A 72,089-nucleotide genomic window follows, 5' to 3' on the forward strand; every position below is an offset into this window, starting at 1 on the left:
ATGATTTTGATAATAATGATAAGATAATTCAGCGCATCAATGATATTCATCTGTCTAGAAACACAAAGAAAGAATCTTAAAACTGGCCGGAAATGTATTAAATCAACAACAAAAAAAAAATGACATTAAGTCCGCTCCTTTTATATTGCTATGTCTTGACGAAAGTACTGACGTCACTAAATCTGCACGTTTAGCTGTTTTTGCTCGATATTGCGTAGGAAACATTATTAAGGAAGAATTAATTGCGAGTCGGCGTCCTGGCATAGGCATAGAGCGTTTTCCCCGTGATCTGGGTGTCCCGGGTTCGAGTCCCGGTTTGGGCATGGTTGTTGTTCTGTCTGTGAGATGTGTGAATGTGCCCTCCTGTAAAAAGAAGTTGTGCAAGCTAATAAGTGATTCGTGAATAGCAAAGTCGTAGTCTTGGCTCTAGTTGACGCTACTAAAAAAACAAAAGACACTCCCCCTCCGGCTTAAATCGCTGTCTTCGTAACAGCGGGCTTCCCCGGTACAAGTGCCATAAGAAACAACAGAATTAATTGCCATAATATCGCTGCTAACAACTATAAAGGGCACAGATATTTGTTCGGCTGTTAAAAATTCGCTTGCTGAGAAAGAAATCGATTTGAAATAAAATTGTTTCAGTAACAACTCATGGTGCTCCAAATATGGTGCTCAAAAAAAGTGATTTCATTAGTTTATTTCAAACAGACATAGGACATTCGATTCTTGAACTCCACTGCATTATTCACCAACAAGCCTTGTGTGCTAAGAGTGGTTTAACATCTCTTGTTAATGTAATGGCGTAAGTGATAAATATAGTCAACCACATATCGCCACAGGCTTTAAATAAGCGAAAGTTTAATGCTTTGTTGGATGAAGTCAACTCAATGTATAATGGCTTACTGATGTATAATATTGTTCGCTGGTGAACGTACTTCAAAGATTTGTTGACTGCTTGGAAGAAATCAGACTGTTTCTGCAAAATGAGGAGAAAATTGAACAATACCCACAGTTGTGGGATGTTATATGGCTTTCAAAATTGATGTTTTTTACAGACATGAGCCAGCATTTCAATGAATTAAATGTAAAGCTTCATGGAACAAATAAAACAATCATCGTCATGATGGATCTCATTCGCGCTTTTGATGCTGGATTGCATGTTTTCAAAAACGATATTATTAGAAGAAACTACAAGAAATTCCCAAACTTGCAAAAAAATATATCACAGATTTAGATGTATTTGAGTTACCAGACAAAAAAAAAGTTATTGAGGAATTTATTTTTGCAATTGATTCTTCAATCAAGGAATTTTCATCGAGATTTTCCCAGTTCAAAGAATGATCGGAAACGCCTACAAGTTTATTATGTACCCTGGTGTGACTTCACTTGATAAACTGAACTTGTCACAATTCGATTGGTTGGAAATTGAAGAATTTGAAATGCAACTGATTGAATTCCAGTCCACTTCAATATGGATTCAAAAATATTTTGAAACAAGGAAAGGTTGGAATGGATTGAAGCAGAAAGTTTAACAAGCAATATAAGTAAAAATGCCAGTAACAAAATTTTGGAAACATGGAATTCGATTCCAGACACATTTAACTGTTTGAAGAAGCTGGCTCATGCTATTTTAACCATATTTTCATCTACCTATGCCTCATTATTTTCAGAGATGAATAATATTAAAGACTCGTTTAGAATCCGTGTGGCAGACGACTCCAAATCAGCGTGCATTCTGCTAAAAGTAACATCTTACAACCCTAATATAAGTTATTTGTCATCTAATCTGCAACAACAGAAGTCACACTAATGTTACTTTAGTTTGAATTATGCGTATAACTAAAACATTTGCTACTATATAAGGCAAAATGTATTTTTTCGTAGTATATAAAGAGTAGTAGGATGGATCATAATTCGTAAGTATATGATCCATAAAGATTCGCCACCCTTGGAATAGAACTTCATTCATCCTGATACTTCCTTCCTCATTCTCCTTCGAAACAAAATGCTAATCTAACTAAATTAAACTGCACCCTCTCCTTTTGGCAACAACCTCTAAAATAAATGGTCAATTTCGACATCTATCTGGCTATCGATGAATAGTCATTTTCTTGCTTCAAAACGTAACGTTAATAAAATTTAGAAAAAAATTCAACTACTCTTCATGTCGTTTGTCAAATCTGATATAACTTTTCATAGTACAGAGGTGAAAAAAAGATGATTCAAAATTTGATGAGTAATTTTGTTGCAATAAATGACTGAAATTTAAAATACCGAAATTCAAAGCTCGGTTGCAACAACTTATTCCAAGAAATATCCAAATTTCTTGTAATCAAAAAGTAACCATAATGATAATTGTCATGAGAGAAAGGTTTTGGAATTTAAGATGTCAACATCACATGACGGAAAATTGCTTAGTCAATACAAGGCCTACTATTGTCTACATCGGCTATATCTCAATCCATTGACCTTAGTTCTGATTCAGAACATAAATTCAAATATATCATTCATGCTGATTTTTTTTATTAATTAGTTTGCATGTGTATGAAAAAGTTTAGATTTTGAAGCAGTTTTTAATGTAAAAAAAATCAATATTTGTCTTTAAAAAAAAATCAAGAATACGACTTTGCTAATGTTTCCGATAGCAGTAATGAAAGTATATAGTTAAAAATTTTTAATATGATTATATCTTAGGAAGTCTAATTTTAAAAATATTTTTATGCGCATTTATTTAGTTTGACTGTTTTTTGCGTATACAAATACAATTTTGTTGTTGATTTTTCAACTTATTGTTTAATGTGCTAGAAGATTGAATTCTTTCAAAATTACATTTTTTTGATAACAGTACCCTATTTCAATATTTCCAAAACTTAATTATAAGTTAATCGATATTTTTTTGGTAAAAATTTAATTGATGCACAGGACGTCATCTGTCAGTGAATTCCAAAAAAATTCATTTCAAGATTGCATTATGCTAAAAATTTTGGATTAAGTAACTCATGAATAAAAGATTTAAGATTAAAAAGGTAGAAAAACTTTAAAATAAAAAATTATTCCCTTTATTATATAATAAAAAATGTGATTTAAAAAATTAAGAAATTTACTTTTTATATTTTTATTTAACATTTTTACATTGCATTTTTGAGCTCAGTGAGGATGAAATTTTTTAATAGAGTTTCCACTCAATTCTTCACAAACTTGAGTTCTGAAATTTTTTGCAAATACTGTTACACGATAAACATAGTATTTTTTTTCAATTTAAAACCTCTTAATATCAATAAATATATTAATTATTATTAAAATTAATTACACACAGATGATATCATTTAGATATTATTTTCTGAATTGTTAAGTTTTAGATTGTTTAATATCGCAAGGTATGAATTATGAAATGCGCAAAAGACTAAGAGGTAGGAAATAATAAAAATAAAAATGTTTCATGTGCAGTTCAAAAAATAGGAAATAATATTTTGCTCATCAAAAACCACATGATGTCAGGAAGAAATTACAGCACAAATGCACCATTAAGAATAAATTCTCAAACATTTGTTGAAAGTTAAGATATATTATAATGTGATTAAAATTCCAGTTTATTTCGAATGTTTTTGTCAGAATAACATGTTTTAGCGCTTTTATTTTGATATTAATATTTTAAATAAAAAAATTATTAAAGTAAGAAAATGACAACGAATAAAAACATAGCAATTTAAAATTCAGTTTGTAGAATATTAATATTATTGACGTGAAACTTATACAGGGTGTGGCAAAAAAAAATAGGACAAAGTTATTACATCATAGAATAAAAGTTAACTAATGTCTTTTTAATTCGTGTTCCTTCCTTTTTGTCTACCAATTCAATTATAAGATATTTTATAATGTATCTTTTAATTTACGTATTGTTTCTTTGCCTTTTTACACTGTGCCTCGGCAAACAGTGTCTGATTCAGTGTCGGAAGTGAACGATAACGTATGGTGAACACTTTCAATAGCCATAAGCCCATCATAAAGTGAGTTCAATGAAATTCGACGACTTCCATGTGCAACGAATGGCAAAAACAGAGCTTGGACTGAAACCTTACAAGTTCCAAAAAGTTCAGCTTCTCACTGAAGAAAACAAACTAGTGCGGTTCCAAAGATGTCGAAACGGACAGCAAGTCAGCGCTGGGAGAGATTCCTTTTCACTAATGAGAAGCTCTTTACCATCCAAAAGCTCGTAACTCCTAGAACTGTAGGACCTAGCTTGAAGACGCCACAAGCACTTCAGCAATTGTTGAACATCGCCAACATCCAAAATCGGTCATGGTCTGGAGTGGAATTTGCTCAAGCGGTAAAACACCTTTGATTCTTGTCGATGAGGGCGTTAAAATAAGTCAAAAAGTCTACCAGTGAGACATTCTAAAAGGTGTTGTATTTCCTTGGGCCAAAACACACTTCGGAAATGTAAAGTGGACGTTTCAACAACAGTCCGCTCCAGATCGCATGGCTAAATAGACAGAAGAGTGGTGCAAAGAGCATTTTCCGAAAGTGATATAATTTAGATAGTGGGTACAATACTTTGGAGTCGCCGATTCTCAACCCCATGATTACATTGTATGGTCCATTTTGGAGTTTGGGGCTTGCACTAAATTACACAAAAGGTTGAACTCTTTAAAGAAATGGCTTTGGTTGAAATGGGATAGATTAAAGGCAAAAGACTTGCGGCCCAATGCTGAACATTTCAATAAGCATTTCCGCATCTGAATTACTGCAAAAGGCAGCCACTTTGAAACCAATTATATATATTTATTAGTAAAAATATATTCTTATTAATAAAGACATATTTGGTTAATGTATTTATTTTTAATTAAGTTATATTAAAAATTGTTTTTGTGCGCGGCAACCTATGTGTGTGTGTGTGAGTTTGATTTTTATAGAAAATCTAAAAGGAAGTTTCTCTAAGTAATTAGACAACAAAATAATCATTAGGTTTAAAATCAAAACAGTTAGACAATTGGTCCTTACATATAAATGCCTTGTTTCAAAAATACAGGAATTCGGAAAAACTTTTTTTTTAATTGCACACACTTAATGGATGATAATTACTTCTCTTTTCTACAGCAGAACCAAACAGTATACATTGAAATATTATGAATTTCGGAACTAGAATGATATAAAGCGCATTTTTTAATATAACGATTACATTCAAATTTATGTAGTATTTTTGAAATGTGAATAGTTTATACATGCAATAAATTATTCTCCAGCAAAAAATGATGATTGAATTTTTATTTCTGATCAATTTATACCTGCTTTAAACACTTTCTACCTATCGATGTTGTTTCATATCCTTTAAGGAAACTATATCGGCGTGAGAAATATAGGAAATACCTCTTATTATTTTTAATTATTAAAAGAATCACAAAAACATATAATTTTAGTGAAAATTCTTTAACATGGAGTGCAGAAATATTTGTAATTCCATAATGTGAAACATGTGTTTCTAACTATAGAGGATATCCATTCTAGTTGGAGTCCAATAAGTACTTTTTTGAACCATTAGACATAAGTACATATTTCCAATAAAAAATTAATGACATACAAAATTAAATGATATAAATAATCCTATTCTATATGGTTTGAGTCAATAAATATATTATTGAGAAAATTGCAATTTCAAGTTTTTTAGTACTATCTCTTATTATTATTAGTTATATTTAGTAACATATTTTTTAACAAATTTATAATTTAAAGAAAAAAGTTTAACCCTTTTGCCACGGAAACCGATATGCTATATAATACCGAATTTCACTAATACGGTTTTAATGACTGCGCTGAAGAATATTAAATAATTAATTCATTCATTTTCTCAGTATAAGGAATATCAAGACTGCATAACGTGGTCAATTTTGGTCAGTGAATAATGGTTCTTCCTTTGTGAAGGTGATTATTACGTGGTGAATAAATTATTGAATTTGATTATACTCTGTTTCACCCTAACTTGGCAGTAGTGTATATTCTAGGGATGCCGAATCGCAGTCGTTATCAGGGGAACTGGGTTACTTTAAAGTACAAAGTTACTAGAAATGCAAATCACTGGCGAAACTTTATCTCGCAAATTTTTCGCCAAATAGTAAATATTTATTTACTTTATTATATTATCACTTTATCGGAGAATTAATTGTTTCCTTATTTTCATTATTTTTTTAATATTATTGATACATTATTTTAATAAATCATTAATGTTATTTCATTTCGTTTCATCGTTTCTGAAAAGAAAACCCTAAATCTTTCAATATTCGGTAAAGCGTAGTTCGGCTAATGTTTTTCGAAAAGATATCTGTATAATCGTTCACATCTTTTAAAACTTTATCTAATGTTGGGATCTCATTTCTACGAAAATATGCATGGATTTTTCGTCAAATACAGGATAACGTAAAATCATCATATTTTACAAGACCTGAATGTTTGGCGGAGATGTAAAAGAAAAGCGCGCCAAATATTTGACCTTGAAGACCGGTTCTAGCCAAAGTGGAATTCATTATGTCAATCTTTTAGTTTTATTCGTTCTCTTTATTTACAAAATACTTAACATATAAGCACTTCTAACTTGAGAATAATTTTAAATACATATTGATAAAAAAAGGATTTCTGTAATTTATGATATTATTTGATAAATTTTTGCGCATTTTAACTATTTTAAAGTCGGAATTGATGGGGAACTCTTTCCCAACGCGGAGCGTCACATTTTCTACCTTTTACAATACTGCCAAGTTAGGGTGAAACAGAGTATAATAGAACCGGGGAGAGCATAAAAAATCAGGCTTCATATTTTTTTCGACAAGTTGTTTGCTAACTCAACAGGAAATGTTATTTTTAAAAACATTTTTTCAACTGAATGTAATCTGACTCTGCGACCCGCCACGAAAGCACACGGATTTAAACCATAAAACTGAATGACCGGACCGCTGCAACAGTAACACTGGCAGGAACTGTGGTTGAGGCCTAAGGGCCATCACCGGTGACGGTACAACCCTCCCAGAAGAAGTACGCCCCTTCATCGATGTGAGGAGTCAGATCCCCCACCAATTTGTGAACCTTCTATGGTGGTGAGATCCAACCACCATCCGGAAAAATCTCATCCTCAATTCGAGGTGCCCCCTGGGGTTTTTCAACTGAATATATATATATATATATATTCGGACAGTTTAGAAAATTCTTTTTGTTCCATGATTTGATTGAATATATGAATATATTGCATTTTCAATATAGAAAATTTTCTGCAATGAAATAGGTTAAGATGAATATCTTGAGTGGTGATTAAAAAATACTACCTATCAAATAATAATAATAATATTCTTCATTGGAGCTTTAATAAGAAAAGTTTTTTACTCATATTAGTAAATGCAATTGCACTGTTAGTCTGGAATTCTTCTTCCAAATAAAGATACAAGTTCATTTATTTAAACAAAAGTTTAAAGGCTCGAAACTGTCTGAGAATTTCGTCATACGTTGTGCATGGTGAAAAAACCGTTCATAACACCCTATAGAGTTCAAATTAGATTTAGACTGCAACATTTCATACGCAGTTTGATTACTGGTCTCACTAAAACAATTTGCTTAAAATTTTAATTAAAAACTAATTGAAAATTTTTCCTCTATCACTTCGGAGTATATTGTAGCACGAAAATAATTCTTGTACCATTTTAGTTTTCTAGAGACATTACTTTTTTTCCGCCCCCACCTAATTTAATGATTTTTTAAAAATGTTTTGTACATAATGTATAAATAAATGGTGTACATTTCAAAGGTGACGTGATTCATTTTTTTCTCAAAAACATTTTGAATCGTAAAATGTAACACACTAAAAATGTAAAACACTATGTAGATAAGAAACTTTAAGAAATTTTGTTTTCGAACAGATGGTAGATTCTGAGTAGATATTTTTAGAAATTTTTACATATTCACCGGGAACTTATCAAAAAAACATTTTTTTAAACATTTCAACAATCTGTAATACATTATTAAAAAAAAAAAAAAAAAAAAAAAAAAAAAAAAAAAAACTGGAAGGAAAATAACAATGCACGGGAAACAATTACTGGCAAAGAAAAATTATTCATCAAAAAAAAAAAAATGCGTGCGTCAATGTGTGAGTCAAAAATTACGAGAAGCATGACCATTGCACATCCACCCATCCTTCAATGAAATCGGTAAATTTCGATGGCCTAGCTTATCCTCAAGGTTTAATTCCATTTAGACAAGAATAACTGTAAAAGTTTTTAGATAGACATCATAGAAACTAATTTAAAATCTCTATGCAGCAAAATTTTTATATTTCTTGCAATCAAGTAAAATAATAGATATTTCTGAAATGACTAACGCCAGGTAAAGTGCATCGTCATTAACAGTGGCGCAGAAATTTACCTATAAGAGCGCGTGAGGAACAGAAGTTTCATTCAGATTACCTCCTACAGTCAAAAACTCCCAAGCTAAAAAGGTAAAATCAGTTTCTTATCATTTCTTCTATGTTATGGTTTTTCTTAAGTTTCTTTGGCGTTTATAAAGCTTGATTTTAACATTAAATTGATTCTATAAAAACCTATTTTGACTAGGCAAATATATATATCATTGATTAATTTATGCATTCTGTGCTTTTCTCATTTTCTCATATTTTACAATTAAACTGAATTTAAAATGCCTTATATTTTGGTTTCAAAAATTATGAGTACTTAATGCAAATAATTCAATTATTACAAATATATCTATGTATATGTGTGTAATGATATTTCTTAATCTAATTTAAAACCAATTCAATTTTCTAATATTTATCTTAAATTAGTGCATGTTAATTTCATTTTAAGATAATTTCTTATTTCCTGATCCAATTATCACATTTTTATTTAATTAATTTCACACGCGCTCTAGAAAACTGATGTTTTCAGCATTTTATCAAGCACCGAGCGAAGGAATATAAATCCCTAATTCTTACAATATTGTTTTAAATATACCTAAGATTTCCTTGCTTATATTTACATGTGGCAAAGAAATCCCTATCATAATCTCATGGTAAAATCATTGAATGGACAAATTTCTGTCTCTTTTGTTGTTGTGTCACAATGTAGACTGACGTAACTCTTATCGCTTTTTCTTTGTACAAAGTATGCCTCCCGGACTGAAATAAATTTTAAGTTAAAATGTCAAAAGTTCCATCTTTTCTTTTTTTAGAATATATAAAGAATATATGAAATTTATAAAACCTTTTTTTTATTTAAACTCAAACAGCTTAAAGTCATCTTTTCATTGATATAACTGTGTTTACCATATCAATTAATACTCGCGAGCTTATGGGTCATTTAAAAACTTTAACATAACTAATAAAACATATATCTTAAATAAGTAGCTGAACTGTCAGATCATTTTCTCATTTTCAAGCCATGCTAGAATATTTTGGAAAGAATTATTTAATTTTGAGCAATGATCAGTTTATAAGAACGACACCTGAGTCAGCACCCTTTTTCCTAAATACCAATTTTACAAAGATCTGTAGGAAAATATTTGGTCCTAATACGTTCTCTATCTTCAAAATACACAAATATAATTGATATTGGGAAGAATTGGTCTCAAACCAGTGACACTGGTAACAGCAGATCGAGACGCTGATTAAATTTCCCAAGGATCCTTAAGTAATTCAAATCTCGGTAGCCTCTTTTCCCCTTTTTCAAAACCAAATATTTTTTTATCTGCTTAAATTTAATTTTAGGCAAATTTAATTTTAAGTGGATTTAAGAAGTAAATTTTGATAAATTGAAATAGAAACCGCTGTTGCAAATATTTTCCTAAAAAATTGATTCGAGTCTATCGCGTCAAAAAAAGGGATCAAATAAAATTTAAAACTAATTTTAAAGGAAGAAATAAAGAAAATTCGCAAACAATTTTTCTTAACTTAATCTAAATAATGTTTGATAATGGGATCGAATATTTTTTTAAATAATAAAACAAAAAAATTTTAGAATTTTAAATTAACATAATATGAAATTTGCAAATGTTAATTAATTAGGAGCATTACTAGAATAATATAAATTTTTATATTATTTGATTTTAATTTATAAGTTCGATTGACTGCCTGTATAGTTAAATTAAATTACAAAAATAACTTTCAAAATTCCGCAAAACAATGTCGAAGACTAAAGACCTCTTAAAGTTGTGAAGAGCCTAGACAGTTGCCAATCTTACCTACTGAATAATCCGATTCTCCGAGTCTTTATTATATGTTAAAAAAATTGTTCATTTAGGAACATTTGCGATGAATTAATTTTGTTTCTGATCCCTCACAGATGCAGTCTCTTCGATTTGTGATGTTCGCAGCTATCATGTGCTTGTTCCTGAGTGCTCGCGTCAGCGCTCAACACGTGGAAATGAGCACAGATGACGACGGAAACACCCAGATGTGCCTGATGGTGCCGGACCAGATGATGAGCATGGTGGACTCAGTCTGCAAGATGATGAATTGGGGATAATGCATACCTATATTCGACAGAAACCGATCATGTATTGCTGTAGACTGCACTTGTGTACTCTAGGAGAATAAAGAAAATTGCATCTTGATGTGAAATTTGGGGCCTGTGTGTTATTTGTGACACTAATCATTCTGGAAAAGAATTGGAATAGTATTCTATGTTGAAACAATTTAACAAATAATGCTCATTCCTCTAATATTAATGTATTAATACATCTAATATTTCCCAGATCAGTAAGCTTAAACTTTTAACTTCAACTTTTAAAAGTAAAACAAATTTTTCCAGATGTATATTTACAAATTTTCTGTTTGCATTTCAACGAGTCATTGAATAGAATTTTAATCTAGGAAGTGAATTTTTAATATTCTCTTATAAATCATCAAATGTAATAACAATTTTTTTTTAATTTCAAAAGTATTTGAATTGTGTTAATTCAATTGAATCAATTATTTGAATCAATTAATTCAAATGACCATTTTTAACCTTTATAATTCACTTTTTAAAAAATAACAAGATACCAGGTATCTGATAACTTTCCTCAAAAAATAAAAAAACCTATTTATGAAATAATTCAAATTTTAATTATAAAATGGAAAAAAAATATATTGGTACAAATTATAATTCCTTACTACTCCAAAACCTGAATATTTCGTGCAATATAGTAGTAGTAGGAGTAATAGTAGATATTATCAAAATGCTAAAATTTTCTATTAAGTTGTATAAAACATTTAAACATTGAAATGTACTAGATTTAAATAATAAATATATAATATTTATTATATAAATATATAAAATAAAGTATGTAAATATTATAAATAAATAAAATATTTCTTCGAATTTCACCAAGTTTACACATACGTGTCCTCCAAAATTGCAAAGATGAATGAATCTTAAATCAACATGTTAATTGCCAAATTCATTTATTTTTAAGGAAATATACGAAAGGTGAGCGCTGTACACTTGGCTAACAATGTTTTCAAAGGAGTTAAGGTGTTTACTTTGGATATCGTGAGCTCTTAAATGATTTAAAACAGTTACTTCACAATACTATGCAGGAATAATATCCACTACTTACTCTTTAAAGAATGGATTAGAGATTAATTTAATCTGTAATTAATTTGTGAAGATTTTATTTCAAAGCGGTTTAATAATGAAATAAACAAAGAAAAATAATTTCGAACGTAAAAAGCAATTTATAATAAAGAAAGAATTCAGGGAAAGGCAAATAAAATTTTGATAGAAAAATCCATTCAAAAATACAACAATATTCATTGAAGTTAAGAATTTATTCATATCTCACAGAGTAAGCATTCCACTTTCACTTAATCTTTTACTTATCAAATCCTTGTGGAAAACAGAAAACGTATCAATATTGAATTAAAAAAATGGCAAAATATAAGCTAAATAATATTTTCAATTAATGAAAAATTGCTCGAATTCTAATAAAATAATATGCAAGTTAAAGTTTATTAATTTTTCTTTAATTAAATTGCATGGTATACTGCCTTTCATAGCTTCCTTACATTTAATTTCCTTTTTTAAATATCTATTTTTTCGTAAATCCGAAAAGAAAACTTTCATGATATTTGTTGAATATCTTTTAATCATTCACTCAGAATGCAGATCAGACATCGTTTATTTTTGATTGAAGTATGTTTTCCTCAAAATTGCTCTTATCATTCTGAATAAATAGCCCTAAAGCGTCATTAATACCGTAAAAGGTTCATCAAAAAAAGTCATCCTTCCATATTTTCAGTTTGCTATGTTGAAATATAAGAATTAAATATCAGGTTAAACTTTTATTTGATATATATATTTTAAATCTCAGTCCTGAAGAGAGCAGAATTTTAATGTTAGCTATCATCCTGATACTTCGACCAGAGAAGAATTAAGCTGCTCTCATATTTTTAATTTGACTGGTTGAAATATTGAAAACCATTTTAATGACAAAATAAAGTTTTTTGTATGTATTCAAATGATTCATTCGCCACCCTACATTAAATTATTAGGATTAGTTTTCCTGAGGTTGTGGATATAGAAATTTATCCCCGCCACATTTTTCTTTTGAAATGTGAAGCTAGGAAATCAAATTTCAGAGCATTCGATGTATTTCTTAGGAATTATCTTGCGATTCAGTCTCATCTACCCCGAAAGGGTAAGTATAAGAGTAAAGTATCTGAGATAAATAAAGGAAAAGATTTAACCCTACATTTTCTTGGGTTTGGGGAGGTTGAAAAAGGATCAAATTTCCGAACAGTCGGTGTATTTGTTAGATATGATTCTAAGATTCAATCTCACCTACCTAGAGAGGGAAAGTATAGGAGTAAAGTATCTGAGATAAATAAAGGAAAAGATTTAACCCTACATTTTTTTGGGTTTGGGGAGGTTGAAAAAGGATCAAATTTCCGAACAGTCGGTGTATTTGTTAGATATGATTCTAAGATTCAATCTCACCTACCTAGAGAGGGAAAGTATAGGAGTAAAGTATCTGAGATAAATAAAGGAAAAGATTTAACCCTACATTTTTTTGGGTTTAGGGAGGTTGAAAAAGGATCCAATTTAAGAACAGTCGGTGTATTTGTTAGATATGATTCTAAGATTCAATCTCACCTACCTAGAGAGGGAAAGTATAGGAGTAAAGTATCTGAGATAAATAAAGGAAAAGATTTAACCCTACCATATCTTGGGTTTAGGGAGGTTGAAAAAGGATCAAATTTCCGAACAGTCGGTGTATTTGTTAGATATGATTCTAAGATTCAATCTCACCTACCTAGAGAGGGTAAGTATAGGAGTAAAGTATCTGAGATAAATAAAGGAAAAGATTTAACCCTACATTTTCTTGGGTTTGGGGAGGTTGAAAAAGAATCCAATTTCCGAACAGTCGGTGTATTTGTTAGATATGATTCTAAGATTCAATCTCACCTACCTAGAGAGGGAAAGTATAGGAGTAAAGTATCTGAGATAAATAAAGGAAAAGATTTAACCCTACATTTTCTTGGGTTTGGGGAGGTTGAAAAAGGATCAAATTTCCGAACTGTCGATCCTATTATTATCTGTATTTATACGACTAGACTCCATTCTAACGGGTAGGATACGAACTGGAAATAATTGTTATTTGGAATCTTTATTTAAGAGCAAATTAAAATCTTACCTGATTTTAAATTGATAGGTCAATAACATAAAGATCAAATTTCAGGACAATTTTCTTGTATTCATTTAAATGCCTTCCTTCCACTCCAACCTCAGAAGAGGATGATTTGAGGGTGGTTTAACATTCAGTGTTTTTCATAATCTTTAAAAAATGTGTGTACCAATTTTCATCAGAATCGTTTCAGGCATTTTGTAGTCGAGATAGAAAGAATATACAATCAAACCTCTCATAACAAGCAATTTAAAATATAAAAACTGACTCGCTTAGCAAGCAATGTTTCGCAGAACGAGTGACCAAGAGACACCACGAAATCACAAGCTAGATCGGCTTTTATCAATCTGTGTTGAGTGCGTATTTGAAGAGAACTGTTGCATGTAAAGGGAACGAGTTTTGGCAGGATGGCGTATTGGAATGTCACTCCGAGACGTTTCAGCAAATGTCTCTAAAGCCTTAATTGACGAGATTTTGTCTCTGGCCAAGATTATGGGGTTAAGATTATAGCTTCCTATCTCTGGCATGCCATTAATAGTATCCAAAAATAGAGTTTGTATTTTAGAAGCTATTTCCCCAACTGATTGAAGCAAAAATATGACTCAAAACTGCATTTGTAGTCAGAAAATTCCATACCAAATTTTATATATAATATTTAGATCATTACGTTTTTGAGTTAACATATTTCTGAAAGTACAGGCCGACAAATGGTCAATTATTTGTTGGATTTGTCAGGTATCTACGATATAAATATTAAATATGTATACCGAATTTTATCCATCCAGCTCTCTTCGTTTTGAGCTGAATTATATTCGATCAGACAGATTTGCTCTGAACGGATTTTTTGCTCAAAATTTAATGAAAATCTACAAATATGGTATTAAGTTCGTATACAAAATTTCAGAAGTCTCGCTCAAATTATTTTTGAGTTAGTTCTGTCACAAACTGAAAAATATTTTCCAAAAATGTTTTTTTGGAACTCAGGGAAATCTAAAACGTGGCTATTTGTGAAAATCCTGGATTTGATTACTATATATTATCTATACTTCGTATACGAAAAAAAACATTTAAAGCAAATTTTCCTACAATATATTATATGAAAAATAAAAATAAGATTTATCCTGTATTAACACAGTTTGTTGTAAGAAAAAAAATTAACTTTCATAGGCGTGTTGCCATCCCGCTGACAAAAGCTATTATTAAAAGATTAAGCTGATTCTCAATGTAAACTAAACCTAGAGAAATATAATTAGCACTTGTCTGTATGAAATAAAATAAATATGGAATATGATATTTTCTTGGAAAATAAATGCAAAATTTTCTCGATGACTTTTAAAATATTTGTATTATTAACTCATTAATTCTGTATTTATTTAAGATAAACATTTTTTAATATACATATGATATCCACATTAATCGTATTTCAATAATTAAATTCTGAACTGTGAGTACTATATATTCAGGTTTATACATCTAATAAGAAAAATAGTCTAAATGAAGTAAATAAATATGTTTTATGTAGTTTTAATCAACAAATATTCTGATGAATTACAGAATTTTAAATTTTTATACTTACCTTCTGTCCTCATAATTCATTCGGTACTCTTTAGTCAGTGAAGCTTGAGACATTTGCTTTACTTAAAAGTTACGGTTTCCAAAAATATTTTGAATTGAGAAACTGTATAAAATGTAAACTTCATATTTTTTTCAAAAGTACATTTATTGACTGAAGCGAAATAAATTATTATTATTTACGTTCATTTTAATTATTTTGAAAGTAAAATTGAAAGCTGAACTGTATGATGAGTCAGATAAATTAAATAATTGTTCTAAATATTGCATAAATTATAAAAAAAATATTTATAGTGCACTTAAGACAACAATATTGAATAATTTTATAATTTTTTATTCTAAAAAAGTTTTTGTATTAGTTGAATTTATCATTTCTGTCTCAAACTGAAGAATCAAATTTTACGGTCGGTGAATGAAAGGTAGAGAAACATATAATACTAAGAACAGGCTTCTAAAATAGTATGAGTTATATGAGTATCGAAATTTATAATTTAAAAATATATTGTTGAAGAAGCTATTAATACTAAATTGCGCAAAATATTTAATTTAATACTTTAGCATCCATTTATCCAGCCGAACAAGCCACCAAAGGGAGCTAATAACTTTAAAAAAAAAGCATTTAACTTTTACCAAAACCAACTTGTTTCAGTACCTGGCCAAGATGACACCTTTGCATTACACGTTTAAAATATCAAAATGATATTGGTTATATTAAAATTTTAAAAAATGATCTACCTGTATTCAATATAAGGAAAGACCATTATAATAATATATTCAGAGGAAAAACAATTCACTTATAGTGGATTAATTAAAAATGATCAGCTATTAGCATTATCAAGTAGCTCTGGGCTTCTTTATATATTTTTCCTTATTTTATTTATTTCCCATTGACAACCAAGAAAAATCTTATAAATAGTTTTAATTCTTTTTGTTATTTATCTGTGTGTTGGTATGAACGTGAAATGAAAATATTTTATGCAAGTTCATTTATATTTTAGTTACAATTTGTCTAATAAAAATATTTAACTTTAAGATTTACCAGCGTGCAAGTCATTCTGTGTGGGATTTTAAAAAATTGACAAAACTTTGTGGAAAAAAAGCGCAACGACAATAGACACAATAGTCCCAATATAATCCCTAGAGAATGTCAAAATTACGAAATCTAAAATTGACGAATAGTCGTTGAGCAAAATAATTTTGTCATTTCTGATGGCACCTGCCATGGATATGCCCACTGCTTCGAAGTCAGCGATTGAAGCCGACAGAGAGTGTCTCTCGTTTCAGTAGCACCAACTAGGGACAAGAGAACGATTTTGCTACTCACGCATCACTCATTCGCTTGCACAGCCCCTTTTTACATTGGGGCTCATTCACACGCAGAACAGATGAAGAACAACCATGCCCAAACCGGGACTCGAACCCAGGAAGCCCAGATTTCGGGTAAGACGCGCTACCCCTATGCCAGGCGAAATAGTTTTAGCTACTTTTAACGAATGCATATTGATGACAATGGAGATTTCCGGCCTGTTAACACAGACAAATCCTTTTCGACAGCATATAATAAATTGTATATTTATTTAGAAATAATAATAAAAAAATTGTTAGAAAATTTCTAAGACATATCATACTACTGTGAGGCAAAATCTGTTGAATGATTAACGATTGAATTCAATATTTTTGCCGTTTTCTTTCATAGAAACCAGCGTGAATGTTTCCCCAAAATATGTTGTTTGTTTTCGCATTCACTCTAATAAAGGTGCCATCCCAGAGAACGCTTTGTATAGAATTGTGTATAACATTTACGAAATATTAACCTTTGACTCGAATTTAGCATTTTTTTATTGAATCTATCGTGTGGTCCTGCGCGAGTTATCCTTAGCATACGTTTAATAGTATTCGAAAATTCAATTTGGGTTATAGATTATTTTTTCTCAACCGATTAAAACAAAAATTTGGCACAAGACAACACTTGTAATCACACGATCACATGCCAAATTTGATATATTTAAGTCATTGCGTCTGTTAGTTATCGCTTTTACATGTTTCTAAAAGCGCGAACTGACAGATGCTCAAGTCCTTGCTGGATTTCGCTTAAAATGTGACAAGTATCTAAACAAAGATGTTCATTCTGTGAATCTAATTTTATCTCTGTATCTTTCTTCGTTTTGTAGATATAATGTTAACTTATATTCGAACTGCCGAACAGATGGACTTTCTCTGAATAAATTTTACTCAAAATTTGATAGAAATCTGAAATTTTTGTTTAAAGACCGTACATCAGATTTCATCCGTCCAAATAAAAGCGTTTTTGAGTTATCTCTGTGACAGGCAGACAGACGGACGGACAGGACATTTTCCAAAAATGTGCTTTTTGAACTCGGAGAGTTATAAAACGTGGAGATTCGTCAAATTGTTGAGTTCAGATTTTTGATGATTACGATACTTTCTCTATATTACATATACGAGAAAGTAAAAATAAAATACCATGACAGATATTCTAAGGAAACTGGAATATAATTCCTTTATAATGTATTTTATATATTTAATACGTTATAACTCAATTTTTTCCCTTCTTATATCATTTTCAGAATGTCAAACTTTTGATGTTTTGTTTTTGATTCAATATTCTGGATGAAAATTATTTTTTTACTCTTCATACTTTAGCATTTATCATTAATCTAAATATTACGGAATTTCAAATGGAATTTTTTCTCAGATTCTCTACTAAATAGTATCGATTATATGAAATTAAAAATTAAATAATTAGCTGATAACTAAAATTCAAAAATATCAAAATATTTTAACCCTTTAAAGGGCCATTTTTTTCTAGCCATATTATGTTAAAATATTTTTAGGCTTGACATTAGAATAAGAAAAGGGATTCATTTAGCTTATTAGATAAATTTAATTTGATTCATTAATTAATTTGGTTAATTAATAATTCAGTAACAAATCAAGGCGCATCATTTTGTCTGAGATAAAGAACTGAAGCATCTAAGTTTCTGACCTACTAAAAAACTTTGTCAGAACTTATGCCAACCTACATAATTTCATACAAAGGTTGATAAATTTGGTGGAAAGCATACTTCCCACGGCCCTAGAAAGGGTTAATGTCATTGGGAACAAAAAATCTTGATACGTGTATATCAAGATGTGAATAAAAAAAAATCGACACAAAATTTCATCTTTACCAACATGAAACAAGTCAAATTAAATTGAAGTTTGCAAAAGCTAATACAATGATTCACACAGACTTATTTTGCACAAGAAAGTGTTTTATTTCATAGAAGATTTCATAGATTGCTTGACTGTGGAGATTACAGTGATAACAAAACAAAGATGCTGCGATTTGAAATACATTTTAAGAGTGACCCCTTATCTTATTCACCATTGTCATAGCAGTGTTCACCAGATCCATGGTGGCTTTCGGTACCATCAGACAAACAGCTTCACTGGAATCAGAATCGGCAGCAAGGACCATGCTGGCGCATGCGAGGACGACGAGAACCAAAATCCACCAAGAATGCATCTGAGGGAAAGAAATCAAATATGAATTGAACATAAGCCAGACTCCCTTTATGATTTGTTGGCTTTTTTTCACTATTAAACTTAACTATTTAAACTATTTCAGTATTTCGATTCATAAAAAGCATGGAGTTTAAATGTTTCTCTGAGTAAACATTATTAAAATTTATAATATTCAAGTTATCGTACATGATGATAATGCACAGAGCCAGAGGTGATCGATCATCCTAAATATATTTATAATTAAAAAAATTTTATGAAAAATACTCAAGTCAACTGAACTGATATGAAAGGGGTATTTTACAGAGGTCTATGGGTATTGTTAAGCTAACGAACACCTGTTTCCTTCTTGGGATCATGAAATTTTTTTCGGGTTCTGTTAAAACTGGAAATTCTTCACTAGAGGATAAAAGCATAGACGTCGAGTTTTAAATTCTATTTCGATCCGAGTGTTAGGGCTAATTTTCCTTCGCCAATTTTATGACAATATCGAGTTTGCAATGAGTAATGTTAGGTTATTTTTTCTACTGAAACTTTTTTAACACAATTTTGTTATCATTAGCGTTAGTCAGCATTTTTTATTGCTGTTGAGCAAGTTATATTAGTATTATTGCTAATTCGGAAATAATTAAAATTTATTGTTTCTTTTACCGGTAATTTGATAATATTTTAAAACAAAAAAAAAACGATATGCCTAAGAATTACTGGAAATTTCTTACATTTTGAACAGAAAAGGTAAATTCTTAGTTAATTATAATTTATTGTGATAAAAGTGCATGAAAATAAATAGAATTCTGAATATGTATAATACAAAAAAAATGTATAACATTTAAATGTATATACATCAATATTTTTAATAATGGAAAGCAATTATAAAATCGTGATCTGAGTATGCAATTTATTTGCCAACACACGTTTTAAAATATAATAATGTAAGAAATGCAACAGATCAATACAATCGTCTTTCAATTGCGGTATTTTTTTATAATGTAAGACCGTCATAAAAAATCTTCTTGACATATATACTTGTATTACTGAATTCAATGCTATAAAGTATACAGCTAATTCTTGCTAGTATATTAAGTTAAGCTAGTACATTATATTAAGCTCTAATTTCAAACTGTTCTTAACATTTTAAACAACTTACACAAAATAGTTTGATTTATAAATACGAAGCTTCGTTTGAGAGTATTAAGATGTCGTTCAGTAGGGTTGCTATTGAACATTTATAGAATGCCATATTTAGCGAATTAACGCTTGGAAAAATTATACCTATTTGTATCTAATAGATATGGCGTTTAACGAAAAGAAGCTGTCTCGCCATTTTGATCAAATCTTCATTTCTCGTAAGTTCAGATTTTCATTTTCATTTGATTGATTGAATCAAAAGATTGGACTATCGCACACCATGTACACGGATATGTCAGTGCATACTTTATTCGCTGAATATCAATCTGCGTTATTTGTTTCTATGAAATCATTTAAATCTTCGGCAGATCTTTGATGTTGCGGAACTTTGATATAATTTCTTGTTATTCGAGGGAATTACAAATATTTTGAAAGCACAGTCAAGAAATTCTTCAACAGTTTTCCAATTACTAAGAGCCTCTGAAACGCAAATGTTAACTGTCAACGTCATTTTTTTAACTGTCTACAGAAGGAAGCATAATGCATAATATCGAACAATTCTTTTCTCATTAATCTCCTGGGGGAAGAATTTAAACATCTCTCACAATTTTTTACTATCCAAATTTAAAAACTACCCTTTCTGTTTTGGTCATTTCTGTATACTAACAACTATAATTTATTGATATGTATGATTTATGATTTGATTCACAAATAAAAGTGTGATAATTATGTATAATAATAATAGTAATAACTAAAATACATGCATCTACAGAATGCACAAATTAAAGAACTTTACAGGCTGAAAAGTACTTTTTTTAACATCTGTTTCGTATATAAGAAGTATTGAAATAAAATAATTCATCTTGAATTTTCTATTTATGCACATGAAATGAAAAAAACATGGTCTTTGGAATTTTATAATGTCGCATGATTTAAGCCATTGGGTCATCTTCTGAGAACTTCGATATGCAATAAATTTATTTGTAATTTACTAGATAAAATTTAAAATTTTCCGAGCTATTAAAATTTTGATACTTTTAAATTATGAAACAAAATTCAATATAAATTATCTTTTCCTACATATATAGAATCATTGTAATTCCAATTGTCCTTCTTAATTATGGCTATACCCGATTTCGGAAGGATTATTTCGTAGGAAATAATATGAAATTTGCTTAGTTATTTATTAAGTATTAATTTAATGACTACAAAAACAATGCTGTTCACATTCTGTATATTTATGTACTGTATCAAAATATCACTTCTTGTACATATCAATCAAAGTTAAGAGTTTAATATCTTAATCATTTCTACTGGAGAATATATTGATTAATAAATTTTTCCTACATATATAGAATCGTTAAAATTCCAATTATCCTCATTAATTAGGATTAGACCCAGTTTAAAAAGGGCTATTTTTGGGAACAAATTAAATTTGCCTAGTTACCTATTATGTATTAATTTAATGTCTATAAAACAATGCTATTTACATTCTGTATATTTATGTACTGTATCAAAATATCACTACTTAAGCATATCAAGTGTTTAAGTCTTAATCATTTCCACTGGAGGAAATATTAATTGTAAAGTTTTTCTCCCCCCCCCTTATAAAAATCCAATCAAATATATTTCAGATTTTTGGGGTTGGAATGCATATTAAAATACCTTAAACAGGTATATTTTCAATTTTTTTTAAATAAAAAAAAATTAAATTTTCTTTTTTAGACAGCTTAAAATGCAAAGTGAATTCAACTGAAAAACTGTCAAATCACCAGCTGTCAGAAATATATAAATCTTTGCTATAATTCGTGGTATGAAAAGCTAACTTACCTTTCTTTAGGATAACTCCGATTTCAATCAAGCTACTGAATTTTACTGAAAAGATCTGAAAATGCTGCTGCTTATATCAAGCCGAAACTGAAGGACGCAATTTCTGACGCTGAGCACAGCTTGTTTCTTTTTCTTTATGTTTTTGCATTGACCTCATTGATAAAAAAAAAATGCGAAATGTGCATGCGAATCCATTTTAATTGATGAATCACTTGAGCTAGCAAAATACTATTACACATTTTTATTCGAAATGACGTTTTTCTTATATTTTAAATCTCGATGAAATCACAAGATGATTTCCGAAAAGAAATAAAAATTCATTTTGAAGGTTGCTGTGTGAAATTTCTGATATAAGTAATACGAGTATTACACGATGATTCTTGTAAAATATTTCTGCATTCTGTATCTAAAATGCGTCATAAGCTAGTGAAAGTTGCTCAGCAGTTGAGTTATAAATTTAAAATTGCATCATATCAAGTTAAGAAAAGGATCCAGAAATAATAAAAATATACCCAAAGAAATTCCATTCCGCTTATCTAATACCGAACATAATATGTAAAATTTTGATATGCACAACGCATATTAAATTTCACATACCAATCTCATTCGTTTTTATTTTTTCCTTTACAAGGTGAAATAATGTAATCGTCAAAACTTTTAACAGCCCGATTTTAAATTTTTACGAGACAAATTTTTACGCTTTAGATCTCCATCATTTTGAAATAATTCTTTTTAAAATTATATTTACCTATCTGTCGGACTTCTTGTGGCAGACTACCACCCCACTATCTCTGAAAAAAGTAGAATCGACAGGAATTGTTGTGGCCGAATCCTGTCTTTATTAGAAAGCGTTCATAACACCGACCAATTCACTGAAGTGACATTCTCTTCAAGACGGTTGGCCTCCAGCCATAAAGTGGTCAATCTCACCTGCCTCCTCATGTACCGTACATCTATCATCCTGTTAAATGAGGAGCAGGACACCACTTTAAGAAAATCTCCTCAGAATTCTTAATATTCTTCCAAATCTTCATCCCACAACAAAAGAAATCCAAACACTTTAAAACTTTCAATTAGTTGGTAAAAAAAAACTGACAATTTTTAATATCATGTCCTTCAATGTTTTAAGCTCATCTGCTATCATCAGTACTGTACATAAGTTATTATTTTCCCACTTTTAGATTCTTTCTTAATTTCAAGATTTCTATGCATTCCTTTAAATAATGGTAAACAATTCCAATTTTTCCACAGATGCATTTATTTTCCAGCATTCTTCTAAATCTTTAGAAGTATGCGGGCAATCTCCCATGTCTTGATACAATTTAGGTTATCAGTGGATGGTAGCTCCCTGATAATTCACATTAATTTCTGGATTAGGAATAAAGTAATTAGTTACTGTTCATTTTTAGGACATATACCATCTGTCAAACCATTGTAGCTTTATTTGTTCTCTTAATTCTCATTTTAAAACCATTTGATTTGGGGACAATTATATCAACACTCTGTTTCTGTGCCGTCAACTTTGCACATTGATCCGCCTTTACATTACCATATATTCCATTAAAAGCCTTAACCCAAATAAACTCAATCCACTTGTAAATTTTAAAATTTTTTATCTTTTCTTTTATGTTTATCCATGTTTTCCTACTACAATTGTGAGATGACTGCATGGCTTGTAGGACTGGCAGAGAATCTGAAAAAAATCAGCATTTCTGCCCATCCTCCATCTTTTTTTTTAATATCCAATGGCCATCTTTAGAGCTTGAACTTCTGGAAACTTGTGGCATGATTCGATAATTACACAAGACTTTTATCAATCTCTTTCCCATAGTAGTAAAGTACTATTTGAGCTCTGATTTTATTATTATCTTTCGAACCATCTTTAAAAATTTCTATTTCATCCATTTCTGGAATTTTGATTTGATAGCCATGAGTAAACTTTTCTGCAGGGTGTTCGAAATATCTGTCAAACTATTGGTTTATGAATATGAAAACAAAGAAGTAAAATATAAAGAGGTGAAAATTTTTGTAGTGTACTAAACCAACATTAAATTTGTAGGGTTTTTTTATCATCTTTCGGATGAAATTCCCAGATCGTTTTTGATAATGATTCCTATATCATCATTAGAATATGATGATGATCTTTCCCTCGTTGTTGTGAGAAATAGCCATGCTGGAAATCTATGAACAAGGCAATTCGACACATTTCAATCAGATTTGAATGGACGAAGAATATATTAAGTGAGAGATCGAAAATCTCGGAAGAGCTCGCATGTGGATCAATTAATCCCAAGATGAAGAAAGTACTGACAGTAGAAATCTTCATTTCCTTATAAATCCTTAATTATTAAATATTGAAAGATTGTTTAAATCAGGCTGATAAACAATCATCATAACCAACAAATTTGTGTTTATTTTTTTTTAATAGTCGCCACTTTCTGTTCTTACCAACGACTGGGAAGTACGACGCATCTTCTCGGTGTATGGACGAATCAAGAGCATAAATGGAAAATTTTTTAAAGGGGAGGCAGGGCTTTAGTTAAGAGATAAATTTGATTGATGGAAGTTCTGGAAATATGGAATACTTTTTATTAAAGAGCAGATTGTAACGTAATGGTTTTGATCACTTTTGATTCCACAGATGCAATAGGAATATAAGCAAAGCTGGTGTCGATAAAAACATTATTAAACATTAATTACAAATTGTTAAAATTAAAAAGCACTAAAAATTTTAAATTTTGTTGTTCAATACTCTTTAAGAAATACGATGAGCTCATTTCAGGATCTTGGTTTCTAGATCCGAATGCTATGGATAAAAAAACCCGTTTCTTCGAAGGTCTGTTATGAACGTATCTGCATTTAAAAAAAACAAAAAGGGTTCGCTTTCAATGTGCTGATATGAATTTTTTGATTTCGTATCAAAAAATTCATTTTTAAAACGTATCAGAAAGAAAAATATTTTATTGTTTCTGTCCAAAATTTTGTTACATATCTCATGTGGTAACTAAAATAAGAATAAATTCATTACATGAATCAAACTTTATTATGGTCGTTTTTAATGCGTTTTTGAGAAGCAATTAAATATTTTGTCATGGATATATATTTTTTTGCCAACAAATAGTACTAATTAATAAATAAAAATAATCTGATAAATTTTCCAGTAATTAATAAGATTTGAAATATTACAACAAGATTGCGTTCGGATAATATTCATACTTCTTTTCTGTTCTTTTCATTTTTTTTCCTCATTTAGAAACCACATTTTGCTTTTTACATCTATCAGTGCTTAAAAATTCTTACTTATATACCAAACTGGAGAAGATTATAAACTGCATTAAATGAAATATATTTCAGAGCTGGTCTATTTCTGCATATTTAAAATTCTATATTTATGAATAAAGCACTAGGTTTTTTAATAATAAAATCAAACATCTGTTGACTTTCATTATTCTTAGCTATTATTGTAGATCATTGAACTGATGCTCCACTCAAATACTTAAAATAACAGAAAATGAATCTATTCCTTTTGCCATTTTATAAATTGAAATACAGAAGAATCCTTCGATTCTAAAATAAAACAGGCATTGCATTTTTTCTAGCATTTTTAGCAATCTAATTCTGTCCATATGGCGAAGTTACAGATACATTTCCGTCTAACCGAGGGAAACTTCGGATCTGGTCATTTTAAATCTTGGTTGACGAAGATAGCAACTAAGGTGTTATTTATTCTCTAAATATTGCCCTGTGCACAATTACCTCGAGTACGAGTATGAGAAGTTGCGATATCATTAAGCAGTTTCCTTGGGTGTATAATAATTTTGAGGTTGGCTAATGATGTTGCAGGCAATAGTGTGACATATTTCCCCGTGAGAGTTACACAAATATTGTGCACGTAATTGAACCAATTATGATTATAGTTTACAATACCTTATAATTAGTTTAAAATACTCTTTTTATAATTTTTTCCACCTATAACGAATGTTTTGTAATTGAACGGAGTTTTCTTAATTATTATCTAAGCATGCGTGTAATACAGGGAAAAGATCGGGAATCCTTGACAAATGTAGTATTACAGCAGCCTATACAGCAGATATTTGGCTTCAGCAGATCTCGAATCCACAGCTCTCAGACCCAACCTTGAAATTCTTACTTAAATTTTTAAATTCAGGTTCTTTATCATAAATATTAAGGAATAAAGCATTGGAAATTTTAAAATAGTGTAATGCTATCAATACTACATAAGTCTAAAAAATTTCTATTCAATCGTCAAACATGTTAAATTCAATCAAAGCGTATAAACATTTATGTCGACTTGAAAATAAATTGTGCCGTTTGCGATAATTTTTTAATGAATTCATATAACTGACTAACATTATTAATCAACATGAAAATTATATTGAACAAAATCTAATATACAGTGTTGCTAATTTTGAAATTATTGGATTAATATTATCTGTGGCATTAAGGAACCCTAGAAGATATAATGACAACAACCTGTTTTATAAAAATGCGGTTCTATGAATGTTTTAAATAATTTTTTTCATTCGATTAATTTCTTAGCCTTCAATAGACAACGAATTCTTTGTTTTTTCATGATATTTTCAGATGAAATTATTAATAATCAAATCTCTCATAATCATAAACAATCTAGAATTTTAAAACTGAGCTTGGACTTCTTTGAATAAATATCAAATACATATAGAAAGAGTAATGATTTATTAACAAAGCTATAAGCTGAAAACTTATAGCTATACACAGGGCATAAGCACTGTGTTACAAAGTTTAAATAAGTCTTTGCGGCTTTATTATTGGCATAATTCCTTGAAAAATCTTCCTTCCTTCGCTAAAAAAGGCTTTAAAAAAGGCTTCGGAAAAGCTTAGTCTTTCTCTAACTAGGCATCGTTATTTTTCAAGGCAATATCTGTTTTTCGTGATCAGTGAAGTCACTCATCATGCTCATTAAAAAGTTCCTAGATAATTTTAAGATACATAACAAAGACAATTTCCTTTGCCAATTCATCGAGCAACTTTTTTTATTTGCTTTATGTCATTTTTTAAATTATTTGCAAAAAAATTCTGTATGTAGTTTTAGTTGATCATTTACATAAAAAATATATGGAAATAAAAAAATGATTTTTCAAATCATTTTTTTTTAAAACCAAGTATCTATTTTAAATGAAAATTGAACTTTATAATTTGCAGGAAACTAAAATTAATACGTTTTTGCTGGTTCCTTGGAAACGCACTACATGTCATATGTTTGTTATTTGGTTAAAGTAGAAAAATCCGAACAGTTTCATTTGAGTATATGAAAATCGAACGACAAGTATCGAAACAATTTATTTTGATGAGACATTTCGAAATTTAACTCCATGATGTGATTACTTATTAAAAAAGCCTGTTTTCCCTTGCCAACTGATTTCAGGACAAAATTCACTTTTATTATTTCAAAGTTGTGATATGGATCACACTCATGCCATTATTTTCGTTAGATTAGTTACAATATCGTGCCTCACCACTTTTCTTTAATTAAAATATTTTGTGCTTGTCAAACATTACTAAGCCATTTTTTCCTCTCGAGTAAAAAAGTTCTCCTCTCAAGTCCTCTCAAGGGCAGTACAATGTTTTGCCATCTTTTAATACCAGTAACAATAAACTGGGTAAATTTACAGATATTATTAAAATAGGTAGGAAGTGTTCATAGTCTTCGAAAACTCTAATTATACCAATTTCTTGTTATTCATTTAAAATATTTGTTTATATAAATAAAAAAATAGTCTTATAAATTCAACATTCTATTACTACAAATAACGGCCATAATAACCATCGCGTAGCATCATATACAGACTCACCTGTAATAAAAATGTTTATTAGTAAAATAAATTGTACGAATAAATTCAACTTAAAATTTTAAAAAAATGCTCCTATTAATGCATTAAAAGTAATATTTCAGTTAATTTAACTGATCTATTTACTTATTAATAAGTAATTTGCAAATAATTATCATAAAAATTATAGAAATTTGTAAATATATTTTTCGCAGACTTACTACGAGATGACACCCCTCGCTTTTAATCAAAATTTAATTAAATTTTCACAAAAATTAAAATTTTTATTGAATGTATTATTTTTATAAGAGAAATAGTCCCCTGAACCGAGAGTAATAACCAAATAATATTTTATTTGTAGGCATAGTTCCTGATATTGGCCAATTCAGAAAATAAATTCAAAAATTCTATTTGTAACTAAATTAAAAAGGATAATCTTTACGTTTGAAATTTGACAATTTTTAATTATTGAATCTGGATATGTTCTTAAGCAACAAATACATAATTTTTATTTTGAATAAATGTCAATAATAAAAACCAATTATATTCTCTGACAGAATAAAAAAAGAATAAAGATAAATAAAGTTTTATTATTTTCCGCCAATTTAAATTATTTTTCCCATTTCAATCAAGTTGTAATGTTTCTTTAAAAAAATCAAATATTTTAAGCCAGTCATCATTTTTGATTAACTAAACACTACCTCATTAAAACTCAAAGATCATTAAAAAAATTTGATTCAAGTAACTGCAAAAATTTGAAAATTTCATCTAACAAAAATACTCGCTTGCCACAAATGCAAATCTTTCCTTGTTTTTGCTTTTGATGTCAAATAAAACCCGAAATAAATAAAGACTGATGTTCTAAAAATTTAATTTCAGCATAAATAAATTTAATTAGAGTATTTTTTCATAATTTTATTGAAAACTGACCACCTTTAGGGTCCAGTTGATTCGCCGAGATTAAGTTGCAAAAATATTTCATTTGAATATTTTGTTTAAATCGTTCTTAATGGTTTTATCAGTAAAATATTTTCAAACTTTACATTATAGAAGGCGTTATATATTTCTGCCATTGCGTTATGCATTTCAATTATATCACAGGTCAATTATACCACAATTATTATCACACTACAGAGTTTAAAAATGGTGCACTTTAATTTTTTTCATTTTGTTTGATGCGGAAGTTTAATTGTTAAGTACTAAAAAATTTCAAAAATGTTATGAAAAGAAAAAACCTACTCAACAGGAAAAATAAGTGACATGAAATATAAATAGAAAATATGTATTTGGTATTGTAACACACATGTATAATACCAAAAAGTGTTCAGAAGGGTTTCGGCTATCAAAAGAAATCATAAAATCTTCGAAAAAAATTAAGATTCTATAGCCCTTTAAACAATAAAATATATTATAAAAGACGCTTTAAAACGTTTTAAAAATTAATCATTCTTTAGCTGTTGTGTTGTTGGATAATATCGAAGAAAAACTTTAAAATTTCAAGTAATTTACAGTTAATTAAAGTTTTAAATAAAATACACACAGAGATAGAAAGTAGGACATTTATCTTTTATTACTAGTAGATATTGTTCTCCCCAACTAGTTTCTTTTCTTGTTAAATAACCGCTTTCTTTTACCACTTTCTTCTCTTGTTAAATAAACACCACACATGGATTCAATTCAGATTAGATTCTATTCTTCTAGGTTGTTTTTATTAGTTAAAACGGAAAAATTGTAATATTTTATGGCATTATATTCCAATTAATTCACCTGATGTTTCTATTGCATAAAAAATGTAATTGCGTATATGATCTAAAACCCGTAATTTTGTATCATATTCTTTTATCTTCTGCAAAATACAAAATAGATTTTTTTAATTAATGAATAAATTATTGTACTGATATCACGTGAGCAAAACTTTTTTTTACGTAATTCGGATAACCCCGAAAATATGGGCTTAAACATTAAAGAGGAAATGATGAAAATTCAACAGCTAAATGATTTAAAATAAAGCCCTGGATGAATTAATGCAATTCCTCAAATGTTCAAAAGGCAGAAACATTCAGCCTCAGAACAATGTGTATACCATCGAATGTGTTTCCTCATTTATTAGTTTCTTAAGAAAGGTTTTGTTTGCAGGTATAATAAAGAATTCAACAAATGATAACCACAATGAATTACTCTCTCCCAAATTAAGTATCCCGGGTGATGGTTTTTAAGACAACTAGAGGCGGGAAACATGAGATTGAATCCTGAAGGTCATCAACTACCACAGTATAGTTGAGGTGAGTCTTCTCCTTCCCGGCAGAGTTATGCCCTATGATTGCAGTAGAGGTAACTCGATTTTACATCATTATTCTGTCTATTGAAAAAGTTTGCATATCCATCAGTTTTACGTCTGAATTCTCGTAAAATCCACCTAACCCAATGCGTCGATAGAAGATAAGGAAAATGAAGAAGAAAAAAAAATAATAATAAGGAATTAGAAAACAATATTTCAAATAAACAGATTAATAGCGTGTTTTTGTATAGCAAAGGATATGAGAGAGCAAAGCTACAATATTTAGAATCGGGCAAGCCTTAATTTTTTTTTTAAATCATTCCCAATTTCTGAAAAACACTCCCTTAGAAACGAAAGCCCTAAATCAAAGAGATTAATATTTTATAAAAGTTATTCGAATATAAGTTAACTTATTATTCGCAGTTGAGTTATTAATGATATTTTTTCTTAAATACGATGCAGTTGGCTTTCAGATTTGAAAATAAATGTCAGTATTCTCCAGCCCATTTATGATAAACAATACAAATTTGATTTTAATTGTAAAATCTAATCTTTTTAAAATCTAGCTGGTAAAAATATTTGTCCAACTTTCTGAATATGTGTAATACTAAATCAAAATTAAAGTAATGCGAAATTAAAATTTAATGAAATAATAGAAATGCCGCGAATGTCATTATGTCTATAAAAATTTTAGCTACAAAGCATTCTACAGTAGTGTCAAAATATTATTTTTAAAAAATGACAGCGCAACGAAATCTATTAAATTTAAAGGGTGACAATGTTGGATTGTTCGTGTATATCCTCAAGAACGATGAACTTCTCAATATCCTTAAATATAAATAAAATGGAAAAATAACGCTTTTTCCCAGGCCAAAATAGTGGCGATTGATTTCACTATTTGGTGGGGTTTGGAGAGTCAGAAACAAATTTATATTCCCATCGATAATCTGTCTACCATTGAAATTCTATGGAGTGCCAAGCCCAGATCTGCTTATATAATCAAAATTAAAAAGATTATTCAGCAGATGATCTGGGCCAAAGAGCATGACGACGATCTAAGTAATGGGCTTGCCGATCATCATACGATATCAGCCGCGTTAGAAAATATATAAATGAATATTCTAAACCCTTATTTTGCTAAAATTTGAAATAGCTAAACAACTTGCTAAAAGTTTGGGAAAAATACGACTCGGAATTCAGAGAGAAGGGTGTAGGACTTACGAGTCTAGCATGGACACTAAATTTTTAATGAATAATAAATTTTTAATTTTTTTTTTTTTTACTCAACAGCGCACGGTCCATTCCCGTGCTATCTTTATAGATTTAGCAAAGTTGGAACCCTCTTTATGATCGTGCGATTGACTGAGTGATACTGATTATTGCACGTTTAATTGCCCTATTATTAAAGAGTTATCATTTGGAAGAGCGATCTTTTGTAACTATACCATGTAACCTGGTTTAAAAGCTTACAGAAAAACAGTGCGTACCTAAAACGTCTGGAGAAAGACTATGGATTCTGTGAGGGTCTCTGCAACGAGCTGAACCAGACTGAGATATTTTTACTCTTATATTGGCTGGCTGGGTTGGTGTGGTTTTGATTCTTTTTTTAATAAATTTGCTATTGTTTTAGGGTTTTTTCTTGTACCGACTGATTTTTTTCTCTCTTTTTGTATATTTAAACTTCCCAAAATGTTTATATTTTAAAAATTTTGAATTTGTTTCGTATGAAATCAATGTTATTGCATATTAGGTGGGGTTTATATTTATTTTAATACATTTTACAAATTTTATAATCTATAAATTTTACGATCCGCATTTTAATGTAACAATAAAAATATCAAGTCCGCACAATTAGTCACATTGTCGAAAATGGAACTAATTGCATTGAAGTGTATGGCCAATTTATGTGTATCAAGGGATGTAGATTTCGGTATCCTATTGAACTCTGTCTACTGTCTTTTTTTTGTTGTTGTTGTGGTTATGTTATAGTTTTTGGTGCATAGATTATTAAGTGATCGACCATTTTCAATATTCTAAAGGTATATGAATAGCTTTAAGCTTTTTAAAATAATTTTTAAACTCTTGATGTTGTCTGTATTTTTAATCAAGTGAATGTTTTGTATTATCTCTAAAATTGCCTTTGTGGCATTTCCAATACAAAAATTGCTAATATTTCTTTTTAAAATTATCTATTCCCTATTATGTATTTTGTTTGGTTGATGTAAGTCCTTGGCTTTTATTTTGCGCCTGATCTTTTAGATTTTTAAATATTTGCTTTGTGAGGTCCGAAAGATCGTATTATTATTATTATTTTTTTTTGATCAAGTGAACTTTTTATAACTATAATTTTTCTGATTTTATGTAATCAATTGCCACTCTTGTATAGAGCAATGCTTATATGATGTATATTTTTATCATTTTCCCCAAGGTCCACTATGGACTTGCAATCAGTTAGGTAACTTGAGTTTGTGCGAGTACAAAATAAAAGAAATGAAATAAAAATTATCTATTGTGAAAACAATTTTAATACAAAATCATTTTCAGAAGCTATTGAAGAAAAACGTTTAATCCATATTTGCACGCTCTAATATATATTTGTGCCAAATGGAGAATTCTAAATTCAGTGATTAAGATTTCCAAGAAACAAAATTGATTTTCTTATTGGAAATAATGATTTAGTTATATATTAGAAATAATTTATAAATTATGAAGTGTAGAATTCTGATTTCTAAAATAAAGATTCCTAAAATATAATAGTGCTCATTTGGTTAAATTATAGTGAGGAAATCTAAACTCTTGCATTAAATACATAAAAACCGAGGCAATTTTTGATTGCATCTATTTCAATATCCAAGGAAAGCTGATTTCAGTCATAGCTCAGTAGTTATGGAAGTATTCAGTAGATTCATGGATTGCTCAGCCGTTGCAATAACCAATGCTCTTTTATGTTCCTTAGTTTCGTTCTTCGGAAAAAATAACTGAACAATGACGTCATAGTCAAAAAAGAAGTCCAAATTTGTTTTTTCACTGACAATGAATCATGATGACTGTACTGGATAAACACAAGATGTGAGGCATCTTTGTCAAATTATGATTGCTTATGCAGCAGATTTTTCCCACACGTTTTGCAAAAATAAATTAAGATGTAACCATCGAGCTCTTTTAAAATCATTCACTATTTTCAGTACTTTCCTTCCTTAACATCAGCCCACTTCTTTACGGAATTTTCCTTGGCTCTGAAAGGTAAGAAAAAGAACTTAGAAGGAAGGTAATAATTCTGATTTTTTTAAAATCATTCCAATCAATCAATTAAATTTATTCAAGAAAGTAAAAAATGAAACGTTTGTTGTTGTTTTTAAATCAAAATCATAATTTAAAAAGTAGGTCTTTATGTATATAAAACAATAACGTACGGGGTACAAAAATCGCTCTTATTTTCTATTGCTGAATGGCAACTATCCAATGTAAACAAATTATGGTTCGAATTTCAAACTAATTAATTGCAAATATATACAGCTGCATTGAATTGAGCGCTTCGTTAATTAATTGATGGAGCTGCAAATTATTATTAATTATTTTGGAAAGCATTCGCCGTGCTCCAAAAAGTCCATTTTGTCAAAAGAAAGAAACTATGGAAGAAATCAAGAAAAAAAAGCTTCAAATATAGAGTTTAATCCAGCACAAATAAAGCCTAAAAGGCATTAAGTACTTGTCTACAATTCGAGTCACTCTTCTGAATCAAAGTTAACAAGAAAATTTATGTTTCCATAAACTGCAAGCATTTAAGATACAAAAAATATATGCTACAATCAATGTAATTTAATTCATTTCGATACATTTAAATTCTCATCAAATATCTTAAGAGCTAAATTTATAATTTTTTTCAAAAAAGTATTTAGAAAGTTGCGTGAAATCCATGTAAAACATATTTTGAAAATGAAATTCGATTAAATGTTGTATTTATCTGAAATACATTTCAGTTAAAGATATAGCTCATCAGAAATATTTTAGCATAGAATTCAAAATCCTTATACTTTTGAAAAATATTAGTATAATTTTAATTATATTAGTATAATAATATTAAAATATTAGTATTAATTTTATATAGCATATCCATTGCTTTGGACGATATATCTCGTTTTTCCAGAGATGTTCTCTATACCTTTGAATTTGATTTACTTGCCAGTCTAAACAAGTTGAAAAGTTTAATACATGCTATTATTTGTAAAGATGCAATTATGTAATTGATTTTTAATTTGCTTTCTGATGTGCGATAATTCTAAAGTGCTCTACAAATAGGTATATCCGTTTCAGCATTTCGTTATTTTTTCTGAGCTTAATTCATCAGCTCATCGATAAGTTTTAACTATGTTTTGATATATCTTTGCTTTTTGCTATCGGTGCTCTTTGGTGGTGAATTTAGTAACTGTAAAGTTGAAAAATACTTATAGAAATAAATTTCAAACTATTTTAAAATTAAAAAATGAAAAATAATAATTTTATCAACGCTTTAAAAAGTAGAAAGTATTTTAAATTTTTAAAAAAATAGAAAAAAAAATAATAGCGTATAAATATTGTATTGAGGCAGCGTAAAGATTGTAACATGGAAATGAAGTCACAATGAATATCGTAAAAAAAAATTCTTAACATTCATTGAAAATCATATTTAATGCATAATGAATTATATCTAATACAAAATTAATCGTATTTATTACATAATGAATCATTTTTATTACATAATGAACCACATTTATTTCATAAAGAATTTAACTTATTACATAATGAATCATATTTATTTTATAAAGAGTTATATTTATTACATAAAGAATCATATTTAATATATTATTAAATATATGTATGAAATGTGATAGCAATTTTTATTTATTAATTGTATTTTCATCATCGCTTTATAGTTTTATAATTTCGTCTTGGCATTCATATTTTTGAGAAAAAAAAGAATTTCTATTTTCTAATCTTTATCTTTATTTATATTATAGAAGAATGTGTGTTTTTGTATGTATTGGCACTCTGCAGACTAGATCGTTTTACATAGAGTAGCCAAACTTGGCAAATTCAAATTTTGGGAAGTAAAAATGTGCTTATCGGAATTATATTTTATTTTTGAAATTTTTATTTCATTTTAATCAAAATAATCAAATAAAATGTAATCAAAAATTAAGCGAAATTTCGGCATTTTTCAAAGGGAGCATCCGAAAATATTACATTACAAAAATAATTTTTACGTCATCTTACAATTTAAAAAATTATTTTTTCAATGACATCAATTTTTTAGCATATAAATTAGTATATAAAGTTTTTGTTTTAATAAGTTTTTAAAAAGTTACTTTAAGCATAGTTCACAAAAGTCTATTTAACACAAAATAAAATAAATTTAGCCTGCACGAGCATATTATGTATGCAAGTGTAAAATTAACTCTTACCAGTGTGTTGACATCACGTTGCGAAAAACTCATGTTAAAATATTAATTAAACTCTTATTGATAACTAATCCCAGAAAAGCGCAATTTTCAGCAAGTGCCTGTAAGAAATGAAATAAATATGAAACATGATATTTCTAAAAATATAAGAACAAGAAAAAGTTTACTGTGAGCTTTTAAATTATCTATATTTTTAATTCATTAATTCTGTAGTATCTAAGGCAAACTTGATTTATAGATCCGCAGGGTATCTACTCTATTTGTAGCCCAATATCTTATTTTCTAAACAATTAGTATTAGGCATATGCATCAAATAAGAAAATGGTCTAAATGAAGTAATGAATAATATTTCAGGTATTTTGAAACAATAAATGTTTTGATGAATAATGAATTTTATATTTTTATGCAGCCTCAGCCATATAAGTGATAGTTAGTTAAATATTCCCGAGATGCAAGCAGTTTAAATAAAACGATTGGTTCGCTCAATTCACTCCTTATACTGAATAAGTCTTGAAGACTTGAATCGTATTATATCACAAAAACAAACGATTTCAGACCACTCCATTGACCATCTCAAAGAAGACATGCCAATCAACGACTGTATTTCTCTCAATACTGACTAGCCTAAAATCATGAAATTGTTGATTATACTAAAATAGTCAAAACTTCAAAACTCAAATCAAATGCGTTATGCAACTTCATATTCAAAACTTCATAACTCAATCAGACTTCGTCATAGAAGATAGATTTTTTTTTTTTAAGTTTGAGTTTCAATAATATTTTATTAAATATTCTTTAAGACAAAAGGACTATATAAAATATAGACTTCATAATTTTTTCCGGAAGTGCATTTATAGGCTGAAACAAAACAAAGTATTATTCCTTTACTTTTATTAAATCATTTTGAAAGCAAAACTAAAATTGTATTTATCTGATTCAGTTTTTTGAAACAGAATTGAATCATGTAATTTTTTTTGAATAATAAGGTATTGCATAAATTATTTAATTCTACAATGCTGAAGGATTTTTCCTGTATTCATACACATATTTTTTTTTAATTTTCAGAAAAAAAAAATTATCTTTTGAAATTTACACATTTATGTTTTAATTTAAAGTTCGTATTTCATGGGAGCTGATAGAATATTAGAAAGATCCGTAGTAGATCCGTAGTAGAATAGAACGGTAGAGTAATATGAGCTATATAACTATTAAAATTTGAAGCTTAAAAGATTTTGCTGAATAACATATGGAGAGACCAAGTTATATAAAATATTTAATTGAAAGATTTAGCGATCATTAATCTCTATTAACCAGCTGGTCGTCAAAGGCGGGTAAAATATTAACCCTCTCAGTCTTAAAGGACAAATACACACGAATATCAGATTTCATTCCCTATCGAATAAATAAATCTTACTTTTATAAAGGTCATCGTAGAAAGAACCATTTTTAAGTTGAATTTGAAATTTTAATCATACAAAACCACCAGGTCGAAAGGGTTAATAAAAAGTTATTATTTTTAGAGTTATTATGTTTAGAGTTTATTGTTTTATTATGTATCTATTTTGTTAAAGTATTACATAAATCTATGTAATTTTTTCAAAGCTTAACGCTCAGCCTGATCTGATTCAAAGCATAATATTGAAACTAATTTATTTTGAAAGCATAATACTAAGCCTAATATGCTTTTTTAGAATTGGGAAAACATTTCTTGACTTTCTTTCATTATTCGTAGATGCGTTCTTCTTTATGGCTGGCAATCTTCGTCTTGGTGTGCTGCGTCCTATTCGTAGCTGAATCCAAATCTCTGGGCACTACCACTGGTTTAACACAGAAGAAGATCCTCCGGTTCAGAAGGGAAATATTCGGTTTCAAAATCAGTGACATCTTAAAAGCTATGCTAAAAATGTTCTTCGATACCTTAATGGATAGCATACCTATCATTGGCTGAAAGACTTCTCTCAAGCATTTCAGTCACATGAGATTTTTATTGAGCGAATAATGGTCATGAATAAAGAATTTTAGATTATTTGTCAATCACATTATTGAGTGATTTAAGTGTTCTGATTTGTGTTACTTTTTTAAAGCGTTTTTATTAACTCGCTTTCTTTTTTTTTTTTTATCTGTTTGTCCGTTTGGTATAATTTTTGCAATTGATCTTAAACTAATTTCTCAATGAGCTGGAAATTTGTAATTTTAAACATAGCTCAGAACTGGATGACAATGCAATATTAGTTAGCTTTTTTTTTCTGTCTGTTTGCTTGTCTATTCGGTACAAATTTTATAAGCGATTAAAAATTGTCTTTGCCGGCAGATGGCGCCATGAGAAGTTCTTAGCTCATCGAGAAGCTAATTTGAAATTAATTGCAAAATTCCACAGACACAAGATTAAAAAAACAGAAATATTTATTTAAATAAAACAAGCTTTTAATATATCACTTTTTTAAATGAATTTTAAAATAAAGTATAAAATAATTTCTCTTAACCCCATACAAAATTATGACCTCATATAGATTCCTGCTCTTTATAGATTAGCCTGAAAATTTGTGACTGCTTTGGTTTATTACAACTTTTTGCTCGGAATGATAATAGATTTATTCATCTGAACAAGAATTTAAAGGATGTAAAGTTGCTTTAAAAACATTCATTAAAATCACATGTGAAAAAATTGAAAAAAAAGCGATTTAATTTTATTTCAATTAATAATGATTGGCTATACAAATCGGAAGGAAAAATCACTTAGCGATAAAATTACCTTTAAGGGAAATATTCTCATAAAAATTTAATGAAAAAAGTGCAACATTCACTTAATTGCTACGTGTATGATGTAGATTTAATTTTCACTTCTATCCACACACAGATTTTCTAAAACCACAAAAGAAAATTTTTAAAGGTATAGAAACAAATCATTTTTAATTTCTCGTACACGAAGTATACAAAGAGAAAGTATTGTAATTGACAAAAAGGTGAATTCGATATTTTAAAGAAACACAATTTAGGAATTCTGTCTAGCTGTCTCTCCATTCTTTTGTGAACAGATTAATTCGAAAGAGTTTTGAAATAAATGGATGAAATTTGGTATACGGATTAAAGATTAACCCTTAACTGAGGAGGTGAAATTTTAGGACTTAACTGGGGAGGTGCGGTCTACGAGACCGCATTTCATTTTGACTCAAATTAAATTTTCTAATGAATGTATTATTATGAAAACCTGCCAATATATTTTGCAGATATTTTTCTTGATATATAGATATGTTTTAGAAATTTTTCCAAAATATATTGTCATTGAAAAAAGTAAATGCGTTGCAATATACATTTTCTTCTCAAATTACATGTTACAATAAATAATATTCTTGAAAAAGCATATTACTTTTTACTTTTTAAATCATATTTATTTTTACAGTATATGGAGGTATATAGAAGACAATATAATGTAAAATTCACCAATTATATGAAAAATAAAAAAAAAATGACAACGGGTAAAATTGGCCCTTTTTTTATCGGCTTGCGTGATTTTCATAGCAAGGTTTTCTAGGGCTTTTTAAACATACAGGTTAAGAACTAGTATAAAAATCAACCTATAAATTCTGTATATATATCTCTTGGTATGTTAATATATTTTATAAATTTTTCAAAATACATTATCACTAGAAAAATTGATTATGTTTGAACATACATATCAAAATAAGTTCAAAGCGAACTTTAATCGAAAGACTCTTCTGTACAATTATTCTTATCACTAAAACCACTTTCTGCTTCATTTAAAAGTGTCTGGAGCACTGCTTCATAATAGGATCAGTCAATTGGATGATATTTCGGGCCCCAAGTTTAAGCGCCATCTGCTAAGCCTTGTTTATCACTGGGACACTAACAGGGAGATGCGGTCTCGAAGAAATAACTGAATTATTTTTAAAAACATCTGCTGAAATCGATTGAAAAAGTGCACGTGTATTGAAGGTCACAAAACAGGAAGCTACAGGGTCAATCCATTCAATTGAGCTAAAAATAGAATAGGGGTGATAGAAAATCCATCGCTAGCGGTCTCACAGACCGCACGTCCCCAGTTAAGGGCTAAATTTGTAGATTTCTATAAAATTTCCAAAGAAATCCATTCAGTAGAATTCTGTCTGTCAGATGTTAAAATGCAAGTGAACACAATAACTATAAAACTGAAAGAAATACATGGATGAAATTTGGTGCAAAAATGTATCATCTAAAGTATAAATCTGTATCAAATCTAGAACCGTATCGGTCAAGGAGTTGACCATCTGTTCTTTCTCATGCTTGCAAACGTGTTAACTCAAAAATGCAATGATTTAAATAAAGAAAATTTAGCATGCGATCTTATGAGTATATTTGTTGTTCTATGTCAATTTTTGAGTTCAATAAGTCGGGGAAAAAGTCAACGAAAACACATATTCATCTGGCACCTGTGTCTGCAATAAATTGCTAATGATTGCATTTTAGGTTCAGTAAAAACGCTAAATTCATACCCAAGATCGATGTTTCACGATTATTGTTCGCCAATGGAATGCAGTTATTACAGCGCCAATTTTCTTTACTGTTCTAAGAAGCACACAAATCTCAAAGGTGAAAATAAAAATATTTGCACTGGTGGCGGTAATTGCTGGCCAAAACTGTGCCCAGTTAATATGGTGCTGGTACTAAAGATGATATCCTTTCGGTGCCAGAAGAGAGGATAATACACCTTTATTAGAGAGTGTGCGAGAATATTCCGGGGAGACCACTTCCACTCCTTACAACCGAGCATGGGGTTACACAAGCGATGAGTGATTGCAATCGGGATCCCTTTGTTAATGAATTATTAAGAGAGAGTGATGGGCTTAAATGAATTCATCAGCCCAGTGGGATAGTTAATCGTTTTATTTATGATGAATAAAGATGAAAATGCATCCTTGCATATGAAAGTACTATGATGAAGAAGAAACATAGGGTGGTCATAAAATAACTTTCCCTGTTTGGAGGCATCTAAAGCTAAAAAGGATGAAAGAAAATGAAATCACATTCCGTATACAGACTGTGGAAGGCATGGGAAGATGAATATCGCAGAAAAAAGAATTAGTACTAAAAGTTGCAGAGACACTGACATTGGTGTTCCGTACGAATGAGGAAATTTGCATATCGAAATGGATTATGTAACATTCCTAGTACGTGCGTGACAGCAGCATCATGCATTCCTTGTAAAAAGGGAAGAGTAAACGACCTGTTCTTAGTTCGTTCTTGACTGTTGTTCGTGATTGACTGTTGATATGTGCTCAATATTGGCCCTACCTTACCTCAGCATGCTTTACTGGTAAAACTGCATGGATTCTCTTAAGCAAACTTGCATGTCTTGAAACAGAACACAATACGGGCTGTCATGAACATCGAAACTGACAGCTTACACGCAACAGTGGAGAGCGTCCTACACCGTATACAATATATTGTACACAGGGAAGATCAGCATTTTGAAAATGTTGCATGGTGTCCAGGGGACCCTTATATTGATGAATAAAAGATTATTTGCTGTGAATTTCATAAATTCATTCATAATTGTACACTCACAGAGTCAGTATTTTCCCTATTGGCAACTTTTGGTATTGTTGTTGTTGTTGTTTTCCCTCCGAATTCCTCTTTTCATGCCTTCCACAGTCTTATAGAAATGTGGTTTCATTTCGTTCATTCGTTTTAGTTGAAGATGCCACCAAACAAGGAAAATAATTTTATAGCCACCCTGTATATGTGCTCCTGCCAAAATTCGGCTTAGTACCTATGTTGGACTTATTTGGATTTTTGTAGAAGATTTCATCTACACAGTTGGGAAAAAAAACCTGCATATTTAGTGCAAAGATCACATACCAAATTTTTCCCCATCTAGCTCCAAGCGCTTTTGAGTCATCGAGTTTACGTATAAATAGATATTAATCTAATTATATGTTTTTCGAACTCAAAGAGGCCTGAAACCCTGGTGATTAGCATCAATTTCGAGTTCGAATTTTTTGATGATCTTAATACTTACTCTTTGTATGCTCCGGATCTGAGAAAGTAAAGAGCGAAAGTCATTGCTGAAAAACAAAAAGACAAATAATGAAAAAATAATGCCGGCCTGCTTATCATTTTGAACATTAATGTATTTTATGCATTTTTAATGTGTCAAAATTTAATATGTATTGTAAAATACAGTACTTTTTTTCTCTGCTAATATGCGTTTTCTCTAGAGAGTTCTTTGTTGTTTGCAAATGTCCGTTGTCATCAAATGTTGTTTGTTCCTTCGTGCTAGGTGGGGTTGCTCATCGGCGGCCCCATCAAGTTTCCCGGATGACCTCTGGCTAGGTCGGGGTATTGCTTGCATATTATCATTTTGAACAGTCCCATGGAGGGCACCTCGAAAAGAATATGAGAGGCTTCCGGTATGGTGGTTGGTTCGCCACCCCTGTGGGTATACGAAAAGGTGGGTATCTAACTCCTCCCATCGAGGATGGGACCTATTTCTTAGGGAAGAGTTGTGCCATTGCCGTTGATGGCCCTTAGGACCCAACTATAGTTCCCACCAGTGTTGCTGTTGCGGGGGTTCGGTCATTCCAGTTTTTCCGTGTGCCTTCTTGCGGGTCGGTAATAAGTTTGTGATTATTACTTTGAAAACAACAAGAAGCGAAGGACCATCCAGGATGGGCAAACCCTAATTATACTTCTTCCTTTCCACGATTATAGTTATTAATTGAAAGTAAATATACATTTTTTTCTGTCTTCTTATAGCTATGATTAAATTAAAAGAGAAAAGCTTGAGAATATAATAAAAATTTTGATTGTCTGAGGCTAATTTGGTCTAATAGAGTTGGCGCTTTCCAGATTGAAGGCTCGAATATTCTGAAGTTCCATGATATATGCGGGCTTAGTACATATTATATCTGACGTCATGTACCAAATGCCTTACCTCTGGTGTTGTTCGAATAATTGGAATCACACATTACTCTCGTCATCTGACTTTATGACTTTAGATCAAAATTAGGAGGTTCGTCCCAAAATAACTCTTGTGTTGCATCCAAATGAAACATTAATATAATCAAACTAATCTAAGGAGGCAGAAAGGATTAAAAATTTTAGGAAAAATAGAATGTAAATGATGATCTACTGTAAAATAGCGATTACTCATGTTTATTAAGCTGAAAATTACTAAGATAGTTCAAATTATCTAAAAAATGATTTAATACCAAAATATAAATATGAATGACTGATTTTTCTGTGAAAAAGTAGATAAGCAATTTAAAAACATACCACTATAATAAACTATACTTTTATACGTAGGTTCATTAGTGTAAATAAAAGGAAAATTTAAAGTATTTTTGTGTAAATATTTAAATTAACCGTGGATTTTATTAGACATGCTTATCACGGATAACTAAGAATTTATAGTATTTTTTTTCTACCCTGGATTTATTACGTGAAAAGATTCTATGTTTGATTGGAATTAGCAGTTTCTGATTGGACAGCAAATACATTTTGAAGTAACGATTATGATACAGATAAAGTCATTGAAAAGCATTTATATAAATTATAAAATAGTTTCAAACTGGAGTTAGAGCTTAGAAATTTTTCTTTGTTTCCTTGAAAACAATGACTGAAAAATATCATTCGCTATGTAAAAAAAGCAATGAAATGAAAATCATTGACAGTATAGTTAAGGTCATGCAATGTATTATTTAAGCTTCATTATAATCTCAATGTATTTAAAAGTAAATGATACATTGGAACTAAATTTAGTTTGAAACATAAAAGATGGATTTAACTTTCACTATAGCTCTTAGTTGTGAATAATCACATATGACATTATAAGCCATTTAAGTCAATTGCAGCCTTATTCCTACTTGCTTTTAACCAAAATTGTCACTAACTCCACTTATGATATTAAAAAAAATTAAGGAGTAGTGTTCATTTTTGTAGAAAGAAGACATTCATTTAAAAAGATGGCAGAAGAAGATGAAATTCGGAGATATTGAGCCGGACTTTGACCATTTAATGTCATAATATCGTTGAAATCTTCTTTGCAAATTATATTTTCAAAGAGTTCTAATGCATGCGTCCTGGCTTAGGGGTATCGCGTCTTCCTCATGATATGGGTGTCCCGGGCGCGAGTCCTGTTTCGGGCATGGTTTTTCTTTGCCCTGCGTTCTACTTGCGAGGTGTGTGAAAGAGCCTCATTGTAAAAAGGGGTTGTGCAAACGAGTGTGTGAGTGTCATCTTCATATGAGATAGAAGTCAGATTTCTGCCCTCGGGTGCTCAGGGGATCTTTCCCCTCAGAAGCTACTGCGCCCCTCTTTCCATTGTAACGCAGACACGACATCATCATCATCAAAGAATTCTAATGATGGAATACAGTAATAAACACTAGACAACTGCACCAAATAGATTATATACATCCACATTATATAGGACAAAATGCACAAACTGCACCATTACGGACGAAGCAAAGCAATCATTTATAAGCAGGAAGATTCATAGATACTGATCAGAGTTTTGGTAATTTAATATAATAACATCTTACGATGCTCATTATATATTTTAATCCAAGGTATATATTATAATTTTATATACAAGCTATGTATTTTAAATTTTCTGATGATCACAACTGTAATTAAATAAAAAATATTATATATCCGTATTTAATATTGGACATAAAATGGCGAAATTTGTTATATTTACTTTCTTGTATGCTGAATAAAAAAAAGAATGAAGATTTCGCAACCTATCAAAATTCGAATGAAGATTTTGACAATTTTTCACATTTCTAGAATCACCCCTCGTATGTTCGAAAAGGATCCTATTTTTGTGATTGTGCCTGCCCCTAAGTCCCATCCTTATCTCAAACATTTGCGCGAATTAACAACAAAATTGAGATTCCAATAAAATTTGAAGCTAAATCTCTAAAGAGAAGTCTATAGGTCTATCAGCTCGTTTGCAGATAATACTCAGAATAACATCGCAACGAGACTGACAAATGGAAATTATGCATATGATTTTAGTAGTGGAATTACAGAAACTAATCAAATTTTGGACGAAATATGTCAAATGATTTGCTTTCTGCCAATTTGTAAATTCGAGTGTGTCTATGAAAACAATAACTTCAAAACCCAACATTGAAGAGAGATAAATTTTAGCATGTGACCATTGCACTAAAATTACAGATCTACGCTAAATATTGGATCATATACGCAGGGAAATAGGCTGTCTGTAGATTGGTATATCCACACATTTGTCCAAAAATATCTTGAATTAAATAAATGAAATTTAGCATGTGAATTTGATGCGAAGATGCATATTTGAATAAAAATTTGGAAGAAGTGAAGCATGTGATTAACTGTCTGTCGATACTTTATTTGTGTGTATGTGAAAAGGATAATTTTGAAAGCTAAAGCAAATTTCAGGGATAAATTTCAGCCTGTGATCATTGCACTAAAATTATAGATCTGTATAAAATATTTGACCATATCCACCGGAAAATAGGCTGTCTGAAGATTTATGTATCCATATATTTGCTTAAAAATGTCTTGAGTTAAATGAACGAAATTTAACATTTGGATGTGGTGCCAAGATACAGATTTGAATCAAATTTTGAAAGAAATATATCATGTGATTAACTGTCTCTCAATATTTTACGTACTTGTATATGAAAATAACATAAACTCCAGAGATAAATTTAACCTCCGATCTTTGCACTAAAAGTGTAGATTCATTTAAGAGCAGACAATCTGTCGATTTGCATATCTTTGCGTAGAAAAATTCATTTGCTAAAAACAAGTAGAATTAAAGAAATGAAATTTAACCCGTGGTGTTGACATTATAATGGATCGGATTAAAGGATAGTATTGTCAAGATAAGAAATTTTAAATTATGCTTTATTAAATATGCAAACACCGGCAGATTCATTGGTTTCCTTTGCTTTAACAATTTATTTTCCCTCTAAATTTTTTTTTGCGCTTCCTAGTTAAGAATACTAAACTTAACCATGATAGATTATGTTTTATTAACAAAGACATTTTTACAAAACCATGAAACATAAAGATAATACTGAATTGAATAATCACGAAGAGAGGAAGAGAGGCTAAAAATTGCTCAGTTTCACTCATATTGGGCAAAACATTGCTTTGCGACTGGGAATAATAAATATCTTGATTCAAGGAATGACCTTCAATTAAGTGTTCAAATGTGTGTACCGAATTTTATCAATTTAGCTCTCTCCGTTTTTTAGTTATTGTACTAATTTTTATTTCAATAGACGGACATACAGACTTTTCCTGAACGGATGTTGCTCAAAATTTGTTAGAAATATATAAATTTTTTGTTAAGATTGCATACCGAATTTCATCCGTCTAGCTTAAAACGTTTTTTTTTTTAATTATCTTTGTTACAAATAGACAGACATTTTCCAAAAATTTGCTCTCCAAACTCAGAGAAGTCTGAAACGTGATGATTCGTCAAAGTACTACGTATAAGAGAAACCATAACCGGCTACTCCGACCCGCCACTAAGGCACGCGGATTTATCTGATTGACTACATCCCCGCGACAGCAACACTGGCAGGAACTATGGTTGAGTCCTAAGGCCATCATCGGTCACATACAACCTTTCCCACGGGTAGTACATCCCGTTATCAGTATCAGGTAGCCGATCCCTCTCTTTTCTGTTTCCACCTGGGTGGCGAGAACCAACTACCATACCGGAAGCTTATCACCCTCATATCTGAGATATCCCCAGGTGGGAAACGTATAAGAGAAAGTAAAAAATCAAACTCTAATGAACATTCTATCAATGTCAATACAAGTATAATCAGATACTTTTGATGACGCATGCGGGGTGGCAATTTGGACTCCTGTGACATTATCCACCATTGAACTCAATAAAGGAAAGCAGTTACTGTTTCTGGATATTTCAAACTTTAAGTACCACCTTTTCGAGGAAACTGACAACAGTTAATGCCAATTCACAGAAGGTGACAATTTTGATTGATATTAAAAATACTAATCTCTGAATTAACTAAGTAGGGCCTGGCGTTAGGAATAGATTATGTTTACAAGTTAATATTAACCGTCTTTTAACCAGCCAAGTCGAGCTTGTCAGCTCAATATCACCTGTTGGCAAATTCGAGAAACACAGCTGATATGTTGAGTTGACCAGCAGCAGATGAAATTCCTATCATTAGGGGATCTTAATATTATGCTTGTCACATCTAAAGAAAAAAAGTTTCCACTTATTAATATTCGCATGGAATATATTCATGAATTCTATTTATTTAAGGCTGTCAAATACATAGTTTGCAATAAAGCAACTACAAATCAAGTTAGGGAATATAGGAAGAACTGATTTCTGTTGACGTATGATTTTGCTTCTTAAAAATAGATGTAAAACCATATTTTTTTTTCTCTTGGCACATAAAAAAACAATGAGCATTGCTTTAGTTTAATTTAATTCAATTATATTAATGTCCTGTTTTAGAACAATACTAAGGCTATTTTAGAATGGACCTCGCAATTTTGAACCACAATGGATGACAGGAACGACACCTGAGCTGGCACCACCTTCTGCTAACTTCCATATCACATCAGCAATGAGCATTGGAAAGAGAGATGTTGTCAATCATCTCTTTCCCTCTTGAAATGAGTATAAGAGACATGGTATAGATAATCGAATTAGTCAATTATTTTATCTTGCGTATGGTTAAATTTTTAATCTCGTTAATACTGGAATTTTGCCCATTGTAAATAAATCAGAGTTTGCATCCGTGCCTATTGCTGTTGTCCCTCACTTTCGTCAACGATGAATTTTTATAATAAATAGTTACTCTTTTTTTTTTTTTTTTTTTTCAAGGACTATGGGAGAATTTCGTAACGAAAGGCATCCGTAGCAGATAGTTTAATTTAGTTGCAAATATGTCCCGTTTGAAAGTAATTATTAGAGCTATTTTGAAATGGACCTTGTAATTCAGGACTCCAATCAGATGAGGAAGATTCCCACCCGAGATTCCGTACCACTTCAAGAGAAGAGCGTTTAGTCCGCGAAGTCGGATCTAACAAGCACCAGTACCATATAGAAGACAGATATTTGGTGGAGTCAGGTTTCGAACCAGCAGTCTATGCTTAGAGATCAAGCCCTTACCAATAGGTCATCACTGCCCCTTGGCTAATCGTTAAATGATTAGAAAATCTTCTTAATGCTTTAAAAAAGAGTTTAACTAACTATGTATCTAAAATACCAAGGCAAGCCCTCTTTCTTATTTTAAAGCGCTTCATCGTATATTAAATACTGCAGCCTCAATCTTTATATACCTCTTATAAAATACTATATTTTTTTATAATTTTTTCAACGTTTATAAAAGTACATGCTTTTATTATATAGCAACTTTCATATTGCATGACTGGGTTTTTTTCTTTTATTTTTAGATTACAATTTCAGATGCAGTGTAAGGATAAACTTCGGAGAATCGTCAAGATAAACAAAAAAAAAGCTGTCGGAAATGGAATCGGGCAATAAATTTAAATTATATTTGCATAAGCAGCAGGTTTTTTATGCTTCTGTCAAATCCAAGAAATCGTGCAGCGTTTTGTCATCATCCGAGATAAGGTTGACATTTTGACAATCTTTCATGTATAGATAGAAATATAAACCCGACATAGTTAGATTTAAACTAGGAATGATAGTCATCGAAATTCGAGCGTTTTATCTACTTCATCAAACGAATGACATTTCTCAAAGATTCATAAAATTAGATGAATTTCATTTATGTAAGAATGAACTGTTCTTTAGAATATGTACCTCATTATTTAAAATATACGAATCTAATAAAAGTATCCTTCATTTTTTTTGATTTTTTATACTGAAATTATATATAATTTTACACTAACAATAGTTTTTAAAAATGAATCTAAAAATTATAAATTTCTAATTGTTTAAATAAATATTAATCTTGACAAAGCTATACAAGATGAATACTTATTAAAAAGTGGCGATGAACATCGGATTTTTCCTTTTCTAATTCCCTATTAATATTCGTTTTGTTGCCAGTAATTCAGACAATAATCTTCTGAAATAGTCTTCTCAACTACAAATAACATCGAGAAAGTCGATAGAATCAATAATTTTTTACAAGCAATTATATCCATAGACGCTGTTACAATCGATAGTTTTTAAAAAATAAATAATATCAAAAGATTTTTTTCAAACAATATTACAGACAGTCGATAATGTTCCCATATTGGAATGCATGTTAATGAAAAGGCGGATCAATATACAAAGTTGTCGGCATAGAAAAAGAGTACTGAAATAATTGTTTCCAAATCAAATGGTATCTTAAAATAGGAATTAAGAGAAGAAATAAAGCTGCAATGGTTTGACAGATGGTATATGTCCTAAAAATGAAGAGTAACTGATTACTTTATTCCTAATCCAGAAATAAAAATAACGAGCCACCACCCACTGATAATTCACATTATATCAGGGCATAGGAGATTTCCGGCATACTTCTAAAGATTTGGAAGAATGCTGGAAAATAAATGCGTGTATGGAAAAATTGGAACTATTTACCATTATTTAAAGAAATGCATAGAAATCTCGGAATTAAGAAAGAATCTAAAAGTGGAAAATAATAACTTATGTACAGTACTGATGATAGCAGATAAGCTTAAAACATTAAAGAACATGATGTTAAAAATTGTCAGTTTTTTTTTTTTTTTACCAACTATTTGAAAGTTTTAAAGTGTTTGGATTTCTTTTGTTGTGGGATGAGGATTTGGAAGAATATTGAAAATTCTGAGGAGATTTTCTTTAAGTGGTGACTTGCTCCTCATTTAACAGGATGATAGATGTACGGGAAGATGAGGAGGAAGTTCAGATATTGACCACTTTGTGAGTGAGGGTCAACCACCTCGATGAAGATGTCAGTTCATTGAATCGGCCAGTGTTATGGACGAGTTATGGTAAAGACAGTAGTCGGCTACAACAAATCCTGTCGATTCTGCTTCATTCAATGGTGGCGGTGTGGTCTGTTGTTCACAAGAAGTCGATTATGTTGATTTTCTCAATATCAGCCATTTTATCACTCGTATTCAATTGAGGGGAAAAGACCAGATTAAGCTCTGTAAGGGTTTATGGGCATATCAACTTATGGAGTAATTTTTTCCGTCTGATTTTATTGTTGAATTTGATTTATTATATATACATAGGCAGTTTTTATGAAGACTATATTGAAATTGAAAATAATAGAATATTTATCTTCTAATAACCATCAAAGACCTGGTTTTTGTATCCCGCGTACATAACTTTTTTAGCATTTTTTAAAGGCTTAAATACAAATTTTATTGTCAATGTTGGCATGGAAGTCAATGAATCATGAGAAAAATTACCCTGACCATTAATCTGCAAGAAAATCTCAAAACATGAGAAAAAAACCCTAAGAATATTGTTTTAACATATTTAAAAATCCTTATTTTTAATCTGAATACGTTCGAATGTATAGCTACCACAAAAAAAATCTCAACGCCTAGGAGTCTTCAAAGATGAGAATTTCCTAGACAAATGCTAATTTTATCTATTCAATAATCCGACTCTGGCTGAAAAGAAGAATCAGTGACTTGATGTCAGAGTCTCAGCTTCAGAGAATTCAAAGTTTGAAATATGATTCCATTAATGACAAGCCATGCAAGCAGGCCTTATTATTCTTCAGATGCAATGTGGTCAACCACTTTCTCACTGCTGAACTATGGGTTGGTTTAGTTTAGTTATATTAACGTCCCTTTTTAAAACAACACAAGGGCTATTGTGGGACGGAACTTGCAATTTTGAACTGTTGTCAGATGACGAGGACGACACCTGAGCTGGTAACCCCTCTCCAAACTTCCACACCTCACCAACAGATGAACGTTGACTCCAACAGATTCAACGCAGACCAGACCCTCTTACACGACGGTTCTTCAGTGAAATCGGGTCTCGAAGCCGAAACCCTTCAGTTCCGAAGCTGAGACCTTATTACCAGGCCACCGTGGCTCCCGGAATTGCGAAAGTTCTTAAAACATAGGTGCTGATTAAGATAAGGGTCTAATAATCTTGCTTTGTTCCAAAATTTTGAATTTAGTCTTTGAACTTCGCTTAAGATCGAAGTCAAATATTGGTTTCAGTTAAACTATACCTGTTAGGAGATGAAACACAAGAAATTACTTTCTTTTTAAAGAGACAGTCACAAAAAAATTATTTGGTAATCATATTTTTACATCGGAACATAAATACTAATGGACGTGCTGTAAGTATTGAACGAGAATAATCAAAATATGCTTAGTTTAATGCCTCATTTTGAATCCATTGTAGGAGAGATCTTTTCATTTTGAACTTTAGCATTGTAGTCCAGTTTCAGTTTCTAGAAAAAACCCGACTGGAGTTGTCTCCCTAGAACTTTCTCGCATACTCTCTAATAAACTTGTCATGCCAAAGAACGCCTTACTTGCCTATGGTGTACAACAGTCACCAAATATTGTTTTGACGTGAATTGAGCTATTTTTACTGAATCTATCTTATTATTGGCGAGTTATTTGGCAATTAATCCCTGGCATGTACTAATAATATTTGAAAATCAAATTTGTATTTTAGATATGTATTTTTTAATCGATTGAAGCAAAGTTTTGACTCAAAACTGTACATATAGTCAGAAAATACCATGCTAAATTTGATATACCTTATTGCATTTTTGAATCATTGCTTTTACATATTTTTGAAAGTACAGACTGATAGATGGTGCAGCCTTCATTAGATTTGATTAAAAATTTGATCGCCATCTACTATATAGATGTTAATTTAATGTATTGAAATTTATGTAGTGTTGTTGTTTCTAATGGCACTTGCCATGGACAAGCTCGCTGACGAAGTAAGCAATTTTAGGCCAAGAGAGCGTCTCTTGTATTAGTAGCGCCAATTAGGGCCAAGATTACGTCTTAGATACTCATGCGTCACATTCCTTTTTACAGGGAGGCACATTCTCACAGATAGAACAGATGAAGAACAACCATGCCCGAACCGGGACTCCCAGGACGCCCAGATCACAGGGAAGACGCGCTACCCCTATGCCAGGACGCCGACTCGCTAGGTAGTTATCATACTAAATTATATTCGAACAGCCCGACAAACAGATTTGCTTTAAACATATTTTACACAAAATTTGATATAAAGCTGCAAATTTGGTGTAAAGACCATATACCAAATTTCAACCGTCTTGTCCAAATCGTTTTTAAGTTATCTTTGTCACAGAACAGGCAGATAGACGGACATTCCCAGGAATTTGTTTTTTGAGCTTAGGGAAATTCGTCAAAATCTTAAAGTTCGATTTTTTTTTTTTTTTTACGATTATTATACTTTCACTGTGCTACGTATACAAGAAAGTAATATATGTATATAAATATATATATTCTTGCATTCGAAATATATGAAGAGAAAGATTTCCTGTCGTCATGAATATCTTTCTATCTGTGAACTCGATAAGTTGAAACCGTTTAGAGCTGAAGTGATGAAATTTTGTAAGTGGTCTGTCTTTACACCAAATTTGTAGACTTCTATAAAATTTTGATCGAAATTCCTTCTCAGAAAGATTGTCTGTGAATGTAGGTAGACTTGACTGATATCATGCAGTAGACAATTTTATCATTTAAAATGTAGATTTGCATCAATTTTTGAAGTAAATTCATTTAGGTGTTGACGTTTTGTCTGTTTGTATATTCGTTTGCATGTGAAGGTGAGTTTTAAAAACACAACGACTTAAATGTGTGAAATTTGGTACGCGTGCCTGTGTTGACAGCTACGTTGTTAAAGAATTTTATTGGTTGCTAAATAATAATAATAGTCTTTAGTTTAATTTGAACCTATAAATTAAAACTTTAATCTAAAAGGAGTTTAAAATGTTATTAAGCAATTAATACTAGCATAATATTAATCTGGTATCATAAATAACTTTAATATGTGTTTTACTGTTTAAGTTTTAACGTATGAGTTTAAAAAATGGATTGATTTTGTTAGATCCGATTTTAAATGTTTAACAGATTTTCCTGTTTCTTTTAATAAATTGTTTACGCATTTAGAAAAAATTAACTGTATTATTACATACAAGTTGTTTAAAAAAGAGTATGTATTGCTTCTATATATACTACATTGTAGTTCTTATTAGGTTGATTTCTATAGGAAGCTACTATTGCAATGGTTCGCATGACAAGACATTGGGAAAATTTCTTCAGCTCTTCACTTATCGTGGCCCCTAGAATCCAAAACCACCCAGCGTTCAAAAATTTATATATAAATACAACACTTTGCCTATGTTAACTTGCGAACAGGATAACTATCATAATTTTGTTTGGATTTTAACTGGCTTGAACTATATTATTAGGAATATAAAAATCTCAGAAGTGTTCATAAATGGGCCATCTACCTCAAAGAATGTGGAAATGGCGGGGGTTTGAAATTTTCATTTCGCTATAACTTTCTTAATATTGAAGATCGGAAAATAAATCCAATTATCCAAATTAGCACCTCACTAAGACGAACAACTTTTGTATTTAAAATTTTTCGATAACTGCAATATCTTAGAAGTTAGGGCTGAAAACTGACTTTCAATCCCCAATATTGACTGTTTCTAACATTAACAATTTATGTTGCTAGATAGTTACTTAGACGTAAAGGAATTTACCTTTGCCTTCCAGCTTGAAGAGAGGATTTTTTTTCCCATTTCATAAGTGGAGTTACTTTTTCTTGAGTTAAAATATTTTTAGCCATGTTGGTAGTCTGTGCTGGTCACCATTTAGTATTCAATATAGAATTTGGTGCTTTCAGTTGCGGGGTAGAGCTCTATAGAACTTTTTGATGATGATGTCATGTGCTTCGGTTCGAATCTTGTTGATTAGGTGATCATGCTGGGAGCCATGTTTTTTAAGATGTCGACGATGGATCTAGAAAAAAAGCATCGTTTGAGAAGAATTGGTTTTTGACCATCAAGGAAAAAAACAAACGTTTCACAATGTAAGATCCCGAAGAAGAAAAAAAAAGCTGCCCACTTCTTCTTCTCCTTCAAGACATCTCCTTCCTGTAGGAGATGTCTTGAGGTCTCTGTCACAAGTAACCATAAGGTGGTGTGGCATTGTTTTGGTAAACAATCTAAAGGCACCTGTAGAGCCCCCCCCCCCACAACACACAGTTAAAGTACTGTAATTGTTAACAAATTCGAATTCAAGATTTTGACGAATTTCTTCGTTTCAGACCTCCAGAAGAACGAAAAAATACATTTTTGGAATTATGTTTGTCTGTGGAAAACATAACTCAACTTTAGATAACCAAACTGATAACTTTAACCAAAAAGACAACTTTGTATAGATGGATGAAATCTGGTATACAGTCCTTTATACCAAATTTATAGATTTCTAATGAATTTTTAAGGAAATTCCTTCTGTGGGAACTATGCAGTAATTCAGAAAATATACTAAAGAAAAAAAAAAGCGAAAAGTTTTGTTTAACACTGGAATGAATGTACTTTCACATCTCGTAATTCATAAATCCTTTTTTAAATTGTAGTTTTATTTGCATTTTAGCTTAATTAATAAAACTATTTGAAATCAGATATTGTTTGAAAAATTTCAATGAAAGAAAATTTTTAATGTCTGAAATTTTTGCTTCTAAATAAACAAGAATAATATATTCTTAGTGATATTTCTTTAAAAATTTAAATTACATTTCTTTTAAGTGTTCATTTATACTTTTGTATTTTTTAGGCATTATACTTCTGCTCTAATTAGAATAGTATTCGAGTAATTTTAAAATGGACTTTAAAAATATACGTTTCATGGTAGTAGAAGTCCTCCCCCCCCCCCAAAAAAAACCGCTTTAGTAACAGGAGCCTCCAGACAGTTTAATGTATACCTAATTAAATATCAACTATGCTTGATCATCGTGAAATCGGAGAAATATTCTAAAAGTGTTATAACAAGAACACTTTTAGGATACTCATGTGATAAGATCAATTAAGATAAAAAAGCAGACTCGGACCAAAGAAAAAAGTTTGCCAAAATGTTTTCAAGACGCATCGTCTTTAAGTGCTTTGTATCACGCATTTAAATAATATAACTTCTCATGTAATTATCAGCCCTCACACAGCAAATTCGTTCCACACTATATATATAGTTATCCATGCTATACTAACGATACGTTTAGTTAACTATCCATTCACAAAATCTAGTTTACATACCAGCGATTTGAGGCTGTCTGTTTGATATATCTTATCATTGCTTCAAGGTAAGTTCATAAATTGCATTAGAACGATAGTTTATTATATGCTTAACTCTATCAATAATGAAAAGGCCCAAACGCCCGTATAATGAAATCACGATGAGTGCCCGAGATGTCTGGATATTGCCGAGCAATTCCCTAGCGTTAGAAGCACTGAACCAGAAGGGTTTATGAAACAGGATTATGGTTTTAGGATTTTTTAAGAGCTCTCGAAGGATAAAGGATGTCCGAGCACACATTTGCTTAGCATTCATTAGTTAAATGGGATCCTTTTTATTGTATGTCAACCTCTTAAAACATAGGCTGACACTGTGATTTTTTTGAGAAGATGGGAATTTTTCTTATCTTTAAACGAAAAACTTGGGCATTCCAGTGTTCTAAGGTACCTAAACTGAAATGATTATAGGAATGAGAAGGATAAACTGGCTATTATTGATAAATAGGAAGATAAGCTAAGAAACTTAAAATTTTGTGACACTGATAATGCTGGTATTCTATAAACAATTTTAAGTCACTTAAGGATAGTTATTTGCACTTCTTGCAGCGTTTCCTAAGCAGATATTAAAAACTAAATTTACTTATTTTTTCTAGAAGAACGGACATTTTTAATACGATTTGAATTAGATTAAAACAGCTAAGTGAAGTGGAACTAAGCAAATTTTTGCGGTATTTTCGAATTAAAGTTTATTATTATTATTATTTCATCGAAACTCGAATTAGCAGTAAAAATTTTCTTGAAAGTGGACGCAAATTTTACCTTGGAGTCTTTTTCTGTCGTTTGAAATGTTTTCCAAGCTCGTGGCTCGACCACGCTCATCCTGTTTATATATTCATCTTCCTTCCCAATGATTTGAACTTGACTTAATTCACACAGATACATCATCTTCAGGATTGCTTGATGGACAGTTCACTCGGAGATAATAATACAACGTCGTTCAAACCTATATACATAGAGAAATAGCTTTCACAGAAATACTGAGAGCGCAAACCCAACACCTTTATACCCTTCGGACATCTTCCAACACATTATGAGCATGCTTTACCGTGCCCGAGACTAAAATATCTTCTATCTTGTAATTTAGTCTATCTGACCAGTTCATTTCACTGACCTTCTAATTTCTCCACTTAGTCCTTAGTTTTTACACATCAGTAAAGCAAGTGTAGCAATAGGAATAAACAATAAAAAAACTGAATTTTTTTTACAAAATCGTGTTGATTAATTTGTTGATTGATTTTAATCTCTTTTGCAGAAAATTACGAGAATTAGAAATGCTTGTTCTGAAAAGAAGGATTTTTTTTTTTCTAGAAGAATTTTAAAATTTCTCAATACATTACACTTTGAAACACATAAAAAAATTTCCACTTGCTTTTATAGCTGACTACTTCTTCTATATGCAAACAATTTTATTAAATTGTAATGTTGAAATATAAGCTAGAACTATTCTTCTAACAATATTAATGTTGTTTTATATAAGGAAGAACAACTTTTTTTACAGAATCTGAAATACTGTACACTAAATTAAATAGATTTTAATGAATTTCATAAGTTTAGTGAGAATATTATTGCGAAGAAGGATTAGATGAGAACAAGTTGGTTATTTTTTTTTTGTGCATATATCAGGCTGTAAATAAAATAACTGTTTTGTTACGCTACTCTCTTATTTGATCGGATCAAGATATTACAATTTATGTAAATACAGTAAAAATATATAGTAATTATAGATAATTTTTGACTAATCCTCATATATTATGAAAGATAAGTTCAGAAAGTATATTTTATAATGTACTTTTCCTCGTCATCAGATGTATGCAACTCAAGTGCTGGCAACATTTGCTTTGGCTTCCCTCTTTCTGGTGGCTCTGACGGCAGCAGATGAAACCTCTACCACTGCAGCGCCAGATGTGAATCCAGGCCTAGTAAAAGTCGTAACAGACCTAGTCACCGGCTTGACAAAAGCAATATTTAATTTGATAGGAAACCTTGTATAACAGAAATAGATGATTCATCGGATATTTCATTGATTTCTTCTCTTGTAGTCCATAGATGAATGTTATAAAACTGCACTGAATAAAAATTTCTAATATATAGCGTTTTGTCTTTTTTGTTTTATTTAGACTTAGATAGATAAAAAATATAGAAAAACTTCATGCATTTCTAAGAAATTAGAAGCTAGCTTCTACTGTACTGTTCGAATTAATTGGGATAAATGGAAGAAAAAAAAAGATTTTTTTCTAAAACCTTTTAATCATTACAGTACGAAGTAGAGCTGTGCCAATTTTCGATTTATCGAAAACAATCGATTTTTTTGAGAAATCGATTTTTCGATGCCTTTTTACTAAAAACATCGATCTATCGAAATCATGACAATGAATAATAGTCTACGATGAATCGTGATATAATAAATCGATATTCACAATTAATCTACGGTTTCAACTTCGTTTCAATTATCGGCTAGTGCTTATTTTTGTTGCTCTTCAGTCTTTTTCACCTTCACGCATAATTTTTGTTAATATTTCTATAAATATTATCATGTTCTAATATATAAAAATACTTGTTATAAACCTATCATTTTGTAATAAACTGTTTTCTGTTCCCTAACTGAATGATACCATTATGGAAAAATGCTTGTGGTTATCAGAAGGTTATTAACTGTCTTTTGTTTAATCGTTAAATATTCATCTTCAAAAATAAAAGCAAAAAAGATTAATTCAGATTAAATCCACAATTTTTTTCGCAGTTCGTATTTTCACACTCAAGCATACTCGCATTAAAAAAAAAGAATTTCTGTTATATTTCTGCTTTCGCCTGGTGACTCACGATAAATCGCGATACAATAAATCAATTAAAATTTTAAAAATTATTATATTGAAAAAAAGTAATGTTACAAATCGATCGAAAGCAATCAAAATCGTGGGCTCGTTAGCATAGACTTTTATCTTCAAATTATCCCATAAAAAGAAATCTAATGGTATTAAATCACACGATCTAGGGGGTCAATTCTCAAATTTTTGAACTGTGGCTGCCAGACTTTCCTTATTTTTTAAATATTGTTCAACAATAAAAGCACGTTGTTCTATCGTGTAACGCCAATTTTTGTAAATCTAAACTATCAGCTTTCAAATGGTTTTATTAATAGGGTTGCCAGCACTTTACTGCACGAATGGTGGCAAATTCAAATCTCGTGTTGATTTTGAGACAACCTTTATTCCTAAGAAATAGAAGTTAACAAATGTAATATGAAGAAACATGTACCATTTAAACAAAAGTGATTGTCTTCATTCTTATTGATCCTATTTAGAATTTTATTTACTGCCGAATATTTCTACTTTATTATCATAAAAATTTAATCATTTCACGTTTTTTTAAATGTGGGATAAAGCGTTTCTTATAATTAAAAAAGATAAAATACTTACAATCAGTTAAAGTAAGTATCACAATTAAAACGGAATAAAAAGTTACAGAAGCTTATCATCTTTCGTAGAAAAACTGCGAATTTGCATTTCCTTTTTCCAATTATCCACCTTAACGAAGCGTATTCTTTTCGTTGATTAATGTTTTTATTAATCAACGAAAGTGATAATATAGTTTTCCTTGCATATTGCTTACTTATTGCTTTCAACTTCAAACTCATTTTATTTTTGAGTAATTGGCAGAACAAACGGGTTTGTTTCTAAAATATTCACAACAAAATAAAAGGTAAGTTTATTTATTGTTATTATATGAGTAGTATGAAACCTTAAAACATGAAAAAATAAATACGTTTAAGCAGTTCAAAATTTTTTACGATTTTTAAAAAAAATAATCAATTTACAAACAAATTTATTTTCTATAAAATCACTCACAGCATAAAATATGTTTTGAAAAAAAAATATTTCCATAAATATTGGAACAAAAGAAAGTGCAATTTCTTTAAATTCATTACATATTTTCTCAAAACGTTCCGAACCATTCAAGAAAAATATCGCACCTTGACAATTCTCTTTATTCAAACCTTAGAGTATATTCCAATTGCAATCATGGCCAATTTCTTTAAATCTTTTAATAATTTTAAATTAGATTTCCTTTCAAATATCAGAATTTAATATGATCAAATTTAAAAATTAATTTAATTTCTTTAACATTCATTTCATTCGGATTTATGTTGATTAGCATGGTAAAAATAATTTATTATTAAATTTGTATATAAAGATATTTGAAAAACATTTAGCAATTTATTTCAACTTACATCAAATTACTTTTCATCAATCCAACCTCACTGGTTATATTTTCTGCTTTTTTAAATAAAGCTAAATGTTGAATTTTGATAAAAATTACAATTATTGTTCAGCACTTATTTTAAAGCGAATTTTATTTATTGGTGATAATCATACTGCGTAAAGTAATTTTTTAAAAGAAAAATAATTCCAAAAACTAAATTTTATGAATAAAATTTTCAGCCAAAAAAAGAATTATTTTGCAAAGACTTTTTTTCCATTTGATTATTTTTAAAATAAAATAAAATTTAAAATGAGCAAATTTAATATAATATTATTTAATATGTATCAGAACGCCAAAAAAAAAATACTTTAGGTTCAAAAAATTTTAAAACTGCTGTTGAAAGATTTCAGATGGAACATGAATGTTGCAATGAGTCTAAGTTGCTAATATGTAATGCGTGTTATATAAATTAAATTTAAGAGAAAGAAATGAAACATTTTCACATATACTTACACATATAGCCTGTCAAAAAATAATTGGGATGCACTAGTTCATAGTTTTTATCATAATATTTTACTTAAATGTACAAATGAAACCAAAACAAATAAGTAAATATTATTATTTTATATACAAATCATAATACTCTCATATTAATCATACTATAAAATATTACTCTCATATTAATGCAATTATTGTTATAATTGAAAATAAAAGAAGTCAAGTAAAAATACGTGCTCAGAAAAGTGTTGAGACACCCCCCGATAAATTAAGAAAAACAATTCAAACTTAAAAGTTAATATCTGGTTGGGCCGTCCCTGTTTTTTATGACCTCTCCTAGTCTTTTTGGCACGGATTCGACCAATTTTTTGAAAAAAGATCTATCGGTTTTGGCCCACTATTCGACCAAATGTTTTCTTAATTCCTGCTTGTTAAAACTTTGGCGTTCATATAGTTTTTGCTGCAAATAATCCCACAAGTTCTCAATGAGATTAAGATCTGGATTTTGTGCAGAAGTCTTAATAAACACTAGGGTAGTAGTAGAGGACCCATAACTTACAAATTTCAGTAGCATGTTTCGGGTCATTATCTTAGTACAATTTAAAATGTCTTGAGATTCCCAGCTTGCTCGCACTTTGCTTTAAATTTCGATTGAGAATGTTAAGATAGACATATTTATTCATTGTTTCATCAATAAAATGTAATTTCCCAATACTAGTGCTTGCTATACAAACCCAGACTATTTGATTGCCATATTTGACAGTAGGCCGTAAATTTTTGTCATGCATTGCTGCATTTGGTTTCCGCCAAACCTTTTGCTTGCCGTCCGATTCGAAAATGTTAAAAACAAAAATTACATTTTCCCAAAAATCTTTCGGTTGCTTTACATACATTTTATCAAATGCCAGCCTAGTTTGTCGATTTGCTGTAAGGCTTTCTTTGAGGTACTCTCCTATGATATATATGTTTTCTTAAAACATTTCTAATACTTTTTAGATTTACAGATTTTCCGAACTTACTTTTACATTGCGGTGTCAATTTTACTGCTCTAGATTTTGGATTAAAGTGAACCTGTTTCAATCTAACTCCCTTCACTTTTATCAAATGTCCTTGGAAGCCCTGATTTTTGCTTGTTTTCAATACTATTTGTTTTCTTGAACCTTGAATAATGTTAAAAATAGTAGACTTGCTCACTTTCAAGATATGTCCTATACAGCGAACTGATTTTCCATTTTTCCAATTTCTTATCACAAGATTTCTCACATCAACCGATATATCTTTGTTTCTCGCCATTTTTTTTTTCTATAAGTAATCGCATCTGTTTAAACTTTTGCGTTTAAAATCATAGTCTAAAATCATCATAGTCTAAGTGGTAGTAAATTCAATTTTATTGATATGCTAAATATTTGTTGAGTTTCTCATTTCAAAAGTGTCCCAAAACTTTTTTTGACTCCTATTTGCCTTTGAATTATATTTGAAATGCTAGATCGAATTATAATTCTAAAATACCTATAAAATTTTCCGTACAAATTATATACCAAATGTTCAACTATTTTTTGATTCATTTTTTTTATTTTAATGTGATAAATAGTTTTATAAATAGATTTGTAACTATTCATACCAAGTGTCCCAATGCTTTTTTGAGTGACTGTAGATAATTTGAAAAATGTGCTTTTCATATTCATAGAGTTTTTAAAACACAAAAATGCTGAATTCAATTATTTTTTCTTTTATTTATGATTACAACACTTTCTACTTGCGTCCTTCGTATATGAAAATTTCAGTAACCTACACTGTAAATAAAAATAAATTAAAAATTTTATTAATTGATATGAATGCTTGTTTTATTTTCTGAACCACAGTTTCTTTATATTTCCATCTTTTAAATAATTAATTTATTTTTAGTAGTAGACTAATTTGATTAATCTTTGATAAATAGCTAATGTTGCAAAACCTTAAAAAAATCGGATTCTTTTTTTAATTTTTAAATTTATTTATTTATTTATTACCTTCTTTTTTTCGTGTGTGTGCATTATCACCAGACTTCGAGTTTCGGTTTCGGTTTAGTCAAAGAGTGAAACGAATCGAATATACATTTGAATCTTTTCTTAATTACCGATTAGATCTGCGACTTCATACAAACCTAAATTTTGATGCACGGATTGAAACCTGAACACACTAATCTAGTTTTTATACAGTTTTTACCTTCTCGTAAATGAGAGAAAGTATTGCAATCATGAAAAAAATTCGAACTCAAGAGTTTGACGAATTTTCCTTTTTCAAATTTCCCTGAGTTTGAAAAACGCATATTGGTAATTTTATCTGTCTGTCTGCTTCCAATCACGATAACTCAAAAATGCTTTGAACTGGAGGCACAAAATGTGAAGCATGCTTTTTACTCATATTTGTAATTCGTCTCTCTATATATACATTTGAATGCATGTAAACACGATAAATTAAGAATGCGACAAATTAGATAATAAATGAATCGCATTTGGTTTAATAACTAGATCGCATTCGGTTTTGCAATCTAGATACTAAAAGTTCGATGCCAGTCGACTGTGAAAAAGGGTCCAAATATGCGCTCTCTTTCCTTCATTATTCTTTGCTGCACAAAAAGGTCATGTACTAAATCTATATCTATACTTATAATAAAGCTCAATGTGTGTGTGTGTGTGTGTGTGTGTGTGTGTGTGTGTGTGTGTGTGTGTGTGTGTGTGTGTGTGTGTGTGTGTGTGTGTGTGTGTGTGTGTGTGTGTGTGTTGGCGCTCTACAGGCCAGGTCATTTGACATACAGCTATCAAATTTGGTACATGTATACCTTAGAGGTCGGGAATGTGCACCTGGGGTCCCTTTTTTTGAAATTTTAATTAGAATTTTAATTATTAATTAAAATCTAACTTTCCCGCCAAAAAAATCTTCCATTTTCCCCACCGCCAAATGAGTAAGGCTTTATTTTTTTATTTTTTTTCTTTTTTTCTTTTCTCCCAACAGTAATAAAGCTAAGGTTAAAATTTTTCGGCGGATTATTTCAAACGATTCTGTTTATTTTCTTAATGTTTGATGCATTTAAAATTAAACATTGTTAATTAATCCATGTTTCAGATTCATTCTGAAGTACTTTTGAATTAAAATAACACAGAATAAAGGAAATTAAAAATGTATAATCTGCATAGCGTTACCCGAACTGGCGTAGAAAAATTCACGCATTTGCGTTACCGGAGCTGGCGAAGAAAATTCACGCATGCGCATTCTGATTGTTGCCATGACAACCGTTATCAACGGATGATTTAAATTATTTTTAGGTTAGTTGCCTGCTTTTGTAAATAAATTGTATTTATGTTAGTTATATATTTTTTGTATATGCTTATAGTTTTAAGTACATCGTTTTTTAAGTGGTTTTTTAAACCTGTTTTCGACCGATTATTTTAAACGATTCATTTTATTTTCTTAAAGTTTGATGCATTTAAAATGAAACATTGTTAATGAATCGATCTGTTCATGATGAATCTGAGAAAATTTTGTTGACAAATTCTTGATATATTACATAACTTAAGAAAAATATTCTTTAGTGCCCATAAAGTTTAAACGCTGAGTGACTTTATTAACAGTAATCATATTATTAAAAAAAATGCTTTGTTTCAGTAAAAAATATTATTATATTAATTGCAGTTTAGTCATTTCCATTTTAATTTTAAGCATAAATTCTACCGGAACTAACAGAAAATGAGAGAGATACATATTATGTTATGGTTGAAGGACCTTATATTATTATGAGTGAATTACATGACTATCAAAATTTGAAGCTTTAAAATATTTGATGAAGAAGCTATTAAAGTAGGAATTACATAAAATATTTAATTATTAAAATTTTAACGAGCATTAAGATTGGCGAACCGGCTTGTCGCCAAAGGCGGCTAGTTTAAAATAAAAATCTCCTGCTGTTTTTCCGCTTTCTTTTTGTATAGTGTTTGATGCTTTATGCAGAATACATAGTATATATTTAATAGTGACATTTCATACGTTATACATACAATATATACTTTAGTAAACATTCCTTTTCAACAGATGGATCTAACTAAAGCCCGGATCATATTTGTGACAGCATTTCTCTTTCTGATGACCACCTCAGCAGGAACGCTGTCAGAGGAAAGTGCGCGAGCTGCGAGAGATCCAAAAAGTCCTTTACTTTCGGATGACTACAGCACCGACTCAAAAAGACCATTTTTAGAGAAACGTGCGAGGGCTCCGACAGATGCAAAAGGTCCTTTGCTATCAGATGACTACGGCATTCAGACAGTGATACAGGACGCCATTAACAATATGATAGACGTGGTTGTGGATTTTATATCAAGACATCTGTAACAGAAACGAGAAGTAATGCTGACAACGTTTTTTCTTTCTATTTCCTGCAAAGAGAGCCTTAAAAGATTTTTCTATTCAGTACGCCGTTTTTTCTTTTGTAGCTAATTTAAAAAATTCCTCAAATGAAACTTTTTTTGTGATCCTCAGAATATTAAAATGTAGTTAAAGTTTTTTCCCCGACAAAATGATGTACAGGACAAATAATCTTCAATAACATGTTTTCAAAATATAAATGCAAAATAATTCCATTTATTTGATCTTTTATCAACAGAAAAACGATCTAGTGTGGAAATCAACTTTTTTTTTTTTTTCACCACGCTAATGCATTTGCTTATTACTCCATAAATGTTCGTTATGGATTAATAGGTAATATATTGAAAAACTCACAAATTGATTATCTTTTTTATAGATTATTCTTTACCTCATCAAACGTTTATCTATCTCTACTGCAACCTCTCAGCATTAACAAACCGCGTGGCTAAGTAATAAAGTCTCGCTTGGGAGGGCGAAGAGTTCTTTCAAAACCAATTCTACTGAAGTTCCATCGTGTAGGTGGACTTCGCCCACATTAAACTTGATGTCTGTAGCCAATTTTAGGTAAATGGCAATTTCTGCCATTGATCTAAACACCGTGGCATGTTGGTACCGTGCAAGTCTGGCGTTATGAATTCAAAAACTTTCATCAAGTTTAGTTATATTAACATCCCATTTTATAGCAACACTTGGGCTATTTTGAGAGGGGCCACGAAGCTTTGATTCATAGACAGGGTGAAAAGGATCTGAGCTAGAAGCTCCTCTCCAAGCTTTCGCACCACACCAACGGGTGGAGGTTTGGGCGTCACGGATTTGACGGGTTACTAGACTCGTTTACACGACGGTTCAACGATGGAATCGAGTTTCGAACTTGAAGCCATCCAGTTCCGAAGATGGGACCTTACCACCAGGCCACCACGGCCCCTTGAACAAATTTAGAGTAACCTAATAAAACTAACTTATATGAAAGATGCAACTATAAATCAAAACGATGTTGATTAAATTTCGAAGCTAATAAAAAATTAAAATTTTAATTTAAAAATTTGAGTTACGTTATAACAAAAATGTTTAAAGCGAAAAATCATTGGTTTGAGTCTCTGTCTGTTTCTCTATTCAAGAAATTGTAAAAATAAAAAACGCTGGTTGAATAGATATCACATTATTGTGATCAAAATTGAAAAATCACAAACATTTCCACCCGGATAGTCAAAAGAAAAAAAATCAAACTCATTGCATTACGAAATTAACCATGAAACTTCGTTTGAAGAAAGAAGAGCATATACATACATAAGGAAGAGTTTCCATTAGTTTCATCAAAACTGAAATACAGTATGCGCCAAAGTATACAGTACTGAAATGAAAAGATGAACAAAAGTACATTACTGTCATCTGTGAGTTTATTTTTCCTCAAAAGAAATTGACATACATACATACACACTATTAGCGTGTTGATTTGCCACGACATGCGAAATGTAAGTGTTCAAATTATCCACTGCTTCGCTGTAGACAGTGTTCATATCGTTCACGCAGATTCTCAAAAATATCTTGAAGCAAGGGTTGCTGCAGACTCCCTCAAAAAGAGATGGTTTTTTCAAGTAGTGCAGGTGCAGTTCTTGGTGGATTTTCACAGCTGAACACACTCTTCCGTTGACACAGTACCCTACCAGAATGGCGGAATTTCGTAATAATAGACAGCATAACTGTGTTATTTGGTGCCGTTTTGGTAAACTTCTCATGGAATTATTCTGTCACTTTTTTCAAACTGGGTCCACCTTTACGATCTCTTCCGTATGACCAGAAATAATGCTCAACTATAAATACTTTTTCCTCCGTCGAGAGACTGATTTTCCAACAACAACTGCACAACACAACTTCCTTTTCACTACTGTGAACACGTGTAGCCGGAGCTATGCCTCTTCGACAAACCCAACCACGTGTTCGAGATGCGCGAGTTTCAGTACTGTATATTTTGGCGCATACTGTATTTAAAAGAATTATTTAAGGAGTTAATATTTAACCTTGCATTTGTGGTAAAAGAAAACACAAAATGCAGTTAATTTTAACATATCCCCGAATATGATTTTTTTTTATTTACTTTCAAGTATACGAAGTATAAAGGTAGTATTGTTATCGTCAAAATTTCAAACTCGACATTTTCACAAATTTCTACACCGACGTCATGGCATAAGGTAACGAATCTTCCCGGGGATCTGGGCGTCCCGGGTTCGAGTCCCGGTTTGGGTGTGGTTGTTCTTCCGTTGTTCTATCTATGAGATGTATGAATGTGCCCTCCTGTAAAAAGGCGTTGTGCTAGCGAATGAGTGATGCATGAATAGGAAAGTCGTACTCTTGGCCCTAGTTGGCGCTACTATAAAAGCAAGAGACGCTCCTCATCCAGCTTAAATCGCTGTCTTGATAACAGCGGGCTTATCCGTGGCAAGTGCCATAAGAATTAAAAACTCAAAAACGCTTTACGGAAGACAGATGGTATTTATTATACGATTTTTATTCCGTATCTGTAGATTTCTATTAAAGTTTGAACTATCCGTTCACATGAAGTTTGTCTGTCCGAATACAAATGAACACGGAAACTACAAAACGCATTTAGCTGGATGCATAAAGTTTAGTATACAGATTTAACATTTATACTATAAACATATTCAAATTTTGAGCCAACTTCAGCAAGGAATGGACCATCTATCCGGCTGCAATTTCAGAAGCATGTAAATGCGGTAACTTAGAATCGCAGTGACTTAAATATCAAATTTGGTATGTGATTTTGTGACTACAAGTGTATTCGCTTTCAAATTGGGGTTTCAATCGGTTGGGAAAAGCGCATCTAAAACACAGATTTGATTTTCAGTACAGACGACTCACCTCCTGTCACTGAACGAAGCAATATCAACAGGAGAAAATCAAATTTTCATACGCAAACAAAAATGTTGCAGCAAGCAAGCAAACAAACAATTCAGTATAATTTCTTTTAGCTTGAGTGGCATCACCTTTTTTTGTTGTTATTATAAAAAATTACTTATACGCTTGTACATTACCTTATTGTGAAGAATAAATATATATCATACTAACGCCGTCGTCCTTAATATATGGTGCCGAAACCCGGGACCGAATCAGGGACCTTTAGATCCCCAAAAAATCTCCCTAAGGATTATAGGAAAGAATACAGTTAAAATGCTAAATTCACGTCAAAGATTAATATTTCGTAATCATTATACGCCATTGCCATGCAAGGCATTCTCTGGCATTATTTATTATTAGAGAATGTATACGTTGAAAAATATTTGGTGATCACTCCTGCAAGTTACTATCTCACATACGAAGAAAAATTAGAGTAATTATTGAAACACTCGACTGAGTGTGATAAACACGTTTTTCGACACGTTTTTATGTCTGTCTCTCTGTGCATAGAATAATTCAAAAACGCTTTAAGCTAGGCGGATGAAATTGTGTATGTCGTCTTTATATAAAAATTGTACATTTCTGTCATTTTACGAATGAAAGAGGACGTGATGGACGTTTGGGCGGAGCACCTGGACTCTATGGTCCTACATCTCCGAGACCTGATAGTTATTTTATTTAGACCTAGTTAAAAAATATTGTTTTAAGTCTGGATCTGTTGGTACCTTTGTTTTCTTTTTATCTGTAAAGGAATTATTATTTGATGACATGGTACAACTTTTTCATTCCTTCTTTTGCTTAAAATTAACACACGCATTCATATTGAATAATGATCATGCCGGGGGGGGGGGGTAGGAGATGTTACGAATGAAACCAATTTTCAAGAAGTTTGCCTTTCTGCCTGGATCCTTTGATCGAAATTTTCGATGTTAATAATATTTTCTCTTTGCATACTTCGCATAAATGGAGGATATAAGCCACTTTATTAAAAAATAAATAAATAAAGACTTGATTTTTAGTGCTAGTAGCAATAAATACAGGATGCGCATAGAAATCTGAATTTAGGCTCTAATTACGCACTTCATTTAAGTTCCGGCTGGTATAATTCTATTTTCACTGCTCACGAGGAAACAATTGTTCCATCCGGATGAATCAGAATAAGATAGAAGAATTGCGCTCTCTCCCGCGATTTCTGGCGCGTGAAGTGTTCTTTAGAAAGCACAGCAGGGGTGGAAAGTGGGGACGACTCCAGCTTTGCCAAGCGGTGTTTGATTGGTCCTTATTTTATTACCGGAAGGAATGTAATAAATCTCAGTCAACCTTTCCCTCTCCAGTCACACGTAGGATCTGGCGGTTTGTCTCTTCGCTATGAAAGCACCCGAAGAAAATAAGAAAACTCATGGATTTTTAATAAAGATTAATGTTCTCTCGCTGTGTAATTTTTTTATGCAGTACTTAGAAAAGATTTTTAATGGCCACGGTTATCTGAAGGAAACATGATGGCTAAAACATCACTGGATATTGTGAAAAATCGCAAACAGTAATGGAATTAAAAAGTTGTTTCCCATCCGATTATTCAAGTCAAAATTAAATCTCGTCGTGAAGTCGCTTTTCTTTCAGCACTTTGTTCAGATATCAGATTAGTTATTTCTTTTTTCGCATTTTAGACCTCCCTGCGATTGTAAAATAATTTTGACATATCCACCTGGGAATACGATTATTCTCTTCTAATGAAAAACCGAGCTTGTGTGTGTGTGCGTGCGTGTGTGTAATGATATCTCTAAATATAAATTAAATCCTAATTAATTTCCTAATTTTTGTCTTAATTTAACCCATATTAACTTAAATCTAAAATATTCTTTTATTTCTTGATCCAATACCATGTTTTTTATTTAATTAATGCTACACGCGTTTTATAAAAATGCATTCAAATGCAAGTTCTCACGCTCCGAGTGAAGGGATAAAAATTTGTCAAGCTAAGCGAATTTTAAAAGATACCTATATTCCCCTTACCTACATCGACACGTGTAAAGAAATCAGAATCTCACCGTATATAATCATTGGGGTTTGGTTTGGTTTAGTTATATTAACGTCCCGTTTAAAGCAACACTTGGGCTATTTCGGGACGGACCCCGTCATTTTGAACCGTGGTCAGATGACGAGGACGGCACCTGAGCTGGCACCCCCCTCTCCACACCACACCGCACCGCACCGCACCAGCGGGAGGACGTTTGGTCAGGACGGGTTTAACGTGCAATAGACCCCCTTACACGACGGTTCTTCGGTGGAATCGTGCCTCGAACCTGAAACCCTCCGTTTCTGAAGCCGAGACCTTATCACTAGGCCACCGCGACCCTATAATTATTGGGGATAAATATTTCTGACTCTTTTTGCTCTTCTACTCTTGTATCGCTTGCGAACGGATGTTAGTTTATTCTCGCTTCTTGTACATAAATTAATAACACACATAATTGTGTATTAAATAGATAATTTTGGTAACATGTCCATCTGGGAATACGATTATTCTCTTCTAATGAAAAAACGAGCTTGTGTTTGTGTGTGTGTGTGTGTGTGTGTGCGTGCGCGTGTGTGGGTGTTAGATAAATAATATTGGTTACATGTCTGCCTGGGAATACGATTAATATCCACTAATGATAAAAATGAGCGTGTGTATGTGTATTAAATAAATAATTTTGATAACATATCCACCTGAAAATATGATTAATCTCTACTAATAATGAAGATGAGTATGTGTTAGATAAACATACTCATAATTACAAGTTCGCCTGTAATTATGATTATTCTCGACTAATAAAAAATGCTAGAGATTAACCTGGAAATACGATTAATCTCTAGTAATAATAAAGATGAGCGTGTGTACCGCGTGTACAGTAACCGTTTGATGTACAGTTACCAAAGCTGAAACATATATATTTTGAAGGTTGGGAATGAGTACCTTAGAGCAAATGTTTTAAAATTTTAATCAATTAAAAAATTAAATTGAATTTATGTGTTTTCTGGGATGAATTCTGAAAATATTACAGCGCGAAAATGAGTTTTGCATCTTTCTAAATAATAAAAATTGTCTTTTTAACGATAGCAATTTAAAAATCGTGGTTTGTGCTGAGTTTTTATAATTTTTCAAAAAGATACAATGAGTTGTTGCCTACAGGAGTTAAGCATTTCAATTACAAAAAAAAAAAAAAAAAAAATTCAATACGTAACGCTATAATGATAAAAAAAAAAATATTATAACATTTTTTTAAATTTATATTTAATATCAATAATCTAACTCTTCTAGGAAACCATCGATGATATTGACTGAAATGTGTAAAAATGTAATGAAATAGGAAAAAAGATATGAGATTTGAAAAATATAATGAAATGTGTGAATTGTATGTAATCAAACGAAATGCGCTGTTAAATTTAGAACAAAAAAATTGTCATCTATAATCTGCAATAATTGGATTTAATCGAATATTATCATTTGTTTAAATGTTTTTTTTTTTTTTGCATAATTTTATAGATCTTCTTACTGATTAAATACTATTTTCTCTTTAAATTAAATTTTTTATTTGAATTTGAAGTTATTACTCTTAAGGTGATATAATTAAGATACTTCAGCAAGAATAGAATATTTTGGTTGCAATTTTTAAAATTTTGAATTCTATATTTCATGAAATTTTAATTCCACTCGAATATTTCAGCAATAAATTTGTTTGTGTGAAAGAGCTTTGCTTGAATATTTTTCTCCCATTGGAACTGAACCTCAGAAGAATTGAAAAGACGCTTTTAAATAGTAAACTAGAAAAAAAATTTGCTTTCGCTTTAAAATTATATAAATAAATAAAAGTCTACCAATTTTACTTTAAATGATTGTGAATGATTAATGCAACAAAGTCGGTTATTTTTTCCTTTGATTTGACATTTCTTGTTATTTGAAGGTTGTTTGGAGTTATTCTAAAGCGTCAAAAAAAAGTTAACAAATTGCATCGATGTTATTTAGTTTTCCAACTACTCATATTTTTGCAGCAGTGTGCTTATTTCTTATATATTTGGCAAAAATAGGATAGCTTCCAAAATAAAGTTTGAAAATAAAAAACATACTTAAAATAGGTTTAATTTTTATTTTTACAAAATCTACCAGTATAATCAAACTAGTATTATGATCATTATAATCAATCGCTTTGATAAATTATGTTTATCATTTCAAGATTTCAGGCATTTTTTTAAATTTGTGTATCATGTTTCCATCAATTCGTACTTTATTTTCTGACCAAAAACACCCATTTCTCCGTTCAAGTGATAGAACAGACCATTAAGGGACTGTCCTAATGATACTTGCATCTATCTGAAGTTTTATGTAATCTTATGACATCTCTAAATACCAATACTTCATCAACTCTTATTTTTGTTTATATTGTTCGCCTTAATCTTTATATTCATTAATTTTTTTGGATGCTCACATCATAACTTCGACTGATAACACTCTAAGCCGAAATTTATTATTGCCAGATCCCTCCTGTTCTCATTGTTCAGGACGATTGTCTCAGAATTATTGCCCACCCATTGCAGGATAAGCAGAAAATAGTTCTTTATTAACCACAATATATTGTTCCTTAATATCGAAGGCGTCTTTAACTTCTAGAAAAGTCTACCTGAATCCAGCCACGGTCGTTTACTTTTCTCGAATCTTCGCCCTCCACCCACCCATCCTCTTTACCCCAGCAACAAAACAAATATTGCAATCACATACCAACAACAAGAACGAATCTATGACTGGCGCCAGCATTTCGACTGTCATTCCTCAATGCAGGGGCGCATCCTAACAAAGCCTCCCCAGAATCACAAAACAGTCACTACCATTAAAACGAAATCAGCGCCTGGAACCGTCTCGACGTCTCGACGCCACGGCCGATCCCACCCCCTCATTCCTGGTGATCACCCTCAGCATCCAATCGCAGACGATTTTCAGCATCTTCTGCCGTCCCTCTGAACGACAACGGGGCGCCCTGGCCCAAACGACAAAGAAAAGACAAATTGCTACAAACTCGCTTTGCCCTGTCACCATCCTCTCTCCTCTTGCCTCTTAGAATCCCTCCACCCCCACGCACACTTCCCTTGCTTTTCCGCATCTTTTCATCTTTGGAAAAGGGATGTAGCGGAATGATTCCGGCGGAGAAGATGCTTTCACAAAGGGGCCGAAGAGTAGAGGGGGTGGGTGGTTTCGTTATTTTTCCATTTTTAGAAATATATTCACTGCTTCTTCTTATGGGGAGGAAAGAGAGGAGTTGAGTCAGCTAGAGACTTGAGAATCGGAGTGACTCATGAATCTCTTTTGTAATGGGGGGGGGGAGAGGGTATTGTAGAGGTTTTTCTTCTTGAGTTCGAAAAATTTGTGGAAGTTATTGTGGGCGTGCATTGCGACGTGATTTTTGGAAAGGAAATATCTGTGAGAGAGAAAAAAAATGTCGGTGTCAGCAAAATCCGTCTTCTTTAAAAGAGCAAAAATGAAATTTAAACTTCAGGAACCACATTTATTCGCTACTTT

At 30.7% G+C, this 72,089-nt stretch overlaps 4 long non-coding RNA genes across 4 annotated transcripts; 3 read left to right on the forward strand and 1 right to left on the reverse strand.

Moving 5' to 3' along the window:
• Positions 1 to 8,230: 8,230 nt before the first annotated feature.
• On the forward strand, positions 8,231 to 10,588 carry LOC129976319 (uncharacterized). The gene is made up of 2 exons (XR_008785126.1): positions 8,231 to 8,473; positions 10,311 to 10,588. It is a non-coding gene; the product is annotated as an uncharacterized LOC129976319 (long non-coding RNA).
• A 7,873-nt stretch (positions 10,589 to 18,461) lies between these two features.
• LOC129976390 (uncharacterized) lies at positions 18,462 to 21,872 on the reverse strand. Its single transcript, XR_008785137.1, has 2 exons — positions 21,691 to 21,872; positions 18,462 to 18,736 (listed from the first exon to the last, which is right to left on the reverse strand). It is a non-coding gene; the product is annotated as an uncharacterized LOC129976390 (long non-coding RNA).
• Positions 21,873 to 32,734: 10,862 nt separating this feature from the next.
• LOC129976211 (uncharacterized) lies at positions 32,735 to 37,260 on the forward strand. Its single transcript, XR_008785102.1, has 2 exons — positions 32,735 to 33,039; positions 36,967 to 37,260. It is a non-coding gene; the product is annotated as an uncharacterized LOC129976211 (long non-coding RNA).
• A 17,137-nt stretch (positions 37,261 to 54,397) lies between these two features.
• On the forward strand, positions 54,398 to 56,619 carry LOC129976687 (uncharacterized). The gene is made up of 2 exons (XR_008785167.1): positions 54,398 to 54,537; positions 56,335 to 56,619. It is a non-coding gene; the product is annotated as an uncharacterized LOC129976687 (long non-coding RNA).
• The last annotated feature ends 15,470 nt before the right edge of the window (positions 56,620 to 72,089 follow it).

Source organism: Argiope bruennichi, chromosome 7, assembly GCF_947563725.1.
Source record: "Argiope bruennichi chromosome 7, qqArgBrue1.1, whole genome shotgun sequence".
NCBI lineage: Eukaryota > Metazoa > Arthropoda > Arachnida > Araneae > Araneidae > Argiope > Argiope bruennichi.